The sequence below is a fragment of the Python bivittatus genome, unplaced genomic scaffold (assembly GCF_059951505.1).
Source record: "Python bivittatus isolate LINGU-HERP-01145 unplaced genomic scaffold, Pbiv_v1 ctg000700_np1212, whole genome shotgun sequence".
In the NCBI taxonomy this organism is placed as follows: Eukaryota; Metazoa; Chordata; class Lepidosauria; order Squamata; family Pythonidae; genus Python; species Python bivittatus.
The window spans coordinates 93,673,540-93,745,628 of record NW_028277098.1 but is presented as its reverse complement, the minus strand read 5'-3'; the positions used below and the strand labels follow the sequence as shown (position 1 = coordinate 93,745,628).

Here is a 72,089-nt window from a genome sequence, read left to right as displayed (position 1 = left end):
TCAACACTGACTCGAAGACACACACATAGAAAGTACAGAACAATATACACACATGCACACACACTTTAATTCTCAACCTCTCATCTCTTTTTCCTTCACTTTCGCTTGTGCTGTATTTTGGCTTCTTTTTCCCTCCTTATCTCCATGGCTCATAATGGAGTGCCTGTGCGTTCTCCTGGCTGTCTCACTGCCAAGCAAAGCCTTTAACTCACGGACTTCCGCTGTCCAGTATCTGAAACTTCTTAAACACCACATCGTCTCTTCTTCTGGTCACAAGCCACTCCAGGATTTTCTTCCTGGCCTTCCTCCTAGTCTCATGATTGGAATCTCTGGACTTGGAAGCTCCACTTCACTCCACATTTCCCCAGTGATGTCCTCTCCAGCAGCACATCCTGCAGCATCTGCTATAACAACTTCCCCCCCTTTTTTTGCTTTGTCTGTCTCTTTTTATACTCTATATCCAGGATATACGTGTGCCACTGTACAGGTACCTTTCAGCATTTTCCCCTTTTTGCTATGTGCTTGTAGTCTTGTGTTGAGTCACCTGCCTTCCCTAAAACCACCATGAACTTGGCACAGCCCCAACTGCTTTCATTTAGCCAGGTACTTCACATTTTCAACCAATGGTGAGAGATGCTAGGAAGTGTAATCTTCCAACCACTGAAAGTGCACTGGTTCCCCACATGCTTTAAGAAAATGGGACAGAGAAACTGAAAGCAGATATCTTATAGGTGGTGATTCTGGCATTACAAGTAAGTTGCAAAAATGATCAAAGCGACATTCATTTTGGGTGAGCAATAGGCTACAAGTTACACTTGATTCAGAGACTGGCTCAGGGTCCAGCTCCTGCCAGGTACATTGATACTTTGTAAAGCAGAACTACTTCATAAAACAGAACTACAGGTAGTTCTCGCTTAATGACTTCCCTGTTTAGTGACTGTTCAAAGTTACAATAGCACTGAAAAAGTAACTTTACGATTGATCCTTGCACTTATAACTATTGCAGCATCCCCATAGTCACAAAATTGAGATTCGAGCGCTTCACAGACTTCTGGGGAATATGGCAGATTGAATATGGCTCCCTTTTCATATGGAGCCAACGCCCATGGCAATTAGAGGAGCTGGCAATTGGTTCAGCTCTTCAGAATCACCTCCAGATAAAGATGACAGTATCACCCACAGGCACAGAGGCTCCCTGTGAAGAGATTGCAATCTAGCAATCTCCAGCGGGTGGAGCACTCTGGGAGTGAAGGGGAAAACACCAAGCCCAAGCTGTGGAGCAGAGCCTTCAATAGGACACTAGATTTGCTTTTACTTCCTCTTTTAATTAACATCATAAATTGTCTATTCATGATTTATTTGGCAATTAAAAACCTCCTGAAAGGCAAGTGGCTGTACACAGGGAGAATTTCTTTCTATCCTGGGAGAAAGAAGATTAAAGTAAGTTTAAAGATCAAAAAGAAATACTTTAACATTTGGAAACAGGGAAAGGGAATTAAGAATGCTGATTGGGGACAGTTAAGAGGCTAGATGGATTTGAAACAGCTTTTTTAAGGATTGTTTTAAATGTTTAAGAAAATACAGTAAGCGGTTTTGGATTTAACTGCAAAAAAAATCTGTCCTGGGAAAGTTTTGCTTCTGAAAATAAACACCAGATAAAACTGAGCTTTGAAGGTTAACTAGAGAACTGAGTACAATTAAAAGAAAAGATATCTTTTAACACAATGGAGGAATATCCTCCTTTCAAAGAAGAATTTTTAATTGTTTGGAATCAGTGTGTCCAGGAACTATTTTTAAAATTGGGACTAACAGAGGTTGCAGAAGAAGAAAAGTTTTTATTGGATAAAATAGAAGTTGAGGATGACTTGAATAAAGACCTTAAAATGGACTTTAAAGAAATGCCAGATTATAAGAAAGACATGGAAGATATAAAAAAAGATGCTGTGAATCTGAAGATGGACTCAGAGTTGTTTGATTATGAAAATGATAAAGAGTTACGGATCAGAAGAGTCACTCTGAGAGTTACCTAGACCCACAGAAGGAAAACCTCAAATCTCTGAAATCTTTTCCGAAAATAGACAGGGAAAGAATTATAAGAGTGAAAGATAACAAAAGAAAAAAAGAAAAGAAAAAGTATCTAAAGCAGCAGCTTCTGACCTTCTTTGCAGCACTTACAAACACAGAAATTACTATCTTCACCCTCCCAAATTACATATCATGGTCCCCTTCTTCCCATACATACACCTTTTTAATCAATAAATCCCAAAATCAACAGTTCGTTTTTATCCATTTTCAGCAAAAAAAAAAAGTCCATAAAGGGTTTCCAGTCTTTTATAAAGGTCATTGTAGTTCCCTCCTTAATCAATCAAGTCAATTTAGCCATTTCTGCAAACTCAGCTATCCTCACAATCCGTTCCTCCATTACAGGTATTTCTGTATTCTTCCATCTTTGTGCATATAATAGCCTCGCTCCAGAACTCTAATTTTTCAATGATCCCAGTTATGAGATGAAACTCCCGGCTACAAAAAAATCAGCATTCTTTGAGGGAGTTTAATAAATCTTGATATCCACTCCTACAATTCTTGAATGTTTATGGTGGTGTTAATTCTGAGGTCTTAATTTCTGTGAATCTCCAAAAGTCTCTTTTGTGGCAGGTATATATACCTGGCAAATGAATAAATACATTTCATGAGCCTAATTTGTTATCATCAGACCAGAATGTTCCATTCCCATTCTTTTTCTTAAAGCAGGAGGAGGAGGGCAAGGAAAGGAACAGGAAAAAAATTAAGACTTTAGAATCCTTAAAAAAATGTTTTCTGAGGGACTGCATGGCTGTTCAACCATGCCACCTCTTCACTACTACTTTCAAAAACCTTCCTTCATCCTATCCCGAAGAAGCCCCAGACTGGTGGCATAAAGTTGGAGATTCTGCAATAGCCAGTTTTACAGGACTATTTGTGTGAGATTTCATGAATTCCTTGTCAAAATATTGTGTGCTTTTTTGGCCTGAGGAAAGATCGCCATCTCCCCTCAGGAAAAAAAAAATAGTGTTAATAACAAAGAACATATTCTTTTTCTTTGAAAAAAAATGGCTTTTGTAGTCTGCTCTCAGAGATACCAGTTGCTTACACATTCCTAGTAAACTTTCCTTCCAGTCCTCCATGGCCCAGACTAACAGCGCAAGCCACAGCAGGAGCACAGATAAAAGGCCTTTCCTGAAGAAAACTACAGTAGAAAGTCTGCCAATTCAGCCTGCCCCTTTAATGTCTTCTTCTACTCCAGTGTCCGTTGTGCTCTTCTTTTATTTCATTTCCTTCCTCACCTGTCTGAGGCAATGCCCCTCCTAGAGGCTCCTTAGAATCTGGTCACCGAGGATACAAAAGATGAATATCAAATGCTCTGGCTTAAATTGCAATGGGGAAAGCTAAGCATTCAATCCCCAGAAGAGTTGAAACACTGCTGAGCAAGTCAGACTGGCAGGAAGAACAAAAGAACATCGCTAGCACATGTTTCACCAGAAAAGATGGTACATGGAGATGGATTTTATGCCTTCTAGGAAAGCTGTAGGGCAGTGTAGCCATGCTGTAGGGCATGGCTGGCTGGGGAATTCTGGGAGTTGAAGTCCACTCATCTTAAAGTTGCCAAGGTTGAGAAACACTGCTCTAGGGAACACCTGCATCATCCAGGGCAACATGGGACGCTGTGATGAAGACCACATGAAGTCCACATTTTATTAAGATTTTTATTTCCATTTCAATGCAGAAATATCATCCCACCGCAACAGGGAACAAAAAGGACCACAGGGCAGTGTCTCAGGAGTTCAGGAGCAGCTCAAAGACATAAGACCAGGTATTAGAAAAGCACCCTGTATTTATACTAGGACTACAGCTTCCAGAATTCCCAGCCAACATGTCCTTCTGCTCAGTTTTCCACTCAATCTGTGTAGGGGGGAAGCAGGATTTAAATATACCTTCGAGCCCCTGCCATAAACTTTCCTACTTTTCCACAACATCAGAAAGGAGACTTTACGTATATGCAGATATGCCCACTTAGATTTCCCTTCTAGGTATGCTAATTCTGGGAGTTGAGTAGCATAACACACTGGCTTCTCTGCTCCAGTGATCCAAGAATTGCATACCTCTTTCACAATCTCAGTGGAGGGGCCTCTTGATTATGCCACAGGATGCTAATCCTATCTTTAGACTTGCACTGATCACTGCAAGCAATCTCCAGGCAACACTGAAATCCAGAAGTGCAGTTGAGATAGTAAAAGATCCATGTGGTGCAGAGACCCATTGGCCCAAATGGGATTATTTCCTCCATCACCAGCCCACACCAAAGAAGAAGAACTCCAGATGTTGAGAGGAAACCATGTGCAGCCTCACAACCAGGCTGACCCAGAAAGATCCACCATAACCAAGCAAGGTGAAGGAGCAATAAGTACAGATAAATTGTACAGACAACTACTATAGGAGGTCTGCCCTCCAAAACATCTTAAGTAAACCAAAAGACCCGGTAGCCCAAGAAGAAAAAACAGGAGTCATCTACAACATACAGTGTAAGGACTGTAAGAGCCACTATGTAGGACAGTCAGGCAGAAGACTAGCAGAACGCATCCATGAACACCAACTAGCAGTCAGAAGACACAATGAAAACTCCTTAATTTCACAACGCATGGACAGACTCAACCATAGTCTCAGCTGGGAAACTGTGAGCATTCTACACCAAGCTAAATCCAAAAACACTAGGGAATTCCTGGAAGCTTGGCATTCAAACACATCAACCATCAATAGGCACATAGAGATAAACCACATTTACACACCATTTGAAAGAGATAATAAGAAAGCTAAGAAGGAAACAAAAAGACCAGAACACCTCCTCACCAGCAGCCTTCACCCAGATAAGTAGGAATTAATGCCAGACAAACCATCAAGCAGAAAACAATACCCTAATCAAGGAACTGCCAAGGAGAAAACCATCCCCCCCCCCAACACTGGCAGGGCAAGCTACTGTATATAAACAGGGAGCAAACTCCACACTCACTCGCACTGATGATGTTACCTAGTTGCCCAATGAAACATCTGCAAGCAAACAATCAAACACAGAGAGCACCAGGTACTCCACAAAAAAGCAGGATGGAAATGGGGTGAGAGCACTGGGAAGGAAAGCAAAAGAGGAAAACAAATCTGGATGCAAAAGAAATGGGAAGAAGAGATAACTTGGCAGAAAAGAAAAGAAACAAGAAACCCTGTTTAGACATTACAAACAGGGTTAAGCACACACCTCCCTTCTTCTTGCCACTCATCACTGACCACCATGGCCATTCTGGGAAACGCTGCAGGGAAAAGAGTTGACTCTCACCCAGTTAGTGAGAAGCAAGACAGGAGCAAATCTGACCCTTGCAAAAACAAGGGACTGATGGAAACCTGCTTCCTGTGCAAAAGACAGCAGTTCATCAAACGGAACAAGAAAGAAAAAGAGATGCCAAAGGGTTTTAATACTGTTTTTATATACAGGGCTTGCTCCCGAAACAAAGCTGTTGCTGGAATTCTTTCGTTATGACTCCTAAGTACTTATCAGAAGTTCTTAGTTCCGGTCCTGCTGTTGGGTGAAGCTCAATACCATGTGGGCTTCTGGTTGTACAAGACGCTAAATTGCCTGGAATGCTATGAAATGTCCCTCCTGCAGATATTCAGCTCCCCAAATCTGGAAAACAGTGGGGCCTCATTAAATTAAAAAATTTTTTTTAAAAAAAAACGAGATACAATGGCTGGAGCCCACAAGCACCGTGTCATTCTTATCTCACACAATATTCTTTGTCAGTGAGTGAACCTCTGAGCAGTGCCAGCCCTGGATCACTTATTTCCAATGTGGCAGAAAGAGTATTATGTGCCTTTAACCTGCACTAAGAATGCTTGAGAAATTCAGTCTCTGCAAACCCTGATAAAAACTATGCAAATATAATATATACTCTCCTGAACTAACATGGAAATCAGAAGTGATTTAGCTGACTGTATTTAGACTTCCTAAATGTGCTGACAGTGTATTCAGCTTAACAGATGCAGGAGGATGTGTTTTCAAATGCCTGCTTTAAAAATAACAATACCTAGATATGTATTATTTTGATAGAAAATGTTTTTGATGTGTGTATTTCAGTGTGAATTCTCATCCGGATTCTTATTTTTTTTATCACACTATAGGGCAGAAAGCGAAAGGAATGGACTTCATAGATGAAGAATGGGTATGGGTAAATCAGTTTATTATGGGGCCATGCGGGCTTCACATAGTCTCCTTCAGAAGTCTGTTCTGTCAATCATTGCATCCATCTGCAAATCTACAGATATGCCCCAAAATTTGCATTTATTTTCAGGAGGAAAGTATAGGTTACTTCCTGTACCATTTCAAACAACAAAGAAAATACTTTCTTTTCCACCCAGACATTTGCAGCGTATCAATTGCTCCAAGCACAGCTTGCTTTTAGTCTGCATTTTAAACCATATTTCTATTGATATTTGTATTATTTATTTTAATTGTCTTGATTTACGATAGACACTTTTACTGCCCATTGTTCTTCTTTTGGACCCCACTTTCAAAAGAAGATAGTACATACCTCGGTTCACGGACGCTTCTGTTCACGAACAATTCGGTTCGTGAACAGCAGCGTTCACAAAATTTTGCTTCCGTTCGCGAACTCCGCATCGGGTGACAAACACGACCCGTGGCCATCTTCCCTGCTCTGAAACGTGGTTGTGGCTTCCTCTAGGCGAGATTGCGGTCGCAGACACTTGCTGTGAAGCTTTTTGGTGTCACCTCAAGCAAGGGTAGTATTCTCTCTCTTCATACTGTACTGTACTGTACTTTGTTTCATATTTTTGTGGTTAAAAAAAAATACATATGGTTCAGAATGGATTAACCTTATTTACACTGAACCTTATGGGGAAATTTGATTCAGTTCGCGACCAATTCAGTTCGTGACCAGAACCGTAGAACGAATTAAGTTCATGAACTGAGGTACCACTGTATAACAAACATAGCATTACCTAACATTACAGTGTTCCTTAATATATGCCCTGGGTACACTAATTTCCCTAATATATGCATTTGAGGACATACACATTTTTTTTTGTTCACAACATTCTCTAATACCCACCTCCTTGCACTCACCTTTTTAATCGAGAGCTGCATCACAACATTGATAAGATAGTTGATTCAGATGGATAATTTACATATTCGCATTGTAATCTAGGAGTCCTATTAAATATGTTCAATTAAAATCGAAGAAGCAATAGCAATCTTTCCCAGTCAGAAATGAAACAGGCCCAAAGTCAGCGTTTTCCAATCTGTCCTTTGTATCTAGATGAACATACATAAATATTAATAAATTAGGATTCCCCTGGAATGTATCACCCAAGGAAGATTTTGAAAATGTGCTTCAGTGTAAGCTTTGGGCATAATTCACTGATGCTCCAAGGATGGACTGAAACAGCTGTGAGAAATACAGTTGATTTTAGCAAAATAATTTTGGCTTCCCTTGCAAGTTCACAGGTGTTTTGCCTGAGGAGACCTTTTTCTGCTCACCTCCTCAAAATTGGATCCTATCAAATTTCACTTTGGGTGAAATTTTTATGGCAATGTTATTCAAAACCAATGCATCATTCTAGGCAGGAGCCAATCCAATGTACCATTAAAATAAGAGAATCCTCTTTCTCTCTCTCTCTCTCTCTCTCTCCTGTGAAATGAAATGCTTCAAATTAGCAGCTGTTTCCTTACCAATGACGAAATCAAGCCTCTCAGGTATGGTCAACAGTTTCTTCCTTCTTTTGTAGAGGTGAATTAGGATTACTCAAAGGGAAGCAAATTGAGGAGAGGACCCTTTTCAGAAGGATCCAAGGGGAAGGGGTTAAAAACATCAAGATGGTGGCCACAGTCACATCATTAAATCCTGGCCCTTTTTTTAATCTGTGTTGCACATAAAAAAGGACTGAGGTTCTGATTGTATGATTGCAACTGCCATCCTGTAATGGGCAGAAGGAATAACTTTGAGGAACCGGAGAAAAACCCACAAGCAAGGCAATGGCCGGATAAAAGAAACCTGAGTCTGGGACAGAACTGTAACCTAACGAAACATCTCAGACAAGCCCCTCCCTTGCTCTCACAAAGGTAAAGGGAGGGAAGGGGGAAACACAGTCAGACTTGCAAGAGTCTGTTACTATAATTAAGTAGTATTTGCATTCATAACTCTGGCGTTCTGGTCTGGTCGAACTTGAAGGGTTGACTTCAGCCTTGTAAGTCTGAATGCACTTCCTCTCTCCTCCCTCCCTTTATCTTCATGAGAACTAGGGAGAACTCTTAATCATAGTTCAATTATATGTATGCATGCACGTGTGTGTGTATACACATACAAACAGACATGCACAAACACATGGATACATATGTGTATACACACATACATACACATGTGTATATACATACATACACAAAACACACGTACTGTTACTGACTGTTGGGGGGCAACTGCAAAGTCCTTCCAAGAGGTTGTGCATCTTCCAAGAGGTTGTGCTAGTGCATCATCCAGTCTCTTTGCTCATTCATATTATATACTGCAAGGGCTGGAAAATGGGAGGGGGGGGAGAGAGAGAGCAGGAGAAGTGCAACAGCTAGAAACGGGTGTCCCTGACACTTAAGGTGCACTTCTTCATCTTCTGAGATTTAACTTCCTGGCTCATTAGCAAGTGTCATAAGCACAAGGCTAGCATTTCTGAGAAACAATGGGACTGAAAAAGTAGATAACGCTCTTTGCCAACGTGCACATGTATACACATTGCAAGTGGGAAGGATAAATTCTCCAGGACCATAGGCACTCAAATGCCTAGTCATCCACTAAAGGCTATCCAAAGTGATACAGGTGTTTCTGTGTATGTCTGTGTGTGTGTGTGTGTGTGTGTGTGTGCGCATCCATATTCTCATTCCTTCAAGCAGTAACACTTCTGATCCTTTTTACAGCAACATCCACGAGGCCTGTTTATTTACAACCCCAGCATAAGCCGCCTCTTCTATTTCTGCACAAGGACAGACCATCTGCCAAGGGCGGGCTCCCACTCTGCCAGAGCAGAGCTCTTTATGCCTCAGTGAGTGGCATTACCCCCACTCCCACCCCACGGTGCTCTACGTTTTGAAAAATACTTTTGGTTCGTCTGCAAAATGAAATCAAATAAATCCACTTTATTCCCAAGGAAAAATTCAGGGCTTTGGATCCTTAAAGGTGTGAACATTTAAAACGCGGGGATAAAAATCTATTTATATTAAACATTTATGTCTGCTGTTGCACACATCCATCAGGGGCTAAAGCAGTGTTTTTCAACCTTGGCAACTTTAAGATGTGTGGTCTTCAACTCCCAGAATTGCCCAGCCAGCATGCCGGCTGGGGAATTCTGGGAGTTGAAGTCCACAGATCTCAATGTTACTAAGGTTGAGAAACACTACACTAGAGCTTGTCTTCTCATGAAATGATATTTTCTATTCACCCATGGAGACTGTGGCAGTCGATTTGTGAATGCACAAGCCTTGTCATGGCGGTTGAGTTGTAGTGTGCCCATGATATGCTCTCAAAACTCCCAAACATGTCCATGGATGCAAAATGTTTGCCTACCTCTAGAGTAGAATCCCAAGCCATACAAAACAGAGCAACAGAAAATCCAGGCCCAAAGTAAAACTCATTCTTTTTCAGTTATGTCCTGAATGTACAATGCCATCGTCATATAGCCCGGGGTTCTAGCATCACGTGAAAGGAGGAGAAGGTTCTCTCTCCATTAAGTTGGGTCCCAGATCTCTGCCCATAAAGTTGGGCCCTGACCCAGGGGGTCGGCAGAGGGGTCAAAAAATCAGGGTGACGGCCATGCTTGTAAAAAAAGTATGGGTCTGGGGTTGTGTGGCCAATATCATGACTTATTTGTAAAGGTGGAAAACAACATAGGAAGTAGAAGAACTCTGCAAAGATTCGATGTCGAGATTCGTGTTGAAGGCAAACCAAATACCTGATTCAAATCAACTCCCTGAATAGGTTTGTCTGTGTGGATCTAATTCCTGAATGAGATGTCTCTGTGCAGAAATGACTTTTCTAAAATGGGTTCGCTCCGTTTGAAAACCGAGATCAGTGATTCAAATCATATCTGACCCAGTCCACACATCGCTAGCCCTTTGCACAGGAATCCGGAGACATTCAGGGCCCCTTTGCCGGCACCAGTGAAGGAATAGCAAGTTTACTGGATCCCAGTTCTACCCAGGAAAGGAGCTTTTCCTTTCAAGCAAGGGCTAAGTCTGAATCCAGTTCATAATCTCAAAGCCATATATCATTTTATAAATCAATATCTTGTACATGATTTTAGCAGAAGGCAGGACCTGATCAAGCATGTCTGGATTTGGGAGCTAAGCAAGACTGGACCTGGTTAGAACTTGCATGGGAGACCACTAGTAATCCCAGGTAGTGGGCTAGACTAGAACATCAAAAAAAAAAAGTGTAGAAAAAAGCAAGAGCAAATAATTCCCATGTTATTGCCAAGGTAACTGCATGACTGTATCCTTTGGAGTCCTGCGAAGTCAAGCTCAGCTCAAGAAATGTTTATCTGTTTATCATGTATGTTTTTATGCCCCGGTGACACATGGGGAGACAGTATCTGAGTCCAAAACAGCAAGGCTTGCTTTGCAGATATTTGTTATTCCAGACTGGACTATTTAGTGTTGGATGTATCATCCCCACCCACCAAATTATTTTGTTCATGGTGCAGAACAGAGGCAGGATCACCTGGTGTCCTACTTTCCACCTCTGTTGTCTGTTAAAGCTGGAACAGCCAAAGGCCCCTCCCTTTGGGACTGTTCCTGCTAATTTCCCCCAGTTTTGTTTCTAGTGGCTCTGGAAAGTTCTGTGCCTTTTGATGTTGCTATATTGAGAATGTAGATCGTTGTTAATTAAGCCTCATACCTTTTATCTCATGCCTGTTGTTCCTGTCTCCCTCCCTCCCTCCCTGCTTTTGTCTGGTTTTTGTCCCATTTTGCCAATTAACTGTTTTTGATGTTTGCTCATGTTCAATAAATAAACATCAAACTCTATTTTTTTGCTCTCTGGACTGAGTGGCATGCGTTGCCTGCTCTAATCTGGATCTAGGGATTGACTGGGAGTGTGCTGAGTACAAACTAAACGAAATTAGCCACCGTTGTTTTCCAGCATTTAGCACAATCTGCTCTGATTGGCAATAGCTCTTCCTGGCCACTAGCTGTCTTGACCCCAGGGCTCTGGGTCCAAAACACAAGTTAGGCTGCTTAATTATGGTCAGCTCCCTTGTACCACCAGCAGTTAACCTGCATTGGGCGAGGACCGCACAGCTTTTGAATGCCATGTTTGAAAAAGGGCAGGACAACATGAAAAGATGTTGGGGGGGTTGGTAAAAACTAAATTCAATCAACCTTTTAATCCATTGAATTATTTAATTGTTAAACTCAAACTCATATACACGAACAGAGATATTCATCCCAGCCCAGCCCTTGATTCCCAATTTTAAAATGAATTAAGACCATCGTGAGCATCCCCATTCTTTTGTACACTGCCTCTCACATAGAGAAGAGACAGCAAAGCCAAACAGAGCAAAAGGGGCTTTGTAGCTAGTTGGCAACAGACTTTGTGGATGTTGAAGACCCCCTGGAGCTCCTTGGGGCCCCAAGGTGGCCCTAGGTTGCCAGTGGGTCACCTCTGTCCTACCCACAGCCTTGGAGCAGGCAGGATACACATTTGCGCATAAACATATAAATAGATGGAAGCCATAGGACCAGCCAAACAAAAGGTTTGGTGTTCATCATCCCGTGAGCTAAACCTCTGCTCTGTTTCTGCATCGGCAGCACAGGTGATGGTAGCAGGTCACTGCAACCAGGTTCAGCTGGCATAAGAGTTTAATAAGGATCACTCGCCACTGTAACACTGATTACACTGAAGTCCAGGCTTAGAAATCATTGCACTGAAGTGACTTAGCTTTCTTTCTGCTCTTACAGCCATCTCTTCTGACATTGCTTGAGACAGGTTCATGTAACTACGGTATACTGAATTTGTCCAATTTTCTGGGTCCAGTGTATAAAATGCTAATTGTGGTTTGCCAAACATGCTAAACCATAGACAGGCCAAACACAGCCTTTTTGGAGTGGTTAGCAGGAGTGTGCCTGAAAGGAATCAAAAAAGTTGAGATGATGGCCACAGCCATTTTGATCAAACTCTGCCCCTTTTTTACATGTGTTGCAGATAAAGGGCAGGGCTTTGATCACATGGAAGTGGCCACCATCTTGACTTTTTTGAACCCACTACCTGCAGACACTCCTGGCACTCTGGAAACCCATCAGTTGGATTATTTGAGAAAAACATAGTTCAGTTAAACCATGGGTTAATACATTGTGCAAACATAAACATGGATGGAAACTAACTCCACAGGCTAAATGCACACAACACCTTAGGCAAAAATGCGGTTGGCTAGTTTATGACGGGCAGGTTGTGTGAACACATGCAGTGTGTTTTGTTAAACACACTTAAACACAAAAGTCAAGTTATCCTGCTTTTAATCTGAGTGTAAAGAGGGAAAACACTTGAAAATTATAGGCTTTGCTTGCTTTCAGAGATACCTATTTCAGCTCCATAATGACTTTTTTTCATTGTGGTAGAAATAACTGCAAACATTAGGAAGAAGACATTGCATTTCCCTTCTGAAAGAACTTCTATAAATCCTATATTTTCTGAGCCTTTGTCAACACTGCTCCAGCCTTCACAAGATTTCCCAACAATTACTGTCTTTCAGCTTTGGAAAAACAGGGAAGAACGAACCATGATGTACTTGTTTTCTCATATTTATAGCATACCCCAAATTCTGTCTTGGCAGATTATTTTTCAAGAAGTGCTGGGCAACTTTGGTGAGGAAGAAGGGCAAAATGCCTTCCGAAGATGACAATATTTGGATGGAGGCATGTGGCCAAGGATTGGTTGCCTTTGTTTTTATGGGGAAAAGTGGGCCTTGGAAGGGAAAAAAAAAAGAGTTTGCTCTTTATCTCTCATCTGTATTTATTATTACTGCAGTGTATAATCAACCTTTTGTGCCCATAAGACCCTCAAAGCGATTAACAGTGACAAACGTAAAACAATTTAAATCAAGGGGAAATAAGGTAAAATCATTATTCCAATTCAAAAGGCCCCACTGGAAGGTCTCAACAAACATCTGCGGACAGTCTTCTAAACGTGTACAGGACGTGGCTCGAGCCTTTTGTGGCAATCCTGCTGGGCAGCAGCCTTGCTCACATGACCCGCTGAAGCACCAACTACCCACCTACATTTCACCCTAGCATGTCGTCTGAAGTCAGTCCATGCTGTTCATTTCTGATTCACTCTGTAGTGCTCAGAAAACCAAGTTAATCCAGGGAACAATGTTCAGGATAACTGTGGGCAGCAGGGTGACTGATTTGGAGAACGAAACCAACCACATGATGGTTTAGTTGTGTGATGTGTGAACCAAGTTGCTTTTTCCCCTATACCAGAAAGCATCATTGGAGGGGTCGGAGAAGAGGCTACGTTGATGAAACCGTATCACATACGGGCTTAGTTCACAATTTGAGCTAAACCCTGATTTCTTTACCACGATGTTTTACTGAATAACCAATAATTAAATAGGTTTGTACACTAAACAACTGCCATAGTTTGCATGCCACAGTGACTGAACTCAGGCACCAAGCCAAAACTCAGCAAACCCCATTATGGTATAGAGAGGAGTGTAAATCCAGTTAGTCTGGCTTCTAAACTACGATTGAAGGAAGTCTGTGAACCCAGCCAATTGTTCCTTCTCCAATCAAGCACGCTCAAGGAAGCCATGACTTGGAGTGAAGTGCATGCCCAACCCCTCAGTCTGAAAGGAGTTCTTGAGACGCACAGAGGCTGCAGCCAGGTTGAAAGAGGGGTGGACGCTTCCTGCCTCTGCGAGACAGGGCTGAAATATATTTCTTCCGAGGGCAGTGTTTAAAACCACAAAGAACCCTGAAAGTTTGGAAACAACCAAACTGAAAAACTCCTGGAGGGAATTTATGATTTGTCAGAGGTTTGTTTTCCTGGCTGGTATAGTAATGGCATCATTTTACATGGAACAATCTGAACAGCTCCGTATACAGCCATTCCAGAGGATGTTGTGGCTCTTATTGATGTGATAAAGTGCGCCGGGCACGGGGGACATCCATAATGCACTGATTATTATGATATACCTGTCTGGCAAAAAAACAGTTCTCGGTTTCATTAGTTTGACAGGCAGATTCCATTCAAACTTTTATAACAATCATGTGTTTGGGTTGACTGGTTTGTTTGGAAGGAAGTTTTTTCCAAGATAAAAGAAAATGATACCAGGTCAAGGCAATTGCCTCTTTGCCTGCCATGCACTTTGTCTTCTCAGTAGCTTCCAGCCTGGAGGTATTAGATCTCCCCCAAACAGCCATGAAAGCTGTAAAAAGGGCAGCTGTTTGTGGGCTGTGTTACTTTAGGCCACAAGGGAACAGTCATGTCACGACTGAATGCCCCTTTTTGCCAAACCGGGGTGGGTGGGTGGGGGGGAGGGAATCCTTGTGCACAGCAATAGATATTATTCAGTACTTATCTGGGATGTCAGAGAAATCCATCACAGACTTTTCCACAAGCAAATGAGCGTGATATGCCAAAGCAGACTTTGTAAGAGCCTGAGGAGGTTGTGGATGAGAAAGCTGGGTGCAAATGCCCCATACGTATCTCTCCTTTGGTTAGACAAAGATACTTTTCTCCACACAGAAATATCCAGACGTTTCCCACATAGTCTCTCCCTCTTTTTCCAGGACACTGAAGTGGTTTGCTCCAGACAGGCTCACGGTTGTACCTCCAGTCTGGGGAACTGCATTACAAAGCAACAGAAGACAGAATCGGAGCCAGAAAATACACACATCCTATCAGAAATCAGAACTAACCCAGTTGAATTATTGATGATTGGCCTGAGCATTGAGCACCAGCAGAGAAGCTGGGAAAATCACTCTATTCTTCCCTTTCCACCCCATACTGAACTATATGACTGCAAAAGACTCAACTCTTGTATGGGACTCTTCAGGTAAAGAAAATATAGGACAGGATTGCACCCCACACAAGACTACATAAAAATAAAGTTGGGTAATTTGTAGTTCACCGAATTGTGGACGCAGGCTGTCACTTTAAGCTGTTATATGGTTTATTTGTCTGAACGCAGTATGACCACATCTGCGAGTGGCAGAAACGGTGTGGCTTTGCCCAGGCTTGGAAACTAAACAGGGACAGGACTGGTTAGCACTTGGATGGGAGGCAACCAGGCAGCTCCAGGACTGTAGGCCAGATGGGGAAGTCCAAAATACATTCCAGAAGAAGGTAGTTTGCTGGATTGGACTGTCCTAGGAGGTGGTCCTGCAAGAATGCAGGAGTTAAACCAAAAAGGGCTTTGAAGGTTACAACCAGCACTCTGAATTAGACTTGGAAGCCTATCTGAAGCAGCAGCATTCACAGAAATTTATGCTGCAAGGGATGTGCCTGTGACATCACAATGCATGTAGAAAAGGAGGGGGGGCTTGTGGGGCATGTAGAGCAGTGTTCTTCAACCTTGGGAACTTTAAGCTGTGTGGACCTCAACTCCCAGAATTCCCCAGCCAGCGTTGCTGGCTGTGGAATTCTGGGAGTTGAGGTCCACACAGCTTAAAATTCCCAAGGTTGAAGAACACTGATGTGGAGCAATGTTTCTCAACCTTGGCAGTTTTTAGATATGTGGATTCCAACTCCCAGAATTCCCCAGCCAGCCGGGGGAATTTCCCTGCTGGCTGGGGAATTCTGGGAGCTGGATTCCACACATCTGAAAGCTGCCAAGGTTGAGAAACACTGAAGTAGAGGAACAGAACCCTGGTCTTGAGAAGGAGAGAGAGGGGACGCAGTTGCTCAGCCTGGGAAAGTAGAAAGCATGAGAAAGAAACTCAGAATAGCCCCACCTTGACCTTGTTCTCTTTGTGCCTTTCAAATTCCATTAATACTCCCTACAACTACCAAGTAGTATTCCTGGAATACCTGCAGTATCTATTTCTTGGCCTGGCCTACCTAGAAGGGCTAGCACAGCACTACAGATGCCAGACTGACCCCTTCCCCTCCTTCATTCAGCATGGTGAGGTCACCGCCAATTGAAAGCCAAAGCGATGGTTTCAAAAGGTGTATATGACATGACCATGGCAGCTCTCACTGGCCAGCATTCAACCCCCTGCATTTTTCACCAGCTGCAGCTTCAGGTGGTTGCAGCAGCAGCTCCCTGGAGAGGACATTACAGTAGTCCATCCTGTGCGCTGCTGGGTTTTGGTTTACGCGCAGCTAGACTTCGAACCATTTGCAGCGGAGAGGATGCTCAGAGAGAATGAACTGCTTCTGTTCCTGCAGGGCGAGCAAAGGCCCTCTCTCACACCTGATTTCCATCTTTACACGCTGCAGAAAGCGTGTCGGATCCCGATCTCAGCGTATGGAAGCTGGTCAGAAAGGGCGACTGCATATGTTGACAGGACACTAATTAAACGGATCCACACTTTGTGATTACCAGTTTGGAATGGCTAATTTTGCAAGAGGCGATAAGCTGCTTTCATGCCCCTAATGACAAACAGAATGGGAGTGCCTTTTGAATCTGCAAGGAGTGAGTGCCATCTACTGGGAAGCAAATGTGCCTCAAACTAGAAAACTAAATAAAGTTTGCAAAGCGAGAAGTCTGCACCGTAAAACAACTTATTTTATTTTATTTTATTATTTTATTTTATTTTATTTTATTTTATTTTATTTTATTTTATTTTATTTTATTTTATTTTATTTTATTTTTAAATTTGTTGGTCTTCTTGCTTAATAGAGTCATCACTAACATCCCTAACATCCCATTTCTCATTGTAATCAAAGCTGCTGCCATCTTGACTTTTTTGACCACCCCCGACATCCCTGTTTGGGGCAATAACAAATCTTTTCTCTCACTCCTCAGAAGACTTAGAAACTTCCTATGTACATTGGGCAGTTACATAATGCCTTGATTCATATTAAATTGTAACATACCTCTCATTCTGCTCCACCTCCCCCCCAAAAATAGGGATCTTGGACCCCGCACACAAAGATTTAAACAAATCAATACAAAGCAGTAAATAGAGTCAATCAAGTAAAAACAAACAGGTTACAGGAACTGTTTTGTTAACAGGCAACAAATCAGGAAAACTGAATATTGGACTAAAAAGGGCTTAGGAAAGTTTGTGTAGCAAAGAAAAAAAAGGGAGGGGAGATAATTTCTACAAGGAGGTCGGTGGGGACCAAGCAGCCCCACCTATCCAGCTTGATTAGTTTGAATCTTGTTGCTAGGTTTACGGCTTACCTTGTCATGTGAACCCAGCTCTTTGGGATAATTAAATAAAAACTAAGAAGATACTGCCCCAGTAAAAATCTGAATCATCAGAAAAGCAGGAAAACAAAGAATGTTATGCATTCTATACCTTAATTTCATGAATATACACCTTTTCCTAATACACAGTCCTTTTTCTTTTAATTTGTGAATTGCACAGTGAAAGAGAAGTGAGAATTCTGAAGAACTGTAGTTCCTGTGCTGGTTCAAAATGTCAGATGCATACGGGAAGCAGAGATTTTTTTAACTGAAATATTAGAGAAGGTGTTAAGTTACTGAAGTTGTTTATACCTGTCTGGAGAGAAGGGGGAGTCATTTCTTTATATATCTTTTTTTCTTTCTTTTTTTATTACTCTCTTTTTTCTTTTTCTCTGCACCTTTTACTTTCTTTTCTTTACTTTTTACATGCTTCTTAGTTTAATATAAACTCTTTTATCTGTACATTTGTAAACTTTAATAAAAGTTATTATTAAGAAACAGCATGTCAAATGCAATCAGCTTGTATTCAAATGTAAATTAAATGAATTTCTCCCACATTCCTAGTCAGCAGCTGAGTGGAAACTGGAACTCAACCTCTGCCATCTCTTCTATTAATTCATAGGTGATTGTGCCAAATTGGAGAAGGTTGGAAATGAAGGTTAATATACACACAGGAAGAATTTCTTCCAAGTAACAGTGCTTCAGTGATTAATGTCACTACTCTGTGTAGATTTCCCCACCTCATAATTAAACAGGAGGTATTCTGCTATACAACAGCCCAGCATTATAACAGACGATGCTTTATCTCTTTTACCTACCTTATTTTCACATTTTTGTTGTTGGGGAGCACAATGCAATCATGTATTCAGTAGCAAGGACCTCCAAATGTTCCTGGAGGAAAGTAACTCTGTTGCTATCTATTGTTGCTTTGGTCTACCTGATAAATTGAAATCACACTCTAGGAGTAAATTTTCCATACAGCATTATCTATGCAATTCCCATTAACAATAACAGAGAGTTAGAAATCAGGCCCATTTCATTCTCCCCCTGCCCTTTTGCTACACGGTGCTGAAAATTGCCCAGAGTCTCCACATGAACCCCGAAAAATACTGTAAAAAAAAAAAAGAAAGCTGAGTAAAGGAGTGGAATATAAAGGACTTACTAAGGTTTTCTCCTATGGCTGGTGTGGGTCTTCCGGGCTGTGTGGCCGTGGTCTTGAAGTTTTGTTTCCTAACGTTTCGCCAGCACCTGTGACCGGCATCTTCAGAGTGCAGGAGCACAGACAGGAGCAGTTCTCTCTGTGCCCAGGGTGATGTGACCCTTCTGTGGGTATTTATAGAGATCTGGGGGGGTGGGGGGTTGGGTTGACCCTTCTGTGGGTATTTATAGAGATCTGGGGGGGTGTGGGGGGGGTTGGGGGGTTGGGTCACCCTGGGCACAGAGAGAACTGCTCCTGTCTGTGCTCCTGCACTCTGAAGATGCCGGTCACAGGTGCTGGCGAAACGTTAGGAAACAAAACTTCAAGACCACGGCCACACAGCCCGGAAGACCCACACCAGCCATCGTATGCTAGCCGTGAAAGCCTTCAACAATACATCGCTTTCTCCTATATTGCCTCATAATTGTGTAATTAATTTGCTAAAGTCATTTTGATAGAACCACTCAATGTTTAACTGTTCAGAGGCAATACTGGGAAAAATGCACAGCCATTGGGACTTCAATGGGTTTGAATATGCCTTCTCCAACCTGCTTTCCCAGATCTGTGGGGTTGCAATTCCCAAAATTCCCAGTTAGCATGGCAATTAGCTGGGAAGGGTGGACAGAGGACACCAGATTGTGGAAGGATGAGAACCATCACCTGCTATCATCATTCGGCTTCCGTTGATAATTCTACTGTTGGAGGCTACAGAAATTCTGGCTGCTGCTTGTAGAGATTGCTTTTGCCCAGATGGACTTCAGGGGCTGATACGGTAGAAATACTAAACAGTAGGAAGAGCAGAGAAATGCCTTTTCTTTGCATTTTAATGCAAACTTGCCCAATGTACACTTTCTAAGTGAATATAGAGAGATGCTTCAATGGTCACCATTTTCCAAATGGTGCAATGTTGTTCCCCAATTTTTTTTTTTAAAAAGTATGCCAAATGCATACATCATAAAGAAAGGCTGGCAAAAATGCCTAGATTCATGAAAACAAAATACAAAAATGGGTTGGCAAAAAGGGCAATGCAATAGAAAAATACAATGCCCCCCAAAGGGATAATTAGAAAGGGGCACTAAAAGATATATGCCTTTTCATATCTAAACTGTTTCTTGCTTTTTAAATAATTGCAAATAACAGTGGAAAATCTATCTAGCTCACCTGAATGGATCTCTAAATTTAGTGCTGGTTGTCACCCATAAAACTCTCCATTGCAAGGAGGTGGATTATTTACCGGGCCACCCCTCCCCAGTTCTTTCTACCCATCCAACAAGATCCAACAGAATGGGCCTCCTCCAGGTCCCTTCAATTAAAGAAAATTGTCTCATGGGACCTCAGAAGCATGCCTTTTCTGTTGCAGCATCTGCCCTGGGGAACACCAAACCCCCCAAGATCAGACAGTCACTGATCCTACTGGCCTTTGTAAAGCACTGAAGATCTGCATGTGCTCCAGAGCCTGGGGGCAGGCTCTGTTGGGTTTATCCTCAGTGACCATCGTTGTTGTTGTTTTAAATTCTTGCTGATATTGGTTTTTATTGTTTTAACATGTTGATAGCCTCCCAGAATCACATTTGTGAAATAGGCAGCCGTATAAATTGAATAAAATAAATAAATAAATAAATAAATAAATAAATAAATAAATAAATAAATAAAGGGTGACCAGAACTCATTGGCTTTGTTACGCTTGTCCTATGTAAATCAGAGTGAGTTTACTATAACAATCCGAATATTTTTAGATAGATAGAAGATGAATGGATAGATAGATGATAGATATATGGATAGATAGATGATGATGATGAAGGCAGACAGACAGACAGACAGACTTAAAATAGCAGTACCGGTAAGTTCAGATACCTGGATCTAGAGATCTGCTCAGTGCTGCTTTTGAAAACTAAGCTGTCCATCAGTGGTTCAGGGTATCTTAATGGAATATCAAGAGAATGTGGAACTATTACAAAAAGAAATCTTAGTCTTGGAAAAGTAGAAAGCATGAGAAACCTAAAACCACTCCCCCTTGATTATGCTAGATATAAGTTGAAATTGAAAGGGGCTTTGACAGGTTTTCAAGATTCTGCTGCAGTAGCTTAACCACATTAAATTACTTTCCAAAATCTTTAGCCACTCCTGTTGCCTGATCTTGTCTATTTCAGAAGAACTGGCATCACCCATCATTGAAGTGCTAGAAAGCCTGTCTTCACTAAATTATTTTGGCACAATGGTGGCCAGATGATTCTAGAAGACACCATAAGTCACTAGTAGGGAAATGACTTAATAACTGGAAAATGAACCCTGTGAGCAACTAGAATCTCCCAGAAGTAGAAATGGGTTTGAGTCTTACAACTGCAGTGAATATTCTACAGTCTGAATTTTGGGATGCATTTTCTGTCTCATGGGTTCCTCATTTTCTAGATCTTATGTTTCCCTCATCAGCTGCAGATGCTCGTCTCTTTCTAGTTTCTGTTTCTAGCCATGGGTTATGCAGTGAGGAGGCCTACCATGTATTGTAGGGCCATGTTCCCAGTCTGACTGCAATGTCATCCCATAAATTACTGTGGACATTATATATTCACAGTGTCAACCAACACAGAAAACATTTCACCAAAGTAGATTTAGTTCAGCTTTTTCAGAATCCAGATGGTAGAAGAATTTTGGAAGGAAGGAAGGAAGGAAGGAAGGAAGGAAGGAAGGAAGGAAGGAAGGAAGGAAGGAAGGAAGGAAGGAAGGAAGGAAGGAAGGAAGGAAGGAAGGAAGGAAGGAATTGTAATGTCAGAATTAAAATAGATAATGTGTTTCCTGTTGCTGGAGATTCATGTATGGAATGTGCAAGTCAAGTGTGGGAACAGGCCTATCTAATAATGAGTTTACATTGCCCCCTTTCTTCAAAGCGATTGGCCCTATATCCACAGTAATTTCACCCTCTGTAGAAGGTTAGAAACATGGTAGAAGATTGATCCTCTATTTCTCAATTAAGTCATTAAAAATTAAACAAACAACGCCACCTAGTATATCCTGGTGTTGCATATGAATGAGGGTGACAGAAATGAACTGCAATGTGATAATGGTAGAGTGGGCTAATTGCTATAATTTGAATGACAAGAAACCAGCCCGCCTATAATGTGCTCTTCTCCTTGTTTCTTTGTGCTTCTCCACTTGCTTCTCCACTGCCTCTTTCTGTGATATTGACCAGCAGGAGGCAGCACACAATGCTTTCATCCATACAGGTAATCCTCATTTAGTGACCGCAACTGGGACCAGGAAGTCAGTCACTAAGAGACATAGTCACTAAATGTAAAATCATATGACTGCAACTGTGCTTATGATTTTACTTCAGCTTTCCTTTTCCCCCATTCACCTGCCCTTTGGAATGCTCAGCCCGGCACTTAGATAATTAGCAAGAAGGGAATTAATGTTTGTACTTACGTTCATTGGAGAGGAAGGGATTACAAGAGAGTAACCAGGCACACAATGGGGAATACACATCAAAAGGAATGCACTGGCACCGGCTTTTTGCCTATTGCGCTCCTGTCTCCAAACCCAGAGCAACTTAGGAGGCAAACAAAAGTGGAAGGCATGAATCTGATTAAAATCTTGTCAGTTACAGGCAGCAGCTGTGAGAAGGTCACAGCTGTGAGAAGCTGAGCTTGTTAACTTGTGGTCAGCACTTTTTAGGGACCCACTGCAGAGAAAAGAAGCTAAAGAAGAGACAGCTGGTTTAGGCAATCTCTCTACTCTGCGAGGTGGGGGGGAGAAAAAATGGTGAGGCACAGGGCAGCACATACTGACTGACTATAATGTGAACACATGACTGAGAGAGAGAAAGGTGCTGTGAAGGTTGTAAATGCAGGCATTTGGTCACAAAGTTATTTTTTTTATCATTGTTGTAACTTGAAACGGTCACTGTCTGAGGCAGTTGCTAAGTTAGGATTACCTGTATGGGGACTTATCAGATGTACATAGCCAGAACTTATTCTGTGGGGTTCAAACCCTGTACTAGGAATTGAACTCATGGGCCTTTGCACTTTAGATGACTATATATATAATGTGTTAGCTTTAACAGCTATCCGCTCCCTGGCACTCAGTGTTTGCAGGAAGGAATATCTAGAAGATATCAGAATGGTATCTACAGTCCACCTTCCCTTAAGCTCTCAGAGAGAGAGACATAGATATAACATTATGTTGCACCCCTATGCAAGAGGTTTTACATGACTTTGTGAAGACAGAGATTTGGCCCCCACTCTTGGGCGCCCCAGATAATTTCCCACTCACCTCCTGCATGAAGAGAGAATAAATTCAAAGAATAGGTTTTAAAAATGGACTTGCCAATACAGCTTCAGCACAATACCAGCAAGTCCAACAAATATTTTCACCCATTAAAAGGAAAAAAAGAAAAGAAACCAAATGCCAAGAAAGGAGGGGAAAATAGTAAAATAGCTAAAAAGATGGAGTGCTTTAAGTTTAGCCATCAAACTTTCCACTCACCTCGAGAACCTTAGAACATCTTCAGCTCAGATTTGTAACATCAAACAGGAGATTACTCCAGTTCATATTCTGTAGCACGGTAACTAAGAACTAATATTTACGATATGATATTGTTCAAAGAGAAAAGGAAAAAGTACACCGATAAAAGAATTTTCTGAACTGAAAAGCCTGGGAAGAAAACCTAGAGCAAAGGTAAAGATTTGGGCATCCACAGAGGTAGAAAGGATGGAAAATAATGAAACATGCACTACAATAGAGCAAGACAACCATCATGATTTATGTGTTTGCATCTGACATCATGACCCAGGTATAAAAAAGCCAGGGTTTGTGTAGTGATGTATGGTTCATCATTTCTGCTTTGTCATGGGTTGTACTAGACACCTCCATGTCCATCCACAAGTATTAGCCAGAAGGCAGAGATGGAGACCTCCAGAGCTTGCTGGGCTAAAACACCCATCATCCCCAGCCATTGTAAATCATGTCATATGATTGTGGGAATGTAGATCAGCAGCAGGTTCCCCAGCAATCAAGGGAAACTAGGAAATTGCTTTCTAACTAACGTATCCATTGGTCCTGTTCTATCCGCATTGCTTCTTTGCCTGCATATCACTCAGACCCCTTAATTTATCCTATCTAGCATAGATTAGACCATATATGTTATGGCTGTTGCAAATCCAGATCGCAGACCCTAAATCCTCTTTTTACCCCGTCATTCTGTATACTTCCATGCAATTTTTTCATCTTTCAACATCTCATCTCTGCTACTTGAATGGCTGCCTGTCTTAGAACCACAACTCTGGATGGTTCGCCACAATTACCTAAAACCCACATCATACAAAAAAGAAAAGCAAAAAAAAAAAAAAATCCAATAAAAACAGAAACAAAGAAACCTGGGACCACAACCAAACTCCCTTGATACAACCAAGAGCATTCTCTTCCAACTCTGACTTTACCCTGTCCTGACATTTGGCATGGCTCTTTACAGATTTCCGGATGGTTAAGAGGGTAGGGACCTGCTGGATCTCAAAGGGAAGTGTGTTCCATGGGGCAAGGGCTGCTACAGAAAAGGCACACTTTCTAAATCCCGCAAGATGTAGTCTACTGTGTCTGATCTGGTGGAATGGGCAGATACCCTCAAGAAGAGGCGATCCCACAAATAACCTGGCCTGCTTTAAACTTTAAAGGTGATAACCAGCACCTTGAATTGCAGCTGGAAGAAAACTGGGAGCTAATGCAGTTTGTGCAACAAGTATAACATGGGCAAACCTAAGGGCACCCAGCATTGTGCGCACAGTGATACAAGTGGTCCATATTGATTTAATTGGATTAATTTCCAAATAAACCTATGAATAAATTTCTTTTTTCTCTCTGTGTGTATGTGGATGGATGGATGGATGGATGGATGGATGGATGGATGGATGGATGGATAAGATTAAAAACAAACATTCCTGTAATTACATTCTCGTTTTAATTTCCAGCTTTCAACTTGGTTATAATTCGTATATGAAAAGTATTTTGTCTTTCAGTTAAATGCTTTGCTTCCAGCCATAGGCAGAAGGGTGGGTTAGTGTCTGCTCTGGGATGGCAGCTGAAGTTCTCCTTCATCCTCTCTTTCCAGCCTTCTCCCAATGGTATCATCCCACAGATATCCTCATCTGCAATTTATTTTGCAAAGCTTCCAAGCAACCAGGGAGAAATAGACTGGGGATGGAAGAGGGAGAGAACTTACTCGTTCCTTCTATCTTCCCTGGGAGACTTTACCAAGCATTCTGGCATATCACAAAAGGTTACTGGGAGGGCAGATGTCCCCCGGAGTATATGACATTCTGGACTGATCTGAAAGTCAAATAAATTAGTAGCATCCCTCCAACCCCCTAGAGGGCTTGGTTGAAGTTTTAACAATGGGATGCTCATAATGGTTGAAAGCAAGACGTCTGTATAAATAACAGCTTAAATGTTAGAGTTTGGGCAATTAAAATAATAGCAGAAAGGGGGCTGAAATAGCACCAGCTCACCAATTTCATGTACAATTGCATCATCTCCTCTCTTCCAGAAGCCTATCACCTTAGCAACAGACAACACATTTCTTCTTTCTTTCCCTAAGGTCATCTTGTTCCCAAATGATACCAAAATGGTTTGTTTGAAGTTGAAGAGCTGTTAATAGCATTGTGACTATTTCACAATATGTAAGGCAGGTGAACTATCTTTGAACTCAGTGAGCTGCCTACAGATGCAATTCAAAATGAATTAAATTCCATTCTGAGAAGCATGGGCCAAAGATCACTCAAGTCAATAAAACCAGATCTATTATAATCCAGTGCTTATGTGATCCTCATGTTTCCCAGGGAGAGCCAGTGGGTTAGAGGAGAAATTTGATTGGGCTGGGAGTTTTCCAACTAGCCCAGTACTGCAAATATTGACTTTTGCATCTTTTCTGCTGTAGCTGCTAGAAGGCCTCCAGCATGTGGTTTAAAAGAGATCAAAGTGAATTGAGCAAGTGGGATTTTGAACTGCAGTCCAGCTGTCTCTCTTTATGAGTTTTCCTCTCTGCCTTACAACATAACAGCAGCAGCCTGTTCCCTTGTCAACTCCTGCCTTTCCTGCGTCAACACACACACACACACACACACACACACACACAAAACACATTAAATCACATTATGTTTTCAGTTTGAAAAAAGCCATCATCCGTAATACGTATTCAACTATTTTGAAGCAAGAGAAAACTGGGTATTTAGTTTTATTGGATTCATAAACATTAATATTCCAAGGACACGTAAAACCAATACTTTGGACTGAGATGTGCCCAGCAAGTCCGTGTGTGTGGAGAAACTTCTTGAGAAGGTGTATATGGTTGCCAGGAGACAAGCAGACTTCTCTGTGACCCCAGAGCTAGGCTCTGGCCTTGACTTAAGAGTGAGTCTTGCACCAGGGAAAACAGATTGAGGAGGCCTCATTTTTGCCACAAACTCTCTTAAGAGGTTTTCCCATGAGCATATGGTTAGCTACAGCGCAGAACAAAATCCTGAACTTCAACAGGCTGGTTTCAGAGGCAGCAGGGTTATTGTCTCTGACTTTTTATTTTTGTCCAATGTTCTCACCATAAAAATATCAGAAAAGCAAATGTATATGAAGTGAGTCCTGAGTATACAGGTTTCACAAGTGAAATTCAAGTTTTAGAACAGGGGAACACAAATATTTGATCTGTGAGGAATGGATTGTGAAGATGGCTGAGTATGCAGAAATAGCTAAATTGATTGATCAGTTTGATTAAGGAGGGAACTACAATTACCTTTATAAAAGACTGGAAGCCCTTTACAGACTTTTTGCTGAAAATGGATAAAAATGAACTGGTGATTTCAGGATTTATTGATTAAAAAGGTTTGTTTATGGGAAGAAGGGAACCATGATCTGCAATTTGGGAGGGTGGAGATGGTAATTACTCCATTTGTAACTGCTGCAAAGATTGGAAGTCACTTCTTTAGATCCTTTTTTTCTTTTTCTTTCTCTTTTGTTATCTTTCATTTTTACTCCTTTATATTGCCTTTCTTTTCCTACTTTTTCTTTTATGTTTCTGTAGTTTTTTAAGCCTATGTAAAATCTTATAATTAAAAATACTTAAAAAAAACAACAAATATTTAATCTGCAATGTCTAATTGCCACTGATAAATCTATCTTCTATGGAAACATCTGTGGGGGTCTTTCTCTGGGCTCATCCTCACCTCCTATTAACTATGGCCTGAAATTGTCCCACTAAATGTTTTTAGAAGTAGTGTCCTCATGGCACAGCCTTCATCTCATACTGAGCCATTTGTCTTTAGCTGTTCCTGTTTTAAACTTAGGTTTTTCTTCTTCTCCCGACAAGTCTCACCATAGGGGTGTTCTAGGATAACTCATTGAGGATGTTGGTGATGATGTGGTTGAGGGCTGGGATCTGTCCAGCTCCCACTGGCTACTTTGGACCACTGCAAGGATGGCACCTCTTCTCTGGTTGCTGGGCTCTATTTTCCATGGTTAGTTTACTTGGGCTATAGGAGAGGCTGTATCCCTGGGAAACATCTATCTATGGAATGCCTGACAAGGACATGTTCCTTACATATACGAAACTCATATCCTTCTGGAAGGGCATTAACCCATTTTTTAAACATCTGTTTAGCATTCTTTTGAAAAAGCAATAGACCTGTGTTTAAAAACCATAAATTAGCACTTTCTTCATGGAAGGTTAAACTAAACCAGGAAAAAGAGCTGGGTTCTGACCCAAATGAATGCACTACCGATTTTCCAATGCTTCTGCCAACACAGATTTCACATGGCCATGCTTTCTACTGTTTTTATTATTGAGGGGCATCTTGTCTACCCCATAGGAGACTCCATGGGATACTTCTAGGTGCTGCCAGTCACAGCCAAATGCTGCCAGCAGTGCTATTCCCTTGCAGCACTTAGGGGTTCCAGTTACAGTACAGGTAGTCCTCACTTAATGACCACAATTGGGACTGGCATCTCTGTCACTAAGTAATGTGGTTGTTAAGCAAGACATCACATGACTGCGACTTGTGATTTTATTGCCAGCTTCTCTGTTGACTTTGCTTGTTGGAAGTGCGCCAATGGCAATCACATGATCACGAGATACTGTGACCATCATAAATGCCCACTGGTTACGAAATGCTCGAATCTCGATCACATGACCATGGGGATGCTGCGACAGTCATAAGTGCAAGGATCAGTCATCAAGCTACTTTTTCAGAGCTGTCATAACTTCAAATGGTCTCTAAACACGGCAGTCATTAAGCATGGACTACCTGTATTTAGAAGTGGGGTAAAATTGATCAGAGTTTTGCCAGTTTCTCCTAGCCTGAGTGATAGGTCACAAGTTAGTGACAGGTCACAGGTACAGCCAGGAGTTTGGACTGAGGTGGTAACATCCTTGAGATTCCTTGCAACCCTTCAATCATACCTGTCATCATCACTTCACCTATTTCCAAATATGGGCCTACTGGTCTTCTGGAAGACTGGTAAACCAGCATAGAAAGTTAGCCCAGTTGACAGTCAGTGAAGCAAAGAACAGGTCCAGGATGAAGCAAGATGGAATGTGAGCTCAATGCTTCACTCCCTCTCTTGCCTCTGCCCCACCAACTTCTCAGCCAAGCTATCATTGGACATGGATGTACTAGTCTTCTGGAAACCTGGTAAACCCAAAATCAGAAGTAGATTGAGTGATATGTTACCTGCATGGAGGTGCTGTATGTTGGCAACTCTAAAGGTGGCTCAGTCCTTCCATCATTGCTCAATTCCATTCCACCCTGGCAGTGATGCTCAGTGGGAGTGGAAGTAAAGCCAGGAAAATCAACCACCTGCTGCTTTAAATTATCTTGCAGTAAATCTATACAGAAAGGAACATTCACAAGGCTCATTCTGAGACACATTAGAGCTTGGTTGTTGAGGCAGCATAAATTATACCAATGCACTTTCTTTCTGACTCAAGGACTGAAGGAAGGGACATTAACATGACCTTGATGAAAAGCCCCCAGTGTGTCTCTGTGACTATTTGTTGTTTTTAATCAAGCCATAATTTACCCCAACACTTCTCAGGCATTTTGCAAGGCTGTTCCTCCCCTATACATTTATAGAAAAAGCAGCTACAAATATTATATTATTAATTATAAAATTAGGAATATCCAACCCCTTTATTTCTATAGGTGCTTCTAGTATAGGTTCTCATATATTAGCCTTATGCATCCAAATTACTGATGTGCATTCCATATAATTACTATTCTCCACAGAGAGCATCCACTTCCTCTTGTTGTTGTTACAGCCTTCCTTCCTTTTGTTCAGGACTTCAAGGTGGTGTAGATAGCTCTTCCCAACGGAGGAAGCAACAATTTCAAGAAGCAGTGGACATCTCCCCAACATTCTCAAGGCTCAGAGGATGATAAGACAGTTCCAGAGAACCTAGTAGCAATATTCCTTGTAAGAACCAAGGCACAGATAGGTGAGAATGCTTCTTTCATTGTGGGTGAAGTGATGCTACATAGCAGATTGTTCCGACCAACAGAAGGGGAATCAGAGCTTATCTCAACCCTATGCAGTAAAAGAAAAAAGGAAGAAAAAGCCTCTTCTTCCTAGGCTCCCAGTTCCTCTTACAATATATGCCAGCTCAATTTTAGTTTCAAATCCCCAGAGGTCAAGCCACAATCACTGGGTTTGTGGGTTGCCTCTCTCATCTTGAGGTTGCCTCAGCAAGCTATCAGGAGTACATTATTCTTAAGAGAAAGAAACAAAAGGAAGTTGAGAAACTGTTAACAGGCTAAGAAAGAAATGGGTAAAATGCTAGGCATAAATCCACAAATGGAAGAGGAGTTTGTTCATAGTTTACCTCATAAACAGCAGCTCGGTTTGACTTGCAAAAAGCCCAGAAGGAAGAGATACAAAACATTCTGCCTTAATGAATTCCCTAATAAAAAAGGCTGGAGGTTCCTATGAGTGCTGTGCTGTGAGGGGTGTTATCAATAAAACCCAACTCAGGTCTTCGGAAGCAGCAAAGTATTTATTAATGTTTTTGCAAAAACGGGTGCACACACATTAGCAATGAGGTGGACCCAGATCTTAGCAATTGGTCTTCCTTATATTCCCTATCGCAGACATGAAAAGCCCTCCTCTGGTTCCCCATTGGTTAGGTACTAGGGAGTTTACAACCTATCCGATACACCTAATACAATTTCTGGAAGTCCCACCTTAGTTTACATCTCCCATTACTCTACTCCAAAGCCCCCTTACCCCTATTTACAATTGTCCATATTTGGTACTTCTACTTATGTGTCATCTTAAAGGCTACTGTGTTCCTGTACATACCTGCAATTTGTGATTAAGCTAGCTGTGTCCTGTTGCAGCCATTTACCTTCTTCCCTTTTTCTGTTTTTCCCAATTTTTCTTGAATGTAAGATTAGGTTTATTTGTTTCTGCTTGGCCAAAGCTATAACTATTATGCCATAAACAATTCTGCATATTCATTTATCTCTTGCATTTCTGTAAAAACAACAAAGCTACTTATATCCTATTTCTTACAGGGGCAGGCAGAGAGAGAGAGAGATACAGGTTCAAACATAAGCAGTGTCCAGCCTTGAAATTGCCAAGAGAATCATGGCCTATCAAACCCATTTGAGAACATACCCACAGCACTGCTTCCTTCAAAAATTAAACTAATCCATCAGCACTGGCAAGGGGCTTGCAAACACAAGGAACCACAGACACCAATCCTCCCTGGAAATTATCTGGCCCAGCATGTGGCTCCTTTTGCAAATATTAATATTGTTGTTTCAAGTAGCCAGCCCAAACCTACTCCTGAGATGCAGCCCCGGTCATAAAGTGCTGAGAATTCATTCTGAGTTCACTGAAGACCAACAATTTGCACCATTCTCTAGTTCCAGTGATAGCCATGCAGAACTTCCAGTCCCTGAAGTAGCCCCTGCTGAATTTAATTTTAAATTATTTAAAACCAAGTTACAGTCATTAAATACAGCTAACACAATTAAAATCCCATGCATTTAATAATCCCTTCTTTCAATCTCTTTGCAAATTACTATTTGGAGGCAACTTTAGTAGGGCTCTTGAAGAGAGAGGATGGGTACTCCCTTGAGATAACAGTTTGCGTATCTTGATTTAAATCCATCTTCTCCTGAAGCTTCTCTCCTCAGCCACATTTCCATGCAAGGATTCTCTCTTCCAGCAAAACTGCCTACAGAGGCAACAGTGTACCTGTTCATTTCTCATCAGGTATCAACAGGTAACAATGCAACTGACAATGAATGGGACAATCATAAGAGGAGCCTTTTGAAAATGACTATCATTTAGAACAGCACAGAGGAAAAATAGTTGAAGTTCCACATAGCCGAAGCTCCCCTCCCTCCCCTCTATTCTTTAGCAAACTAATGGCTGCCATCTTCTGGCCTAATGGTAGCATTGTCTAAACGTCTAGCATGGAGTTGCTATCTCACTCATTCTGTAAGTCTAGCCTGTATTTGCTCACTTTGTGTCCCAAGTGGAGGCACATTATAAATACTATGGCAAGGATTTCTCCACCTCTAAATATCTGTCTCTGAGATGACTTATTACCCATTCAGATAATCCTGCTAGCACTGGCTGAATCTGAGCTTTCCAAATTTTCAAGCTAGATTTGTACAACATACTAAATTGTATGTCTATGAATCCAACCCTGGGTGGGTTTGCACATGCATAAATCAAGGCTGATGATTTCTAATGGCTAGGAAATGGACTGTCTTCCCTAGTCAGAATTCCCCTCCTCCTTTGTATAACCACAGCACAATTAAAAGACTTCCATAATTATCTGGATAGGATTATCTAACAGGTAGTGCTAGTAACAGTAATCACAGTTTTATTTATCAAGCACTTATAACTCATTGCAGTACAAACATGGAATAATAGGTTGTTGTCGATGTTATTACATCCTGCCTTTATTCAAAGAGGTCAAAGTGGCATACCTACAGTAGCGCTCGCCACAATAACAACCTTGTGAGGTGGTTTGAACTGAAGGAAAGTTGCTGGCCCAAAGTCAAACAGTGAATATATGTGGCTGAAGGGGACATGTACCTGGATCTCCTAGATCTTAACCCAGCAACCTAGCCACACTGTATCTCCCCAGGGAAAGAGGCACAGCTGGATTGTTCCATAGAACAGCCTGTCAGCCAGGATACAAAGATGATTTGCAACACAAGGCTCCAAACACATCTTTTCTGATGATCACCACACAGGAACACACTGGGATGTTTGGAATGGATCATCTTTTGGTAAAACTCCACAGCTTAAATCTACTGTCCATGACCCTGTGCAAATGCAGGATCCAGAACTTCTCATGTTAAGCTGGCACAAAGGAAATCTGCCACAAAGGTTGTGTTCACACAACACGCTTAATCAGGACAACTAAGGACCTTGTGGCTGCCAGAGATTGGTCTCTAGTGGCCCTACGACTTCCAGCATGTTTCAGCACTGACCATGCTTTCCAGGTATATTGCCACAACTTGCTAAGCTTAGTTAATGCTAATGTTGATTACTTGTTTTATAGCTTAGCAGGCAGTGGAAGCCCAGTCTTTATGATTCAGTGTAATGTGTGAACCCAGAAAATGGGTTTATTCAGAAATTATATTAAGTGTGTTGGGTGACAACAGCCCCAAAGTTGCAGTGTTGCAATTATTTTTATTGCACATCACCCTAGGTCCTAGGTGGATGAGGGCATTTTTCCATCAAGGTTCCCATTCTGGCATGGCATTCAACTATTCCAACTTGTTATTAAAACGAATTTGTTGTCTGCCACTTATTTGGAAGTGCTGAGGGATTTTTAACCAGACATTAATCAGACATTCGGGGCCTTTCTCTATGAAATAGGATTAACATTTTCAACAAAATTACATGGAGAAAAGCACTTTGAAAGCCACTTCTTTAACACAGGATGCACAAGCTGTTTGCAAAGATGGATTAGCTAAATGTGCCACAAGGAGGCAACATAACACACTACTAACTTGCCATCCTTATGGTGGTGGATAGGTGGATCCAAAGATGTTGGATTCATCTTTCATTCAAACAAACTGGGTGAATGAAAGATGAATCCAACATCTTTCTAAATATGATTTGTTGGGGTTTTTTGTTGTTGCTTTGTTTATTCTTCTTGGAAAGATAATAGCTGAGTTTTGGAACATTTACTTTTTGCACAAATTATACTAAACCATACCAGTAATACATTTGCTTATTTTACAAACACATTCTGCTGCTTAAAATCTGGTACAGGCAGCTGTTCATAATAAGAAAGTATGCTGTGAAACGGAGAACAGTGCCACGAAAAAGACTAGCCATTTGCAACAAAACTAAGTGCCCTTTTACACATTTCCACAATGACAGAAATTAGGAACAAGCGTTAACATGCAAAAACCTACCTACCAAATCATAGAAACGTAACGTCGGAAGGGGCCATTTAAGCCATTGGATCCAATCCCTGCTCAATGTTAAATCCCAATCAAAGCATCCCACACAGATGGCTGTTTAGCATCAGTTGGACACGTGAAAGGGAGCCTCCCATGTCTCTGGTTCATTGTTTCCCTTGTCCAATCTGCTCTTATTGTCCAGTTGGGTTCTGCCTTCCTGTAATGTCCATCCATTATTCTCTGCCTGCACTCTGGAATGAGATACAACAGGTTTTGACCTCCAACGTGAAATCCTTTCTGGTATTTCAGGGATATACCCCCTCAACCATCTTTCCTCAAGGCTAAATATATCCAGCTCCCAGTCTCTCACCACAGGAGTTAGTTTCTAGTCTCCTGATCTTTCTGATTGACCTTCTCTGAGCCTGTTCCAATTTCTCTGACTCTTTAAAGTGTGGTTCCCAGAAACAGACAACCTATTCAAGGTGAGATTCCTCTATATTTATTATGTATGTGCCTTAAAGAATCAGCTCAGAAAAGACATGGATTCCATCCCTCCATAGGAAGGTACTAACAGCTTTAATGACAACCTGAATTATGAGCTTACTGATATCTTATTGTTATAGGATCTTCCAATATAATAGGCGTGGTCATCTGTAATTGGAATCCATTCCAGAACATTTGGAATTTTGAGAGCATGTGGTCATCGACAGGGTTTGCCTCTTTGCAAAATGGCTGACATGGTGAAGCACCCATTTACCAGAATCCAACCTTATTGACTTTAGCTGATCACAAAAAAAATCAAGCATGGTTAATACTTGGATGGCCAACTGGTAGGTTACCTCAAGACAGCAGAAAAGGAGGTCATGGCAAACCACTTGGGTATTGTTCTTATGAAAACTACATGGAAGAGTTTGTGAAGTCAAGTTAAACTTAAATGAGACACCAAGTTTTTTTAAAATAGCAAAACTGCTTATCGTCCTCTGTAAGCTACCAGCATGAACATCCATGGGAGGTGGGGCGGTGGGGAAAATAGAGGTCAAATGACAATATATGTATGACAATATCATTCAACAAATGCTGTGACTTCCCTATTTGTGTTAGACATCAGGCTGCAAATATGTAATGACAACATTTGCATGATGACATCCTTGACCAGGCACATCATTTCTGCATCCTAGCGCTTTGCTGTGGATGCAGTTGGCTCCCAGAAAGCTTTCTCCCCACACCCACCCACCTACCGTGGTTGGGTTTCTTTTTCTGGCCACCATTCAAATAAAGTATGGGGCTGCAGCATTCTGTCTTTTATTTTTTCTTAAGAAAGCCTGAGGGACCTACATGGGGCCCAAAGGTGATCTTGAAAATAAAGACAATCCATTGCAATGTATCAATTTCCATTTATTTTTTTCATTTAAAAAATCTATTTAAAAATATCTGATGGCCAAACAGCTGAGTGTCTGCAGATTCTACAGATACTTTGGTAACTTCTGCTTGTATAATCACAGAGGACTATTGAGGCCACCAAATCCAATTTCTGCTTTGTGCATGAATCCAAAATATAGCATCCCTGACAGAAGCTTGTCCATCTTCTGCTTGGACAGTCCAGTGGTTGGTTTCTGTCACTGGTTTCACTGTCACTGCTGTTATGGATAGGAAGCTTTTTCTAACGTTGAGTCAGAATTTGCCTTCCCATAACTTTAATCCAAGATTTCCTGCCCTGAACTGTGGAATAAGAGAACAAGTCCTGACCTTCTTCTGTGTGACATCCTTTCAGGGATTTGAAGAATGATATTATATCCACTCTTAGTTGTCCCTGATCATTTTCATTGCCCTTCTTTGAAACTTGCAATTTCACTGAATCATTCTTAAAATGTGATGCCCAGAACTGGCTACAGGGCTCAAGGTGGGGGCCACCACGTATTTTGTGTTTATGTTCTTGTTCAAAGAATCAAGAAAGACACTGGTCCCATGTTTTACACAGAAGTGCTTTAATACCACTTTGAAATATGCATGCATCTAGTTGATGAAATACCTATTAAAAGAAAATGAAAACTCTGTGCAGCAGATCACCATCATCTAAGCAATAAATTGATAATTAACTTCCCTGGTAGGAAAGATTTGAAGATGGTTGTCTAGATGTAGGCTAAAGGCTATACTTGGGCTAAGGGGAAATAATTCATTCCTTCTTTCCTTTCTTATTTTGAAAAGGAGCAAAGGATGATGTTGTTTTATGATTTATTTTGAGCTTATAAACCTGATCTCCAAAGAGGGTTCAAGCAATTACATTTTGAAACTATTTCTGCTCGCTTTGCTCATATTGTTGCAGTAAGAGCAAAGGTTTCCTTGTTGTTATTGTTAACCCTGATAAGGTAGGCCAGAAGGCAATGGTTAAATATTCTAAGCGACTGCAACCTTATCGAAGACAACTATGAGGAATGTTAGAAATTCAAGGTACCGTGAACACACGCAGACTGGAATTACATATATCGCACCATTGGGAGAATAATTTTAAAAGTGTGTTGCTTAATGACTTTTCTCAACCATAATTTATCTGGCAGGAGGAGAACTTCCTCAGTTAGCAGAAGGGTGCACGCACACATTTGGTTTTTGTGCACAGCAAAATAACCAGTCTTAAAATATGTGAAATTAATAAAGACTTTTAAAAGAAGATGATAGATGAGCAGAGAGTTAATTACTCCAAGAATTGCAGTGGGGAATTAGTGATTCTTACGCACAGGAGCTGGCTGAGTGACTTTGGGCCAGACACTCACTCTCGGCTCTAAATGGGAAGCTGAAAAACATCTATCTACCAGCCCACACTGGACCAGCATGATAGATTATGGATCACAATCTTCAGTGAAGAGATATCCATCCTACAGTGGATTAATTTGGCTTATTGTAATGGTTATTCTTGTTATTCAGACATATATGTATATAATGCACATCACATGCATGTATTTCTCAGGAAGAAAAAATCTCCAAGGTTAGTTTTAATTGAAGGTTGCAATCCTAGGTTGACAAGTTGGAGGCACAGGGTATCACACAGGATTTTATCTGTGTTTATATACCTTTTCTGTCTACTCTTCCTGACTATGACCACTAATGAACCACCTGTTTCTCAGAAGGCAACACTCCCACGTTTACCTCCAGCCTCCTGGGGTCTTTTTTAGCTCCCATTTTCAGGGCAGGGGAGCACATCTCCCCACAGGGCACAAGGCTGCAGTCTCCAATTATTTTTACTGTGCTGGGAAACATCTGTTCCTAATTGGATTACAGTATTGCAACAATCTTTCTTTAGGGCCACTGTAAAGAGTCTTTGGAAATGGCAATTTGTCTGCAATGCAGCCATGAGACTGTTGGTGTCTCCTCGCAGGCAGGACCATATTACACTGCCCTGGTTCACACCAGAAGTGAATTAAATTCCAGGGAAGAAAACAGAACACCTCCTGTTGGGCTCTTTCAGAATGGGAAGTGTAAGCAGCTGAGGAGGCTTGAGCAGTATCACCTTCCTTTACCACCTTTGATAATAAAATTAAATTTCAAGAAGATCACCAGAAAAACCTCCTTGAAGCTGTCTAGAGTTTCAATTGGAAAAAAAAATACATGGTTTGATGCATTTTAACTGGTTGCTTCCAACTCCCCTGTGATAATACGTTTATGTAACAACAAGAAATTTTAGAAAATGGATTTATTATTGAAGAAAACATCCAGGCATACATAATCTGGCATTGCAAAGGATGAGTAATGGAAAAAAAAAAACAAGAAAAGACACTTGCTTGTCCTTCTCATCTGCCCAAGTTCCAGGCCCCTGCAAACTTTTGCACAAATAGAAACCCACTTTGTAAGGAAGCAGCTACTTAACTTCTCATCAAGAAAGCCTTCTGCATAATTTAAAGCAAATCACGGAATGGACATGATCCCCTCTCCTCAAGAATTCCTGCTACAGTTGCCATTTTTGTTTTTAAAACCCAGAATTATTTATGTGTTGATAGCACATAAACGATGACACAAGATGGCTAATTGGGAAGTGGTCAGGCATGGAGGAGAAATGAAGGAGACAGGAACTGAACAGTCAGAACTAGAACTTACCTCCTACCTGTCCATGGACTCTACCTGGTTTCAAAGGAAATAGGAAAGGTTTTCTAATGACCTGAACATGAGACCCCAGAATGAGTTTATTCGCTCACAGAATGAGCAAGTGGCATACACTCTGAACGTTTTTCAGAGCATACTTTTTATCATATAAAAAAGTCCCATGGCAAATTAATTTAGAAAACTCCTGGCTAAGGACAGGCCAAAAGCTATCATCATTTACTGCATATTTTTCCAAGAGAAATAAATCTAGGTTCCAGGGCATCCAGGAAATCCTCAGGCAGGCAGGCTGTTTTTGTCATCATCTGGAATAGAAAGGGACCACACAGATTCATTTTTCTCCAATATTCCTTCCTCTGCATAAACACGAGGCACATAAGAAACTAGGTTGTCCTCCAGGTTGGTCATGTCATCACATTTCTGCAAAGGAAGAAAGAAAACAGCCAGACTCTTGAACCTGATCACCTGTGCACCATAGCGCACTGGGATATAGTTTTAGCTCTCAAAAGCTTCATGGTGGCAAGGATGCAACTGTCCACTTTGGGGTGAAAAAAAATTGCCTTGATGCCACAGCTGGCTTTGGCAGAGATGGCTCTAATTTCTTCCCACTGAGATACAGGAGCTTGAACAATTACACCAAAGTTTTTATTCTTTCCAATTCACCACTGATATTTGTGGCAACTAGGTTTTCCTGAGAAAACCATGATTATGGTCTTAGAAAGATTGCTAGTAAGCCCTTCCTCCTTAGAGAATTCAGCGAAGACTTCTCCTGAGGCCTACCTGCTTAGCAAAAGACCAACCCTAACCCTACCTGCTTAGCAAAAGAATGGTTGCATCATCACCATACAGCAGTACTGCCCAATGCCCATTACTAAGTTCAGGATGGTGGAATTCCTTTCTGGCAGGTACCACTGAATTCACACAGCTATGAAACAACTAGAACACATCTCTGCTTCACTCCTGGACCCCTTGAAAAGTCTGCATTAAGGTGGCTAGTTCTATCACATCTAATGTGGGTGACTGTATTTTCATCCAGCATCCTGATTAGGATGGATAGCCACCAATCAGTAGATGTGAGGGACAGCTTCCACCAGAGTCCATCCTTTGGAATAGACATAAGTCAGTGAGAAAACATATTTTATTTATTTATTTATCAAATTTGTCACTGCCCATCTGGTTAAAAAACAACTCTGGGCATATAAGGGGCAATGCTGCCTACATGTATATTTATCTATTAAATTTATAAGACGGCACACTGATCCATTGAAGATCTGCTCTCCCTAAATCTTGCTTGCTCCTCAACTAGGAGTTTCTCCTGCTCCAGTCAATCCAATAACGTATAACACAAGAAGCAGGGGTATCATTTACAAGACACGTTTAATGGATGAAGGGCTTGTGCTGTTCCCATTCTTAATGTTGGAACAGTTATCAGTTATTGATTGGATCCAGCCACCTAACATTTGGAGTATATTGTTGAGTTGGGGAAAAAGAGAGGCCAAGACTGGGGCCCAAAAATCAGCATTTCCCTTCAGTAACTCTGGAGGTATGAGGTCACCACTGGGGGGGGTCCCACTTTTCAGCTGGCTCACTGCTTTAAGAGTGGGGCCAGGGAGGGTGCTGTGTGGCATCTCATATGGAGAACAGAGGACGGAAATGGGGGGGCTATATGGTGCTCTATAGAAGTCTTCCCATCTTGTAGCTGGAATCCTAACCTCCAAGCACTGAATCTTCTCATGTGACAGGCAAGCACTTCACTTCCAAATAGGCATGTATTTTTATCTTTCACAGACTGAAAGAAATCACTCCCAGTTTGTTTGAGCAGGGAGACCACTAAGAAATCTCAGATCTCTAGGCTGAGGCCATGCTCAAAACATATCCTACATTATGTAATTCAAAGTATTTGGAAAAAGGAAGCCCTGGTTTGCCTCCAGTTGCTTACTTGTTTCAAGGCAACAGCTGCTATTTCCAAAATTTTCTCCTGTGGTTTTTTCCTGCGTGTTTTATCGTTCTGATGATTCCAGATTTCCAGCTACAGAAAGGAGGAAAAAAGCAAGCTTCACAGTCACTCCCACAGTCACTCCCAAATCCATCCAGAAGGTCTTACCACTTCGCCTTCAAACATATATTTGGCTAGCCACCTATTCTAAACTGATGCATCCAAAGCTATTAGAAACAGTAGGAGATGTATTTAATTATATAATACAGAGGTGGACAATTTCTTGGTCCCCCTCCTGAGACCCCCAGAATCTGCTCCAACTTGGCAGCCAAGTTTCAGTTTCCCTGATTGTAGGTCATTTTGAGGCAGAAAACACTTAGCATAGGCTTAGTGCCATTTTAAAACAAAAAAATCCACTCCCCCAATGCAGAAAAGGGCAATGCCAGCCCTGGTTCCCATCCATAATGCAGTCCCACCTACTTTGCGGCTCTCAAGGACTCAAAAAATCATTATTTGCCTACCCATCTACCAATAAGTTTCCAATCCCAATTCAAATGGTTTATCTAACCTGATTCCAAGTATTGATAGTGTTAAAGGGTGAAGTTACACTTCCAGTAGGATGTTGGTGATTTTCTGTAAGCTTCATTGGCATCGCCCCCGAGACATTCTTTAGGGGGAAAAAGGGAATACAGAACTTATAACGAATCAAATTACAGCACACTTTTTAATGTTTGGATATTGTAGGATCTAGAATCATTGGAAGGATTCCCAATAAAATCTGTATCTTCCTGAAGTCCACCTCTCCAAGGCCAGTCCTTTCTGACAGCAGAATACCTATGACATTTGTCTTCTTCTCACCCTCAATCATGATGGGTCAGAGCAAAGGCCAGGGATATCTGCAGATGATACCTCTTTTCATCAAAATGTTGAAAACAGTGTCACACCGCAACACCAGAAGCTCCACCACTTTGGGGCATAGATATGATGTCACAACAGACATACCAAAGGGGTGTGTCTTGCATCATGATGACACGATCCTACTTTTGTCCTGCTGCCCCTCTCTGACTATTCCTATAGTTGCTGCTGCTAAAGGCCAAAGAAATTGATAGGTACTTTGAACATTCTACAAACATTTCCTACCTCTAATAGAAGAGAATATATGTAGCTCAGGGTTGCATTGTGGAGTTCTTGGGGTTCTCTGGGCTTGGTTGTTTTCTTGCAGATGTTTCATTACCCCTAGCCAGATAACAAAACATCTGCAAGAAAACGACCAAGCTCAGGAAATCCCAAGGACTCCACAATGTCCTACCTCTCCTTGCTAACTGAAAAAGGAAAATATTTAGAAAGAATTCTGATGGATAAACCATCCTTAGATACAACTACAAAATTAAAGGAATTACTGTATATGAAATAATCCCAATTCTGGTAATGACAAGTGAATTAAAGTTTCTGGGCTCACATTCCTGTACTATGTCTGTCAAAGAGATTAGAACCCACCCATGTCTGGAGCCATAAACCATTTTAATTGGTAACTTTTAATTTTAATGTAGTAATGTTCAAAGGTTGTGGAACAGTCCAAGACATGGTAAAGAAGAAACAGATGTAAAGACATCCTGAGTCATTAAATGCTCACAATCAGCTTAGTCAATTTTACTACTCTAAAGCACATCAATCCATTTTTTAAGGTCAAGATTAGGGGTGCCTCAGACAAGGGTGGGAGGGGACACTGTGTTTGGAGGGGTATCATAAAACAAGTCATGTTTTAGGAATGACTATCGTAAGAAGAACAAGTGCCAGAAATTATTCAAATCAAATATAGCTATGATTCAACTCTTCTCTCCTTATAGATAATACTGCACTGAGGAGCATAAATATGAAACTATGCCACTCGTTTCATTCTGGCTCCTGCAGATCATCCCTTATTGGATAATCTCTATAAGCACTGGATCAGTGGTATGAAGGGTGACACTTTATTCTAGTTACCTCAAGAACTTGTGGTTTTTCTTTCAAAATGTTTGCATACACTGAGGATGGTGCTGCATGGTTTCCCAGGTCTGGTGTATCCTAAAAGTGACAATAAGGCAGCTGGATAAAGGAAAAGAAAGTCTCTTTGGATAGTTGCAATTGGCAAAACATTACAATTTGGAAGATTGTACTAATACTTTCTTAGGGGTAACTTCCAATGAACTCAATGAAACTTCCTTCTGGGTAGCATGCACAGGCTTATACTACAAATCTAGGACCTGTTCCTGAAATGTCAGGGGGAGTGGCCAGTGATATTATTTCTCACCTGAGACAAAACATGTTGACTTTCTTCATTGTAGTTAATCAGGGATTGGTTGCCTGCTTCATATGGAATGAAGGCAGGGCCTTTCTCCACTTTTGAGATGCAGGAACATAGCAGGACAGCCAGGCCCACTGCATAAAAGGAAGGGGGAAACAAGCAATGTCACAAATGTGATCTTCTCCAGCATCTTTTCTTATTAGCCGCTAACCTTTTAGTTGAATCTCTGCCCAGCACAACTGTTTCAGCTGAAGGTTTTTCTTGGGCCATCACCTTTCTTTGTTCTCCTGCCTTTTCCTCCATCTTCTTTTCTTACCATAAAACTTACATTATGGGAATGGAGGGGGGGAAGGGAGAATAGCTGCTTAAAGTCTTTTGATTGCTAGTTCCAGGAATCCTTGGAACCAGAGAAGAATGGTGGCCAAATTATTTCATAAGGAGATGGGACAGCATGCTTTTTAAATCAGGATGAGGGTGTTTGACAATGGTTGCATCTAAGAAAAAGAGGGTAGTTGCTTCCACATGGCACTGAGTAAGGACACAGCCCACTCATAATATATGCTTGATCTAAGATTTACTATCAACCAAAATAAATGATTCTCAGACGCTTCTGAGATTCCAGTCCAAGGATGAAAAGCAACAATCTGGCTTACTGAAAGGTAAAATTGCCAACAAAGAAGAGGGTTGAAGAGTCATTTAACTGTATTCTTGATATATTTTGACTAAAATTATACAACATGCTTTCCTATAATATGGTTTATTTGTTTTTGGCTTAACATGTTGGGTGAACCCAGACATTACACTTTGAAACCATAGGTTAAGGGCCAGCATAAGGGTTGGACCCAGCCACATATGGCTTATTCAGTAAACCAGTTAAACAAATTGTGGTTTAGTGTATGTATCCAGTCACACCCAGACACACAGTTCAGTGAAGGCGAAACTCTTCAGTGAGCAAAATACAACAGGCATAGCCTGGGAACAAATATTGGAACTGCAGTGATTGTATTGACCATGACATAATAGCATTTCCCAGTGAACTGATGGTCTCACTGCAGTTGTGAGAATCAAGTAGAAAACATGTATCAAATCAGCTCTCTCTTCACAATTACAGAATTTATACCCATAACAGGAAGAAGAATCTTTCGCAAAGTTCTCTATGCACAACTCTTAGGAAACACAGGTTAAGGAGAATAATAAAGAAAGGTTCCACCAATCTTGCCCAGTTGTACAGAAAATGACATCTGGATCTTGGTTCCTTTAGGATCAGTAGGCCAACCTCTGGACCTTCAGCATTTGCTCACAATGGCTTTCTTCACACTCTCATCCCTATATTACATGACAGTCCATATATAGGCCTGGGTTAAGCTGTAAGTAGGCTGGTTTGTTTTAGCTTTGCATGAAGTATCAATCCACCCAGTGTTCATCTATTATACTAGAATTATGTGGAATTTAGTCAAGGTCATTATTGTTTGCTCAAAAGCCCAGGTTTTAAAAATCCTGGTTTACCATTATGTGAACTCAGCCAAGATTTATTTAACATTTCATACCATCCCTGTATAGCTCTGCAACCCTAAGGCAGCCTACAAAGTGTTTTTAAGAACAATATAGGATGCAAATGTTGGTATACAACACTAGAGTGTGAAAATAAATTATAATCAAATAAATGATGGGGTCTATTTTACACATCATAACTGACTGCAATTCCTCTGAAATCCAACTTACTGAGATTAAATGTGATGGTGGATGATGTCTGATCATTCCCAGCTAGCACCTTCTAACAGTGGGGATGGCTAAACAAAATAGGAAATATTCAACTGTGGCTTGTCTAGGCTTCATCCAAACCATTATTCCTGGCTTATTGCTCTCCCACAAGTCAGAATAACAAGTCAAGACTATTCTTGGTTTTAAGATCCAGAGTTTTAAGAAAGCAGGATGCCAGAGATCCCACTTGGAGTTCACTGTTAAACAAAATACAGATGGAAGCTTCCAGGGTTGTTTAGCTTAAGATTAATAAATCTGGGCTGCAAAAATCAATGTGACTATTAGATAGCCACAAAGACATGCAGAAGACTCTCTTTGCTTCCATCTTTTGTAGACCAAATATAGGAGCCCTAGTTTAACTATTCTAGGTTTTGGAGGACTCAAAAGGGGGTGATTGGCATGATACATCAATGTATTGATTCAATTCCAATAATCCAGAATTCAGAAAAATAGGCATTTATTTTGCACTTGAACCAGCCAAAGGTTTAGCTGCATCATAAATAGATTCCCAAACGTTCACTTTTAGATTAGACACACTTACTTCAGAGGGTTATTCCACAACCAAGACATCATAACTAAAAAGTCTGCTAAGATGAACATGGGAGAACGTGGAGCAGGCTCCCCAGTGTTGATCTGATTGGAATGGGTTGCCACCCAGAAGAGACAGCATCATTTAGGGCAGTGTTGTCCAAACCTGGCCACTTTAAGATGAGTGGACTTCAACTCCCAGAATTCCCCAGCCAGCCATGCTGGCTGGGGAATTCTGGGAGTTGAAGTCCACTCATCTTAAAGTGGCCAAGTTTGGACAACACTGATTTAGGGCTTTCAGAAAAGTTAAAGGCAGGATTTTGAGTACCTATTCACAGTAGCTGTTGATAGTAGTTATCTGATGCACAGCAACCACAAAATGGTGCATGTTTTTCTACTAAGCAAAATACAGTGTCACATTACTCACATATCAATAATAGAAATGCAGCCACAATTGTGCCAGTTGCTCCCCCGCTGAGACCCAGTGATACAGCTGCCAATTCAAGGGGTGGCTCACATGTGATCCCATCTGGACAAGAGCATACCTTGACATGCAGGCTCTGTTGCCTGGAAAACCCTTGCAAGTCAAGTATGCGGAGAGGCACCGAGTAATTGCCAGGAGGGAGGCTTTTCAGCATAAAAAGATCAACAGAATTACCTACAAAACAGAAGGAAAGAACAAAAACATGTGTCATTCTCCAACTATCACATCCTTGCTAAGATGATGCTAATATTTTATTTATTTATTTATTTATTTATTTATTTATTTATTTATTTATTTATTATTAAATGTGTATGCCACTCATCTCCCCCAACGGGTGACTCTGGGCAGCTCACAGTTAAAAATCAAAAGCCCATAAACAATTAAAATACCCGATAAATAATTAAGTTACTCCATCCATAAAAATCCACTATAAAACAAACCCTATATCAAAATACTAAAGACATTCAAGATGACGGGGGGGGGGTAAAATCAATTACCCCACAAGCCACTTCCACTGATACGAGCCCCCATCCGGCCCCCAGGCCTTCTGGCATAGCCAGGATTTCACACCTTTCCTGAAGGCCATGAGAGTGGGGGCACACCGCACCTTGGGAGGTAGATTGTTCCATAGAGCGGGGGCCACAGCAGAAAAGATTCCACTAGTCGAAATTCCTTGACTGGTGGGGTCTGCAACATGCCCCTTCTGCCGGACCAAGTGGGGTGGGCTGAGATAACAGGAGCGAGATGGCTCCTCAGATAACCTTGTCCAGTGCCATGAAGGGCTTTAAAGGTGATGACCAACACCTTAAATTGGACCCAGAATATTGCAGTAAGGACTAGCAGCCTGACACATTTCAAGTGCTACCTACTGGAGTATGAATGCTTTAAATGTTTGGAGCTGGTTGGATTTTTATAAACATTCCAGGGAAGACTCCTACAAGTTGGATTAGCTGCTGAGCCTGCCTTGGATTCTAACACCCACCATCCTAGAAGCCTTCAAAAGGACTGCTGACATAATAGTAAAGGAATGAACATTATTAAAAATTATACCTAGCATTAATTACTTATCTTTAAAGTGTTTCACCACCCTAGGGCTCCCATTCCTTCCTGTACTGGATTTTTTTTCTTGTTTTTTAATTTAGTGTGTTAGGTAGACCCAGCTTGTTGGGTTTATTTACCCCTTAATGTATTCTGTGAACCAAGAAAATGAATTCCTTCTTTAACATATTGTGTGAATGTAGTTAAAAAATTCAGTCATGCCTTAATAAATCCCGAGAATACCATGGAGAGCCAAGAAAACAAACAAATGGATCACTGAATAAATCAACCCAGAGTTCTCACTCAAGGCACAAATGACCAGGCTCAAACTGTCCTATTTCAGACACATTATGCAAAGCCCTAGTTCTCTGGAAAAGGCTCTAATGCTGGGAAAGGTGGAAGAGAAGAAGAGGGCGACCAGCAGTAAGGTGGATGGACTCAATTACGGTGGCAATTGGGGCACCATTGAAAGACCTGAAAGACCAGGTTAGGAGATCATCATGGAAAAAATCCATGACGTGGCTGCTAGGAATCAAAAACAACTTGATGGCACATAATCAATCAATCAATCAATCAGTCAAAGGAATTTAAAGATCACCTTGGGAAATATGCAAGAACTGATAGGAGGCATGTGGAGAAATGATTACACAATTCAAAAACTGAAGGAAGCATGAGAAAGAAACTCAAAAGAATCCCACCTTGATTTTATTATAAAATGGGGGAGAGAGAAATTCAGGCAGGCTTTCAAGATTCTGTTTCTAGCCTACAACAATACAGTAGCACTGATGGAATCTATCTGGTGTTTGTTTTTTGACCTGGCCTGCCTTGAAGGGCTGATGATCCCTGAGACTTCCACGCTTCTCCATTCCCAGGAAAAACCTTGCCAAGAGGTGAAATCAAAGGACATGGTGATTCCCTATTAGAAGTCATTTACCAGAGCTCTCTCCCAGTCTCCAGGAATTTTCAGTACCCTCCAAAGCGTCTTCCAATTGGAATGTAAAAGGTTCTGCATATGGATAGGAATCTTTATCCTCAGCTTTTATATGGAAAGGACCCTCTTCTTTTCCATCACAGACTACCAAGAATGGTGTAACTAGCATTGGAGCATTGTCATTAAGGTCAGAGAGGTACAATTGGATTGTACCTGTGCCAGTTAATGGTGGAATACCTGGGAAAGAAAACAACATTTTGATTTTTTTTTTTAAATCTACAGAAGCAGGAAGAAATCTTCAGAACTATATAATTTAGACATAAGGTTTGCATGCAGTTCTCAAAAACTCTAGAAGTGGTAAGTTGTCAAGCTGCAGTGTAGTACAAGAAGAAAATGGCCAAATAGAGACACTAATCAAATTTTAATTCATTTTATAAAAGTAAATCCAGCTGTATCAAATACAGTTTTTTCCCCTACCCACACAAACTTTTCTGTTTTGGTCTTATCTATCTTTTGAAGCACAACCCCCCAGAAAACCAGAAAGGCAAGAGCAGTCCTGAAAAAATGTAATGCACCACTGAATGTAATGATAGATTTTATCCATTACTGTAGGCATCTGACCTCCTCAGCAAACTTTCTACATCACTGTCTTTGATATGCCACCTCTATTATCAGTCTAGAAATCCTATCTATTCTAAACTTAAAATCCTCATCCATCATCCCAACTGGACCTCTTTCAAAATAAATGGATAGATCATTGGCCAGAGTTCAACTGGGTTCAGAAAATGATTTACGGCAGAAAAGCATCTTAAGAAAGCTTCACAGCTTCTTATAAATATATGCAAGAAATCCTTATCATTTTGTTCATATTTTTCTTTGTAGGTATTTAAAGCTTCTAGCCTCATTATTCAAAAAGGTCTCAGAGCACATGATCTATTGTCTCAAACAATCTGAAGCCCACAAACCTGAATGCCACCCACCACACGCAATAAATATGCTGCAAGATTGTGGACATATTTATGAAGGATTGTTGATTCGTGGTAGACTACATGCTTTGTGTGCAAAAGGTCCATGCTTTATATGTGGCATCTCTTCACTGACTGCAAAAAGCAAAGACTCTGATCTTAACCCTGGAGAGCTAGAGAAGCCCAGATGGACCACTGATCAGCCCCAGTGGCACCAGTTTTCTACATTTTCTTAAGTCACTGATAGGGAGCAAAGAGAGCTTTAACAGGCCCTTGATTGGGTAACATTCAAGGCAGATGGGATATTACCACTTTGAGGATACCCAACTGCATAAGTCAGTGTTGTCCAAACTTGGCCACTTTAAGATGAGTGGACTTCAACTCCCAGAATTCCCCAGCCAGCTGGCTGGGGAATTCTGGGAGTTGAAGTCCACTCATCTTAAAGTGGCCAAGTTTGGACAACACTGGCATAAGTCAACTACCTTTCAGCCTTAGATTCTAATAATCAAATGAGGATGTTCATTATTTATTGAGTTTCCATTGTTGTTCCCATTTTATGCAACCTTCCATCATTTAACAAAACAAGATAAGATGCTTTCCGAAGACCAGTTGTTTTTCAGATATTTTCTACCGCTATTGTGGTTAAATAAAAAAACACCCTACTTTATCAAAACCTTAACTGTTTTAGTGTAAAAGCCCTAATCAAATTTACCACTGAAAGCAATGAGAATTACCTCCATGTAAATCTGTTAAGGATTTGAATGCTAAATGATATACAGGATAATACTGGAAATGCAATTCCTACCCTAAATTAACCTACCCACCATCACCATTCCAAATACAACAATAAAGATGCAGGCCTTAACTATAATTTTCTCCTCCCTCAAGTCTTCTCTACAAGTCATGGCATTAAACTTAAAAACACAGATCTGTAACACTTGTTAACCAACATTAAAATTATGCCAAATTCAAATAATTCACTTTCAGGTGAACACACCTACTGCCTGCTGTGCCAATTTTTCAAGGGGTGCTTTGCTTCAGTGAAGGTTTGAGCAAAGCAGCCTTTCAAAACTGCTTCACCAAGCATAGTGGCCTTTTCAGTTCTAAGGGTGAAGCAAAGTACCATGTAGCTTCATAGTGTCCTACTCCACAGACCCTCAAAGATTCTCCCATAGCACTACCCAAGCTTTGGCAAGCACTGTCAGAGAAGGCATTGCTCAGCCTCTTCTAGACCACCTACTAAAGTTTTGGTGAGACCTGTGCAGAACTCATTGCTTCCCTTGGTAAGCTGAGATGGAAAACATGTTCCCCCATCTTCTCTGACACACCCTTGCCAAAGCACAAAAAGGCTTCTTCGCAGTGGAAATTTGGGCACCCAAGTCTCTTCTGGATTTGGCAAGAGAGAAATAGGGAGCAGGGAGAAGCTTGGTGGTAATGGAAAGGGTGTTACTGTGTTACCTTTTTTTGCTTCAGTAAAGATAATCACCTTGCCTGCAAGAAGCAAATCTGTTTGTGAATGTGTAGCTAGCTCATCCTGTATAGAATTTCAGCCCTTATAATTTTAGCAGACCAGAACTGTAAGTAATAAATGTCCCTATTATTGTCAGCAACAACAGCAATAAAAATAAACCCTTTCATCATGAAAGCAAAATGTTGAACTGATTAAATGCTTCAGATCCAAATCATAAATTATTTTTAAATTTCTGGATCTATTGCATACAACCATAGTGAAATATGTCCAACACCCTACAAAATATAGTTATGTTCCTATATGTTCGGGAACTCTGTCAACCCTTGCACAACAACTAGAAAAGATTACCTTTGAAGAAAATACTAGCATTCCAACTTTCACAACACACATAGAGAAAACCAGTTCTGAAATTCTATTAGATTGGGATGACTTTGAATTTTTGCTGAACCTTGACCTTGTCTATCCTCAAGAACTCACAGAGAAAGAGGAAGGAACTTACCATCATCAATGGCGTGAATCACAATAGTGTACATGCTGTTGTTCACAAATGGGGATTCTCTATCAAGAGTTTTTACAGCTGTCACAATTCCAGAATTTTCATTGATCTTCACCCAACCACCTGGATCAGACACTACTTTGTATCTTAAAAAGCAAATATTTTAAACATAAGTGATAAAATTTTATGAATAGTTATATAGGCCAGATAGAGTTTGTCTCCTACCCTCCACTGGACTGGAAATTAAGTATCATGGCCAGTGTTCCTCAGCCTAGAGTTTGGAAGGCATTTCAAAGAATACCATGTTGGCTGGAAATTTTGAGAATTACAGTCGCAGTACATCTGGAGGTTGCCAGGTTAGGGAAGGCCACTGTAGCCTAGTTTTACGAAGTGTTTTAATAAACAAAATCTGTCATTTTTTCCAATCTTTAGTGTTAGAGATTAGCCCTGAAATTTATAAAGAACAGATGAAATTTTCTCTGAACAAGTAGAGAGTGGGTTCACCTCTACTGTGTAATTATGAAAAATAATTTCCCACACAAGAATTAGGGAATTAGATTAGATTATAATGTTTCCTGACATGGTCAAAATCTCAAATTTTTAGTGAAGTTATACAGCATCTTTACTTCTTACCCAAATACAAGACTGATAACCCTAAGAAGGTGGAGTTGGCCAAATTCATCTCACTTTTAAATCATTAGGTTCACATGATTTTGTTTGAAATCAATTGCACTTTGTTTTGATGTTTTATTTAAAAAATAATGGTGGTGGTGATGATATTCCTTCTGTCAAAAAGTAAAAAAGTAAGTTTGGCAAAGCTACATGAAAAATGAATTCTCTGCCTGGGTACTACCACTGAAAAGACTATGACATAGAAGAGGTTTGTGCTAAGGAGAAAATGTAAGGAAGCAACTTCAAGAGACCTCCAGCAATGTTCACAGAGGAACACCAGCCATAAGCACTCACCTTAACTTGTCTTGTGCTATGTCTGGATCCTGAGCTACATATTGTACAAGTCTGGTTCCAGGCATCAGCCCTTCTTGGTGTTGAAGATTAAGAATTGGAGGATTGAACTGAGGGGCATCGTTCTGATCTGTGACATTAATGCTCACTGACACTTCAGACAATTGTGGAGGAGCAATGATGCTCACCAAGCCTCTCTCACATAAAAAGAAGGGCTCTTCATTCTCCACAACAATGAGAAGTATCCTCACAGAAGGACTATCGTAGACCAAAGGCTGAAAAAAATAAACCACAAGAGTTTCCATTATTACATTCTGGCTTCCTCTTCCATCTTCCTAGATCTGATGCCATCTAGAGGAGTGCCACCTGCAGTTCCCATAATCCATAGTCAGTGTAGCCAATGGAATGATTCTAGAAATCTTATCTCTATCTTTGTTAACTTGCCTTACCTTGATGACACTTAAAACACCTTCATTAGTTTTCGGATCCGTCACAATAGCAAAGTTTCCTCTTTTATTTCCTGACTTTATTGTATACTTGGCTCTCCAAGCACGTGTATTAGGACTATCTTTATCTTCCACCTTGAGGCGAAGGATATCATCTTTGGTTGTACCCTCTGGGACATCCGTATGATACTTGGAAGACACAGAAAGAGTACTGTGACACATAAAAGATAGTTTCCAGCACTGTATCCCATTATCTCTCTTGCCAAATCACGACCAAGAGGCAGAAGGCTGAGATGGGTTACGCAGGCAGAAGTACATAGAGATTTAAATTACTAAAACTGTCAAAGGCAAAAAGTGAGATTACCTTCACTCCAATAACAGTCCCAAATGCACACCACTGTTCTTTTCTGGCATGGACAAATGGTGGCATTCCTTTCTGAATTAAATGGTTACCATGCATTCTTCTGACCCAGGAAAACCATCCACTTGGGAATAATTTTACCATTGGCATGCCCCACAAAGAGAAATCAAAAGGATCTCCTTGCTGTATACCTTCATAGTTGGACCAATAATTTAATAATGATGCCAAAGAACATTGACATGGCAGAATTCTTATTCTGCTTAAGGGAGCAACAATAGGGTTACCACTCTTAATATCGACTCCCCAGTCAAACTGAATCTATGCTTGCTAGTTACATAGCATATCAAGGTGGGCAATATACAACCCTCCAAATCATGCTGAACTACAGATCCCAGGATCCTCCACCAATGGCCATGTTGGCTGGACCTGCACTTCAGCAACATCTCAAGGAATGGAATGCAGGTCTTCCTAACCATCACAAAGTGAAGTACTTCAGAAGGAAACCATGCTTTATGACTACAAATCTTGTTCTGAGAGCCTGCAAATGTGAGTTAAAGGAAGATACTTTTATTCTTCATGGCTGGGTCCAGTATAAACTCTCTCACATTATCAGTACTGATCTTAAGCATCTTACATTTTCTTGGGTGAATATAGGCAAATTGTTGTTAGAATCTTCTAGAGCAATATTGATTGTTGCAGTTGATGACAAGGATGGAGATCCACGGTCTGAAGCCCTGATCAGAAGTCTGAAAGTTCTATCAGCCTTAAAGACAGAAAAGTTTAAAAACAGGATCTTTTTACCAAAATAAATTTGATATTATCATTATCCTTTTGGAAATTTGTAAAATTGGGGTGTGAATTTTGTCATTCCTCTCTAAAAATGCAGTCCAAAAAATAAAGATAGAGTGGAAAAATAAAAGTTCACGATTAACTAGACTATATGCGATGCCAGAGTTTAATACACACAGTCTCAGTTCCCTCAAACACCTAAGGATCATTCTGATTCATTTGTCAAAGTATCTATATCATGCATTCACTTTGAAATATATCCTGGACTTGCATTGATATTCTATAGCCACAAGCTAAACTCAGGTGGAGAACTATTTAATTAGGTAGTGATTTTGGTGATATACAGTATATATACACACACACATGCATACACATACATAATACACACACACACACACACAAACACATACAATTTTGTAACATCTGTACAAATAACATGCATTTCTAGTCACTTATCCTGCAAGAAGATTTGTGAGTCAGACTTTGATGTTTACCTCTTATTTTATCTTCCAACTCACTAGTCATTTTGTGATGTTGTGTCAGGTAGGAGAAAATAGATCAAAATACAGTGGTACCTCGGGTTACGAACGCCTCTGTTAACAAACTTTTCGGGTTACGACCAGCTCCAGCCGCAAAAATTTACCTCGGTTTGCGAACTCCGCCTCGGGGTACGAACAGGATAGGCGGCCATTTTCCCTCCCGTGACACGGTCCACGGCCATTTTTCCGCCCCTGACACGTGGTCCGCGGCCATTTTTCCGCCCCGACACATGGTCCATGGCCGTTTTCCACCCCTGACACGTGGTCCACGGCTATTTTCCACCTGACACATGGTCCGCGGCCATTTTTCCACCCCTGACACATGGTCTGCGGCCATTTTCCGCACCTGACACGTGGTCCACGGCCATTTTTCTGCCCCTGACACGTGGTCCGTGGCCATTTTTCCACCCCTGACACGTGGTCGTAGGGAGGGGGACTCTCCCTCCAACCAATAGCCACCTCCCTGTCCTCCACGCCAGAACGGATTAACGGTAATTACATTGAACCTTATGGGGAAATTTCCTTCGGGTTGCGACCAATTCGGGGTGCGACCAGAGTCACGGAACGAATTAAGTTCGTAAACCGAGGTTCCACTGTAGCTCTGTGATTTGTTAACAAGTAGTTAAATTTAGCTAATTTCCTGGCTCCAAATACCAATTCTATCCACATTCTTTTTAATGTTCATTCGCAACACTCAGAAGAGCTAAGATGAGCATTTAGTTTAATGGGGTGGATTAAGGTTAGCTATTGACCTACTAGACTGGAAGACAGAATCAACAAGACCTGGTGACAGTCTAATTTTATTGGATGGTTTTACTGGAGCGTCTGCATGGCAAGATACAGATCTCATGTAAACATCATTGTAACTTTGTTTGTAAGCACTGTACCTCATAATCCAAGCATTGTGTAATGCGTATTAAGCCACTAGAGGAATCCATAGTGAAGAGAGGAGGCTTCAGATGAGGTGTTTGTGAAAGCAGACAAAATACCACTTCAGAATTTGCAGTGCCTTCTTGGTCTTTATCCACTGCTGTGACATTGAAAACAGGTTCATCTACAACAGGGAAAATTGAAGCACATTGCAGCAATATCATGTATTTCACAGGGATCTATGGATGGAATATGTATTCCCAAGCGTATATACACTTATATATGATGCCTAGTGTTTCTGTCCAGAAAAGGCCACCATCTCCCCATTTATGCCACTTAAAGGATAATCTAGTCTTTGATTTTACTCCACAAGATATGCCATGAGGGATATACAATACTAATCCCCTTTTCTCCATCGTCAGAATCACCCAAAAACTGCACTGAAACTCTTGCATGGTCTTACTTTTGGGGGCTTCAAGGACAAATAGGTAGACTTTATTACAGTGAAAGCCCAACAGCTTAACATAACATATTTGGACTAAGTGTCCAAGTGGTAATACAATATACAATAAAACTAATTGTAATTCATTTGTTTAATTAATATGTTAAAAAAAAAAGGAGGGGAGTTAAGTACAATAATTGAAGATGATAAATTTAGAGTATGTAATTCCAGCTAAGTCTAGTGGCTTTTGATACCAACAGATATAGGGTTAGCCATTTCAGCCATTTTCTTGGAAACGTCAGTGTACTGAACACTTACTAAAAAGTGCATTGTTGTTTGTTAGTGGCAACTTGAATATTTTGCTGCTGGAGGAGTTATCGATTCTGCTCTCCAGTGTTGATAGACTGGGCAAGCTGGGAGTTTATGAGTAACTATCTCAGTTTCAGTATCAACACAGATACAGTTGATTGTGAAAAGGAACATGGTTATGTCTCCTTGTTAAATCAGGAAGTAAATTAGATGCACCTTGAAGTGTGCGTCCAATTTATGCATTCAACTGCATATTCCCTATGTGACTTTCAATACTGATCATGCAGTTTCATTTCATCTGTAACTGGAAATGAATAGGAAGAAATACAGATTTCTTCAAAAGGGACTTTAAATTGTACTATGACAGTGAAAAATCCCAGAAAGTAAAAATGATTGAAGCAGCATAAAAGCATTGGTAATAAACAAACACATAAAGATTCTCAAAGTCTTGCTGGACAATACAAATGCCTGCACATTCAACCATGGGTTCCTTCCCACCACCAAGCCACAACCTAAATGTTATAGACCAAGAGGTAAACTAAATTGGAGGCAACAGACTTCACGGTGGGGATACCACAGAATAAGGAATTTAGCATGGCAGATTTCATGGTACCCTGTTGCCCATCATCAACTGACTATTGGTTAAAGAACTTTTCCCATTTCACCATAAACTAACATGGCCATTTATCAAATTTCCCACTGTAGTATCCAAACTTTACAAATTTCCCCAAAACACCAGGGTGACTGGTCTTCCTGGATTGTAGCAAGAAGGGACAACTGTAGAAGCAAAAGGGTTAAAACTCCTCAGAAGTTTCATTATTGGCCATCTTCCAGAAGCAAGAATGTTATGTATTCTTCAGAGAAGAAAGAGTCACAACCAGGCTCTACAAAAGTGAGTTATGGTATTAGAAACGTTTAAGAAACCTTAGAAAGGTTCAAGAAACCATATGGCTTGTACAATGGAGGTGCAGGTGCGAATACAGGACAGCAGTTGAATTCCTCTTCCAAACTCTCTTCCCAAAAAGGAGAGAGGAGAGGAGAGGAGAGGAGAGGAGAGGAGAGGAGAGGAGAGGAGAGGAGAGGAGAGGAGAGGAGGGGAAGGGGAGGGGAGGGGAGGGGGAGGGGAGGGGAGGGGAGGGGAGGGGAGGGGAGGGGAGGAGGGGAGGGGAGGGGAGGGGAGGGGGAGGGGGAGGGGAGGGGGAGGGGAGGAGAGGAGAGGAGAGGAGAGGAGAGGAGAGGAGAGGAGAGGAGAGGAGAGGAGGGGAGGTTGAAATTGAGATGAGGTGAAAGAAAGGGGAAAGATGAGATGAAAGAAAGTTGGTTCTAAACTGGGAAGTTTTGTTCAACCCTCTCTCAGACCAGCTGCATGACATAATACAGGGCTGGGCCATGTTTTAGTCTTAAAAACACAGTGAAACAAGAAGATGTAGTCTATGTGAGTGTGTGTATGGGGGGTGTATTTATTTATTTATATTGTGAGATTTTGTTGTGAATATGGCAATGGACCCTGCTTTCCAATTAATACCGTGGCCAAAAAAAAAAAAGGAGGACTGGACTATACATAAAGGTTAAAGCAATGGACTCAATCTTGCCTGATATTGCCCAGATTTTCAAGGATACTCACTTTTGTTGTGATTTTCTTTCACATTAATGTTAAATTCCTCTTGGAGAAATTCAGGAGCATTGTCATTTATATCCTTAATCTGAACATTGAAGAACAAGGAATTGTCTAGTATTGTTCCAGTCATTCCATCATGAACATCAAAACGTATCTAAACAGTAGATAGTCAACAAGAAACCACATTAAAACTGATAACACAAAGCAGAAATTATTTTGTTGATTATCGTCTTATCTGTCTTTATTGACAAGCTTTGGATCACTGGGAGCCATGCTAAATATTGCAAATGGGGGGAGCCAAATATGTGGGTATGGCCTTGATTTGTCAAATGACGCTGAGTTCTGGGGGGAGGTTTTTTCCCCTTGGGTTTTTTAAAATCTGTGTTAAGCCTCCAGATATATTGGGGAACTATACTTTAAAATTTAATCAATAAATGAATTGAACTAACCAGTCCTAGCCCTCATGATTACACTTCCAGTCTCATATACCTTGAAGCCATTAGTTTGGGGGGAACTATAATAAGTTTAAGAGCTGAGCAAATACTTGGATTTTTAAAAATAAGGGCTGAGTTTTAGATGAGATTTTCTGCTATATGTAATCTAGCATCTTCAGTTTTGCCTCCCAAGACTCACGATCTCTGTTAAAAGCAAAAGGTTTGGCTATTCTCCAACTATCCTTACAAAATATGCTATTCTTAAAAATTTAGTTTAAGAAGTTACTCACAAACGTATGGGTACAATTGAAATGAAGAACCATACAGACAAGGAATATTTCATTCTTACTTAGTAGTTGGACCGCAGGCTGAGCAAGCAAACTGATTACTCAGATACAGTCTTGTATACAAGATTATGAGATGAACTATGCAAAACTAAAAAAACCCCCAAAAAACGTTGGTTTTTTTCCCAAGATCAATTAGTAACCATCTTAGATAAAAATCCGCCCTCTAGAAGTTAATAAAGATTTATCTTTTAAAATCTTAGTCTCACTTAGTGGTTGCAATCAATAATAAGGGTGTCAGTAACAGAACTGAGGTACCGTTGTAGTCATAATTAAAGAATTAAAAATATTGTGATTTGAGGTATAAGTAGAGGTTTTTTGTTTGTTTGAAACAGGAGCAGGGAGATGAATCTTATTGCTGTTCCTATTTATTTTTGAGGTTAGAAACAACCACTTTTGACCTTTAAGGACAATTAAGAACCCCATTTTTAGAAACTTTTCTGATGGTTTGACACAAGTTGGCTGAACAGAAGGTCAAAACCAACATTTGCAAGAGGTGAAAGTTCGCTGGAAGGCAAACCTTTGACACGGGTCAGCAGGCACACACTACTGCAAAATCATCACTGAGAGGGCTCTTGAACATTGATTCCTAGGAATTATCAGCCAGCATAGAATTTAGTTCCAACAGGGAATAATAGAAAATATTTCCATTAGGAGAGCAGTTAGGAAACACATTGCTTAATTGCTTTTCTCAACCATTTCTCAGTTCAGGGTGAGGTGTCATCACTATGCTGATGATACCCACCTTTATATCACCCCCCCAGGCCAAGCTGCAGATGCCATGGAAGTCCTGAACTGGTGGTTGGAAACTTTGAGGAGCTGGATGGGGTGAAACAAATTCAAACAAAATCCCTGCAAGATAAGGCTGCTGTTCATCAATAAACAATGTAGCACCCAATAACACCATTAGCTGTTCTGGATGGGGTCACATCCCTCCTAAAGGAGCTGGTCTGTGATTTGGAAATCCCCTGGATTTGCAGCTCATGCTTAAGCAAGCAAGTGGAGCCCAAGAGCAGGGAGGTCTTCACCCAGCTTTGGCTGGTACTTCAATTATGGCCCTACCTAGATCAAGATGCCATGCTGCAATCAACACTTAATAGGACTATTCTCACACAATCTACATGGGGTTGCCACACAGTGGCTAAAATGATGGCCATCCACCTCAGTGCAGAAGAACACTTACCTTAAAGTTATTGCACTGCTTCCTAATAGATTTCTAGGCCCAAATCATGCTGATCCCTACCTTTAAAGCCTCACTTAGTGCAATGCCAGGTTATATCAGACAACACCCTAACAACAGAATCTGCCTATCCTGTTCGATCGTCATGAAAAGGTCTCCTGAGAGTCCCCCCTCCTTCCCAGGTATACGGGACAAGGTGTGAAAAGCTATGGGCAAACTAGCAGGTCTTCTCAATATTATCTCCCACTTTATGGACTTGTCCTTCACCAGCTTCTCCCCTCCTTGCTTTTCAGAAGCAGACAATCTATCATGCCTTTGGAACAATTTGACTGGGGATGTCATGATGGGTTCAAGAAAAAGTTGCATTAGTTGGGATTTGTTGCATTTGGATTTTTTCTCAGTTCACTGAAGGATTTTGGCCAGAATTTGTGAGGATTGGAGCACACCAGAAATGCTGTAAAATAAATAAATAAGTACTGGAAAAGAGGACGTCTTCTCTCGATCTATAGAACGATGCACATATACATCTCCACTGGCATCATCCTTGATAGAAAACAATCCAACCTCTGGATATTCATCCACACCAGGTCCACTAATTGAATATTTTAAGGAGGCATCTTGGGATACATCATTGAAGAGCTACAAACAAAACAGATTGCAAACACTAGGTAAGATTTCCAAATGCCAACTCATCTACTTAAAAATCATTACTATTATTATTGCTACTACTATTGCCACTATTGCTATGAAGGCAAAAGATCCTCCAATTCAATATTTTGCTGATGGAAATGCATTTTTTCTTCCTGTCTTCTCCCATGCAGCCTCTTGTGCTTCCTAGTGATCTGGAGACCCTTCTAGTTGGGATTTTGATAAGGAATAGCATGCCTTTTCCACTAATAGAAATATACAACTGTAGTCCAACCACATATAGAGGTATAGATTATTCTTTCCATGCAGTTTTCTTGGCAACATTTTTTGGATGTAGTTTGCCTTTGTCTTCTTCCTAAAGCTGAGAGAGAGAGACTGCCCCAAAGTCCCCCCAGCTGACTTCATGCCCAAGGCAAGATTAGAACTCACAGAAAGTCTTGTTTTCTGACCCCACTGCCTTTAACCACTGCACCAAACTGGTTCTCTGGGATCATATACATAGTCCTTTAAGAACAGGCCTGCTGGATCAGGTTAAGGTCCATCTTAGTCCAGCAATGAGTTATAGGGGCCAATGAGATGCCAGTCAGGTGCTCACAAGCAGGAGACAGAAGTCCAACTTCTCCTGCTGTTGCTCTTCGACTTGTATTCAGGGGTCACCGTGAGTCTGCAAGACTAATAGCCCTTGACAGTCCAGTCCTGCTTCAATATATCCAATCCCCTTATAAAGCCATCCATGTTACTGGCCATCATCACCACGTTTTACAGGAATACATTCCCCTTAACTTGGTTATACATTATTTCATCTCTCTTCATTGATTTTCACGTGTCATTATTTTCTGCAAAGCTACTTCAGAGAACATCCTCATATTAAACACGCACATACGTTCAACACAACAGGGTGGGACTGCAAGGCTGAAAAATCATAGAACTATCCATTGTCTTTGCAGTAGTATGAAGTAGCAAAATCCGAAGAAATGCAACTAAGTCTGTTTATAAACTAATCATTGATAGGAGCAAGGAAATGTATATATTTATTATTCTCTTCACTCTGCAAGAAGACCCTTAATTTTGCCACATTTCTAGGAGAATTAAAAATACCCTTCCAAAACTTATTTAATAAAATATATCACTAGGAAAGAATTGGGTAAGGAGCCAAAAAATGTCACAGAAGGTAAGTAAATACTACTGACATTCATATTTGAGGAAAGAGAATGTAAATATATCTAACAGGTGGGAACATCAGCTGATCTTGAAAAATTATATAGATTTCATTCATTCAGTTTGTATAGCTGCCCCTCTCATCTAGGTGACTCTGGGTGGCTACGCAAATCAAATAAAGAATAGATCTAGCTGATACCTGGACAGGAGACCACAAGGAAATCCAAGGACTGTGGAATCACTTGAGAAGTCAGAAGAACATCCCAGAAAACAAGGACAAATTACTTCTGGGAATCAATTTTGACTCAAAAAATCAGGAGGAGTCTGGTAGCACCTTGTCCGACTAAAGTCTTTTATTAAAAGGCCTAAGCTTTTGTAAGCTACAGCTCACTTCATTGGATGCATTTAACTCAAAGGAGGCTATATCTTTAGATGCTCACCATTTCTGTTCCTGCTTCCTTGTGCATTAAATTTCATCCACGTGGCCATCCCAAAACATACATGGAAGAGTGGGCTTTGCACATGTAAACCCAAAACACAGTTGTTTTTTGTGTAGCATTAACTGACATGTTTTTTGTATGTCCCTCCGCAACCAATTCACAATTTCATTACAACATAAACCAGGGACTTCTAGCTTCTTTGAGGGTTTTGAGAACATATGCAAGTCTACTCTACAGTCTACGCACTTTCTGAGAGCATGGAAGAGGCACTCTCACAAAAAGACTACCGTGGTGGCTGTGGCCAATCAGAAGACACGAAATTGGTGAGGTGCTTCCCCCCAGTTGCTTTCTACCACCTCAGTCTACTTCTGCTTCTTTCCTGGGGCAGATGGTCATACTTCTAAACAAGCCACTGGATTGCAGCACATATCATTTTCCAAGAATGCCTCCGGGCATATATGGGGCCCAGAAACATTTTTGGCAGCAGAGATCATACTTGGAACTGGCTTTTTGCTTTGTTTATATAATTTTTGTAGGCTTTTTGTTTATATATTTTTTTTTAGGAAACGTGCAAAATAAGTGAATAAATCTGGTGAGCCTAGTGGTCACTAAAGAAAGTGTCTGCAAATACCCTGGAGGTAATAGATCCCACATACAAGAACAAGGCCATAAATTCCTGTGTGCCTTTATTAGCTGCTTATTTACTTTGGCCTCACTATCAGCAATGCACAGTAGTAGAGGGGAAAAAAGGTGGTAATGCTAAGAAGTCAACATTTTTGTTTTTACCTCTCCAATCAGTTTGGGGAACGGGCCACTGTCTTCTTCCTCAAGTTCAAGAGTGGTAATGACCCATCTCCGTTTTGTGCGACGCAATGGACGCAGACTGCTAAAAGGGTCCCAATCCTATGAATGAAAGGGTTCAATTATATGATATCCACCTTTTGTGGCATGTCCCTCTATAATCCAAAGTACTGAGCACAAGATCTCCACATCATGTTCTGAAGCATTTTGAAAGCCATCTGCGATCAGCCACAGAGGACCAGCAATTGCAAACAGCTACAACTCTTGGGCAGAACATCTGCTGATTTGATGGAAGGTTGCAGGATCAGTCCTCAGCATCTCCAGGTAAGGATGGAGAGGATTCTGCCTGCCAAGCTACAGAGATGCTGTCAATCAGTGTCCACAGTAGTGAGCTAGACAGAACCCAGGTTTATTTCTATGCTGATACACAATAACCTTTTCAGGATATGCTCTAAATGACATGCGCATATACAACTGGGGACCTGAAACAAGGGCAGGTATGGACAGCCTCCTTCAAGTTGAACTTGATTCCTTGGAGACATCATTTATGCAGTTTTCCAGGCAACAGTACAGAAGGCCTCTGCTACTGCCTTTCTTTGGGATAGTTCTTGACTCCCCTGGCTAGTCTAGCCTTGGGATCCCCTGATGATCTGTCATCCAAATATTAACTAGGTCCAACCCTTCTCATCACTGAAGCCCAAACAAGGTCAGACAAGCACAACCACCCTCTAAGGCAAAACAAAAACTGGTATTGTTCTTTCTAATGAAGGAAAGGAATTTAAAAATAGCTTCCAAGAGCAGTAGGAGGGTATGTCCCTCAGCAGGATGACATAACTGAGAGACGGAGCTAGCTAAGTTCTACCCATTTTTTGAAATGCAAAGTTTAAAAGTGCAAAATAGATATGCGAAGTGAGTTAAGCCTCCATTTTTTACCTTTTGTCAGGGAGCAGAGGGGTTGAAATGAGAACGGAAAAAATCAAGCTGCCCCAAATCAGTGGGGTTTGACTTTGAATTTTGGGAGTAAAAATTGAAGGGTTGGATGCAAATCACAGATCACAGACCTAAAATCTGCTCAAGCTTATCAACATACTGCCAGAGATTCACTTGCTGTAGGCACTCATCATGCTAAAACAGGTAGTTTAGAATGTCATGAGAAACCAGCCATGATTAGCGAACCAACCATCATGTTAAGTCCTAATATTGTGAAAATATTGTTTCAGAAGGTGAACAGAGCAACTGCACTTTGTTGACCCAAGTTTCAGACTAAGTGCATCCTTGTATGAATCTAATCCATATTTCACTTTACAATACATTAAGTATTCCAATTCAAAGAAATAATAATAAAAACTAATTTTACCATGAATTTCATTTTACATTTTAAATGAATGTGCTTAACTGAAAGACTTGATGGTATACCCACCTGATTGTTTCCGTTGAGATGGTCCTTATTTACACTGACATCCTTGCCCAGGGTATAATGGAAGCTATGGATGGCAAGAACCTTAATGGACAGGAAAAAAAAAACTAAGGTAAGAATGCTATTGTAACAAAGGTGCATCTAACATCAAGACCTATCATGAGAAGATACACAGGCCAGGTCCATATATGACACTACACCACAAAGTATTTCATTTGTTTCTCTCTTCAGTTGAGTTTCTTACTGAACTAACTCAGGATATTTTAGCTGTGGTTTGTTGAAAAAGCTGTAGTAACCTCATCTCCTTATAAGGTTAAACATAGTACAGCTTACACTCATATTGAAACAAAAAAATATAAACCATATTATCATTTAGCACCATGATGTTTAAATGAAGGTTAAAAATCCTGGCCAAATATTACATGAGAATTCAACCACAAACCTGTATTCCACAGTTGCCTAGGGTTTGATTAAATACTAAATTTAATTAAATTTACAAGTGATTTCCCCCTTCCAGTATTGAACAGTAAAGAAAATGACCCATCTTGAGTTGAATTGGATTTCTAGAGACTGCATGGATACAAGCATGCAGTTTTCTTGGCAATGTTATGGAAGTGGTTTGTCTTCCAGGATGGCTTACAGTATTCCCAGTCCAGCCTACAGCCATAGTATTTCCCAGTGTCTCCCATGCAATTATTAACTAGGCTGAACTGCTTAGTTCACAGTCTGAGAAAAGACAAGCCTGATGCCACTATCTCTTAGACCTTGGTTCAACTACGGCCTTCACATCTCTAATAACCATGATGAATGCTACATACTTTTTCAAGCTTTGGCTTAAAATTCTCATTACAAGGACATAGCTGATTAGTGCCATTAATTTTAATTTGTACCATTGTAGACTTAATGTTATACTACCATCAAATGAATGTATAGGAGGAGATATGAAGGGAAAAGAGGTAGAAGGTAGAAGAAGCAATGTGATTCACTCTTATGTCCCTAAACTCAAATGTAGTATAAATTAATATCCTACTTCCTTCTAAATGTAATGTCCAAGGCATTTCACAGTAAAAGAAATTATTTTAGAAATGACCTATAATCAAGTATTGTGTTACCCAACAGGACATACAACATGACACAACAAAGATGGTATCTTGTTTGTTGAGAAAAAGAAAACAAACCTGCTTTGAATCATTTATTTATTTATTTGTTGGTTTGAGAAGTCAAAGCAATGTCTATGTCTACAGGACTGGGGCCCTTCTTTTCTCAGTCATGAATAAGAACAAAACCCATTTAATTACTTCCTCCTCAAGATTTTTGGCATATATTGGCGTTTCTATGATCTTAGCCAGTAGCATCAGACCTGTTCACGTTACCAGCTTTTCCTGTTCTGTGTCAGTCCCCCAACAATCTACCTTGACATGAAAAGCTTACTTAGGCCTGTACATTTCTTAAAGGATTATATAAACTACAATGTAATTGTCAATTAGCAATGAACTCTAACTGAGCACAATAAGCTTGTTTAACTTGTATTACTACAAGATTGACCTTGTACCTCTAAATCATGTCTTGAAGCACTTATCTACTTGTTTCTAAAATATAAGTGAGAAAGGAAGAGATTGAGCACAGTTTTAGGAAGAGGTTATTCATCACCCATTCCAGTGAAAGAAGGGATAAGAATAGTTATTTAATGTATTTTGGTAGACGTATTAGATTATCTTGTTGATGAAGGATATATGGTTCATTTTTATTTCCCAGAAAACAGTGTTTTCCCAAATTGCTAATTTGGGGTACATTCTCCTTCAGTCATTTCCCCACTGAAATGTGGCTTATAGCATCGTCACACATCATCCAGCCATTGTTGTCATTTTATAAAGCCTAACATAGTTACTGATGATTCTGTAGATGCTATAAGCCACTAGTAAGGAAATAACCTTAATCATTTTTATGAAGAAATATCTTCATTGTGGGGTAGTCCTTTAAGTACTGTACCACCTGCTAGATCTAACAATTAAAGGGGGAGGGGTCCTACTACAATATCATACATTAAGTTTTGTCCAAGTCCAAGGAACAGAACAGGGGATCACCCTCAACTAAAACAGAGGTGGCAACTTACTCATGAAGCAGGAAATTACCATCATCTATCTCCCAAAAGAAATTATTTTCCCCTAGGTGAAAGATTTCCAGAAAGAGCACTTAACTGGGGCCAGACACTGAGATGCTATGTACCTTCTCAACTATTCCAAACATACTTCAAAGTTTCTGTGCTTATGGCTGAAAATCCATGAGTTGGGATTTACGTATTTAATGAAGCACGTATGGTCATCAGTGTGACCTTGAACATGTCCCCTGTCTTGTACCAGACCTCCTGCCCCATCTAATATTTTCATTTTATATTTAGGTACTTGTTCACTAGTGTGGAGCAAAGCACCAGTCTCTGGTATACCAGCCTCTCCAATTAGGCTTCATAGAGTGGCTGCAGTTTTTTTATACAGAAGCTTGCCCACTTGTTGAGAAAAAGACAAATATAAGATGACATGGTAAAGAGCATCACGGGGCAGATAATGATAAAAGATGTCCTCGCTTGTATTTAGCTACTTGGAGAGGCCTCTTGTAGGTATCTTCAACCACAAATGGGCACAGAAAGCCTCAGCCAGTTAATTTTCCTGGATTACTGCCATCTGAAGAACTTTTACAAACCAAAAAAGGCACATTAAAAAAAAAATGGATTAATTGGACAATGTGGTAGGTAGACTATGACAAACTATTCTGTCACAATAAAAACTATATCTTCCTAGTTAACAAACTGTTTTAAATCACAGAATCTTAAGGGAACCTCAGTCAAGAGTAGCCTGGATTCCAAGCATATAGTAGCACTGGTGACATACTGAGGAACCTCAAGAATACATTTGATGAAGTTGGATTGCCCTACTTGCAGCAGCAGATCTGAGAATCATAAAGAGGCTCAGTGTTAAGGTCTGAATAACTTGGAGCAATTGTTACTGGTATGGCTACTAGCAAATTGTAGAATAGCATTAGTATTGTTATAGGTCTGTAAAGAGGAATAATAAGTAACTCCTAGATACGTGAGACCTTTGATTGTTCTATATTGATGCCATTAATGCTCCACTTTCAGTCACAGATTACAAAAGGGATTAAATACATGTAATCAAAGACCAGCATTGTCTAGAACATACAGCAAGAATTTGAATGCTCTACCATGCATCTATGTGAGTTGTAGAACTTCATCAACAGCATGCAATGGAATGGAGGTACCTTTATTCACTGGGGGATAAAATGAGCGTGGAACTCATTTTAGAATGATAGAATTAATAAAGAATATGGAAAGGAGCTAAAGTATATCTGTCCTTAAATCCAGTCGCTTAACAACCAAGTTGCTGGTCCCAATTGTGGTTGCTAAACGAGGACTATCTGTACAGCCGTCTGAGGGAACCAAGCACGTTTAGGAGCAAAGCTCATTCAGACAGAGTTTAAATAGGCAGACATTTCTTAATCTTTCTTAATTGTTACATATCATGAATTAAAGGCTAAATCCAGCGCATTAAAGACAAATGTATATCCCATTTAATAACCGGTTTAGAGCATAAGATGCTTAATAACTTTGTACAATGGTCAGAATTGCTATACTTTATATAGTAAGGGAAAACTGAACAGTTCAGACATGGAAAGGGGCAGGGCTCTGATTGTAAGGTCATGGCAGCCATCTTGTTTCTTTCACACACACACACACACACACAAATTCTATGAATATACCCCATTATGAGGCACAGTACTATTAAAACTCAAAAATAATTCTTCTAATCTGGCATTGTCAAATAATTCTACATTTGCAGTCCCAGGTCACAAATAAAGAAAACAGAGTCTTGGGGTTTTTGTTGTTTGTATATAGTTCTGTGAGGGATACTGTGTTATTATGCTAATCCACGATAAGCCAAGCCAAACTTGTTGGATACATCATCCCCACCCACCAAATTGCTTCCTTCATGATGCAGAATCCCACCTGCCTTGGGTAAGGGGCCCAGTATGTTCATCCCACATCTTGTAAAGGGGACTGGCACTACAGAAATGGGTCGCAGCAGTGCTTCCTCCTGCCCTGACCCAGGCCTGACCTTCTGACACTTAGGACCAGATTGGCAATGCCTCATTACACTCTGGGTCTATTGGGGCCAATAGATCCTCACTTTCAAGGCCCGGTGGCCTGCCCCTGGGTTTTCAAGGCCCGGTGGCCTGCCCCTGGGTTTTCAAGTGCCACATTCAGTAGTCTAGCTCTGGACTTCTCTGGCACAACTACCTGCTCCCTCACTTCCTGGGTGTTTGGGTCCCTTCTGAGCTTCACCAGCATTCCTTCTTTCTCCACAAAGGTTAGTTCATCTTTGCAACAGCCTTGTGGAGGCTAATAAGCCTTTTGTGGTGGACCGATGTCTGCCTACTAATCCTCAGCACTGGGACTTCCATCTCCCACTGACTGTGAGGTTTGTGACTGATCCTCATCTGCCTACCTTTGCTGCCTTGTGGTCACTAAAGTAGTGACAGGAGGGGAGGGGGACTCTGCTGAGCCACCCTGAGATGCTGGGAGCATGGACCCAGTGCTCTCCTGGTGATGGGCAGGTCCCTCCCCAACACCAAATCATGTGGGAGTCCTACTTTCCATTTCTATTCTGCTGCTGTTATCTACACTCACAGGGCTGTTTCCAGGGGCTCTGGAAAGTTCTGTGTCCTTTGGAACTGAAGACAGACATATATAGGTTATGCAAACTCTTGGTCATTGTTCATGTCTCTTTCTCTCCATTTTTGCCTGCCTTTTATCTGTTTTGCCCATTGACTGGTTTGATGTTTGCTAATGCTTAATAAATAAACACCAGGCTATATTTTATGCTTGCTGAAGAGCATGGTGTGTACTTCCTTTGAGCTGAATATAGGAATTGGTTGGGAGTGTGCTAGGTGCAGACTAAACTGGAAATTACCCGCGGTCACTTTCTTATTATTTCCCTGGTTGCCACTTCCAAAGCCCTACATGGCACAGGATCTGGATATCTGCAGAACCATCTTCAGCACATTCAGCCCGTCTAATAAAATCTTGTAGGAAAACCTTCCTGATGGAGTCTTTTCAGTAGCTCTCTCTCTCCTTAGAAATGCCGCTTCCCACGAGGCAAGGTCAACACCAACCTCCTTGGCACTCAGGAAAGCTGCCAAGACAGGCTGCTCCAAAAAGATTTGGGGGGCTGATGGTATGGCCAGTCCCCTCAGCTGTTGGAATTGGTTTCCTGGGGGCTTGATAGCTAGGACATTGATTGTCGTTGGGTTGTTGGGGGCGGATCATTTGGTTCTCATAAGCTTTTTCTCTAACAACACTCTGCACAACTTTCCCTTGCTAGAGATAGGCAGAGGAAAGCCCTGCTGAGCCATTGCAGTGTCCTTTTCACTTGTCTTTAGGAACACAAGGAAGGCCGTATTTTTCCAGGGATCTGGAGAAGGTGGATCACGGAGGCTACAATTCTCAAAAAGTTGCTACTCCAGGTACTCCAGACAAAAAGTTCAGAAAAATCTCTTATGGGGCAATGGAGGCATCACTAAATGCAGAGAATGTGCGAAGAAATCGGTCAGGTAGCCATAACTGAACATGTCTTAAATCCTTTGCAGCAGGTCGTGAGTTTTGCCAAAAGCATGAACCTTCTCCATGAAAAGACCCACCACTGGTATGAATTGGAGCCAATATTTATGAACTCAGACATCTTAAGAACTTAGTTGTTGTTATCCATTTTTCCAGTTATGGTGTCAGTTTATAATTGTTAACCTGGCTGATTTCTCAAGATTTACCATCATGCATTGATTGCTCATTGGAAGCATTGATAATGAAGCTCAAGCTCAGATACTTTGGTCACCTAATGCGAAGAGAGGACTCTTTGGAAAAGACCCTGATGCTGGGAAAGATTGAAGGCAAAAGGAGAAGAGGACGGCAGAGGATGAGATGGTTAGATAGCATCACTGAAGCAATGAGCATGAAACTGAGCAAACTCAGGGAGGCAGTGAAGGACAGGAAGGCCTGGCGCAACATGGTTCATTGGGTCACGAAGAGTCAGACACGACTTAACGACTGAACAACAACTGCCTTAAAACATAATGGTTAAAAGGGAAGATCCTAATACACTTGTTACATAATGCCTTGCAAGTCACAAGCAAATATACTTGACTCAGATTACAACTCCTTCCACAAGCTCATGTGGAGGCAGAAAGAGCATTTCAAGCTGAAAATTAATTTCTGGTTCAAGAAGATCCATGATTCGCTTTATTAAGCCGTAGAGCGATCCCCACCCTTACTGCCACCTACTTGCTACCACAGCTAGCCAGGCCTAATGGCTATGAAGCCCACTTCTGGTCTGGAGGACAACCTTGTCCCTTTGCTGGCCAGGCTTCAAGACGCTCTGCTGCATAAAGAAGTCCACCGATTCTATTCTGATCGTCCTCACAGAATCCAAACTTTCCAGCATTGTCCTCTGTGGAACTAAGAAGTGCCAGCCAAATTGACCACCGGAAGAAACGGCTAGGACAGCAACCGGGCAACAACAGTGCCCAACACTCCCGCCCCAGGTTGCCAAGGCCAGCAGCACACAATGGGAAAGGAGAGGACCCACCTGCAGTTGGGGCTTTCCCTGGCGAAGGAGGGTCTCAGTCCCGCGTGGGAAACCCCCGGCTGGGGCTGCCGCCACCGCCGCCGCCACCGCTGCTGCCCGTACCGCAGCCGGCTCTGGCGGGCAAGCCGTGGGTCAAGGGGGCCCAGCAGCAGCAGCGGCGGCGGCGGGGGCGGCGCTCTCCGGTTCCTCCCCGCCTCCCCATCGCGTCCCCTTCGTACCGCCAGGAGGAAAGGCGCGGCGCCAGAGCCCCACTTGCGCCGGGCCGAAGTCGGCATCCTGGCCCCGCTCGGCTGTCTCTTGCTTCTCTGCGTCGGCTTTCTCTTGCTGCGGCCGTCTCTTTCCGGAGGCCGAGGAGGACGACCCCACCGCCTTCTCCCAGAGAGAGGCCGGCAGATGCTCCGGGAACCGCGCGGGGATGGATCCCTTCAGCCCGCGCCGCCTCGGCGGGGGATTGCAGAGTCGCCGAAGGTGCGCTGAGATTATCAACTCGCTACCTGGTAAACGGGGGGAGTGGGGAGAGAAAACGCTGCTTGCAGGGCTCGAGGATCGTGCGTAGCCCCACCCCGCCCTCGCCCTTTTGCCGGATTGCCTTGACATCAGCTACGGTTTAAGGAAACAGAGTTATTCGACTTCTTTTTACCCCGCCTTCCCACTAAGGAATCCTTAGGGCCATTTGGCAGGGTTTTTTTTTTTTTTTTTGCTTTGCTTTGCTTTGCTTTGCTTTAAAGCAAGAATAAAAGTACAATGTCTCTCAAAACCAAGGTAGAAATTAGCAAATCACTGGGGAACTACTTTTTGTTGTTTTTATGCAGAAAAAAAAGTGTCATGGAACATGTGCAGAAAGTTTTTCCATACTACTAACAGTTGCAGTTCAGTTCTCTGGTACCTACCCACACAGAACTAAACTTTTTTGATTGATTGATTGATTGATTGATTGATTGATTATGTGCCATCAAGTCATTTTTTACTCCTAGCAATCACATAGATTTTTTTCCCAAGACAATCTATTCCTAATCTGTTCTTTCAAGTCTGCCAATAGTGCACTGATCACCACTATAACTGAGTCCATCGACCTTGCTGCGGGTCATCCTCTTCTCTTCTTTCCTCCCACCTTTCCCAGCATTAGATCCTTCTTCAGAGAGCTGAGTCTTCGTATAATGTGTCCAAAGTAGGATAATTTGAGCCTGGCCATTTGTGCCTCGAGTGAGAACTCTGGATTGATTTGTTCAATGATCCATCAGTTTGTTTTCTTGGCTGTCCACAGTATTCTCAGGTGTCTTCTCCAGCAACAAAGTTCAAAGGCGTTAATACTCTTCCTATCCTGGTTCTTTAAAGTCCAACTGTCACTTCCATGGAGTGTCACAGGGAATACCATGGCTTGCACGATTCTGATCACTCTAGGTATAGACACATCACAGCATCTGGATATGTTTTCCAAGGCCTTCATGGCTGCTCTACAGAGTGCTACTCTGTGGCGTATTTCTTGACTGCTTGTTCCTTCACTGTTGATGGTCGATCCTAAAAGGCAGAAGCCATCCACCACTTTGATATCTTCATTGTCAATACTAAAGCTGGTTTTTCTACTTGTTGTCATTAGTGTGGTCTTCTTTATATTTAATTTTAGTCCCATTTCTTCACTGTGCTCTTTGACTTTGCAGATCCTTTGCATTTTCAGCTATCAGGGTAGTGTCATCAACACATTGCCAGTTATTGATGTTTCTTCCTCCAGTTTTAAAACCATGCTCATCTTCTTCCAATCCAGCTTCCCTTAATACATATTCCTCATATAGCTTGGATAGATAAGGGGAGAATATGCAGCCTAGTCACACTCCTTTGCCAACCTGGAGCCAGTCTGTTTCACCATGTTCTCTCCGTATGGTGGTTTCCTGTAAGTTTCTCATGAGGACAATGAGATGTTCTAGGATTCCCGTTTTTCTGAATACTTTTCACAGCTTGATGTGATTGACACAATCAAAGGCTTTTCTATAACTGATGAAGCACATACTGACTTATTTTAGGTATTCTTTGGCTTTCTCAGTTATCCCACATGCATCAGCAATAATGTCCCATGCTCCTCAGCCTTTTCTAAAGCCATCTTGAATGTCTGGCATCTCTTTTTCCATGTAGAGGTCTAATCTGCGTTGGATGATCCTAAGCATTATTTTGCTAGCATGTGAAATTAAGGATATTGTACAATGGTTTGCACACTCTGTTAAGTGTCCTTTTTTTTTGGTACTGGAATGTGGCTTGACCTCTTCCAATTGGTTGCCCACTGGGTCGTTCTCCAGATTTGCTGGCATAGCTTGGTTAGAACTCTGACTGATTCTTCTTCTGTTGCTTGCCATATTTCGGTGGCTATTCCATCAGTTCCTGTAGCCTTCCGAGCTGGTAATGACCGGAGTGCTCATCTAACTTTGTTTTCTAGTATTAGAGGTTCTTGTAAACAGGGAATAACTTTTATATTTGAATATTGACATTTCTACTGTCTAGTGTTTCAACATACTCCCTCCATCTTCCTTTGATCTCCTTTGAATCAGTTACTATCTGTCCATTGGCATCCTTTCTCATATCAATTCAAGGTTGCAGCCTTCTTCTGAGTTCTGATCTTTTGAAAGACTTTCCTTGTTTTTCCATGTCTGTTTCCATCTTCAGTGTTTCAACATTTGTTGTGGGTGCTGTAATAAGCTTCATTAGTTTATTATGTATGTACGTATGTATGTATGATGTATTTGATTTATATGGCTGCCCATCTCACAACAGTGACTCTGGGCATCTAATACAGCTTAAAACCTCAAATAACAAGAATAGGAGAACCCCACAGATGTTTGCAGAGCATTGTTCCCTGTTCATAATTAAATGATTTGAGGATTTTATTTTAACATTTAAAAAGGAGGACAATTTTGGCTGAAAAATTCCATGTGTATTTGGACTGCCAGTCAGTCAAACTTTATTTTGGCAAAAACCAGTACAGTACTTGGACTGTGTTGAACAAATGTAGAGGTTATGTGATATAATAACTAATTGATGATACTGAAAATGAATATTAATGTCCCTTAAGATGGTTACATGTTTGAATTTGCCTGTGCATCCATCTATTTCAAATTCTTTAGTTAAAGACTATCCATATAGACATATGAATGTATAAATTATAAAATGCATAATGAAATTGTATTCCTGGATATTGATTGTATATTCACTGTCCCTGTTCTACACATTCTTTCCAAATCTTCCCCTACTTTTTTTTTTAGGTTAAAACTGGGAAAAAGAGGGGTTGGATTGGCTTTGGAGGAGCTTAAACACTGTTCATTGTCTCAGATTTGCTCTGTTGTCAAAAATATTGCAAACAGATAGCTTTATTGGGAATTGCCTTGTTGTTTTTAATTATTCTTAAAAAATACTTGGTATCATAATTTAGACACATGAGGGTTGACATACAGCTTAAAGCTGGGAATAATTTTATATATTCAACTAAATAGAATGTTTTTGCTAATGAGGGGGACAAGACAGAGTTCCCTCTCTTCTGTAATTTGCCTTCACTGCTTCTATCAGAAACAGTAAATCTATTCAGAAGAGTTAAGACAAAGGCAAGCTGGATTCTCTTTGTAGATGTGGTAACACACTGCCAGTAGAAGTGCCACTACATTCTTATAAC

The 72,089-nt window shown here is 41.1% G+C and overlaps 1 protein-coding gene across 2 annotated transcripts; it reads right to left on the bottom strand.

Annotated features, from left to right (window-relative positions):
* Positions 1-35,537: 35,537 nt before the first annotated feature.
* Positions 35,538-69,066, bottom strand: LOC103067586 (cadherin-like protein 26). 2 transcript variants are annotated; one of them, XM_088153821.1, is made up of 17 exons: positions 68,656-69,066; positions 61,791-61,871; positions 60,356-60,472; positions 57,801-57,962; positions 55,372-55,519; positions 53,014-53,180; positions 51,433-51,561; positions 50,441-50,626; positions 49,995-50,266; positions 49,032-49,174; positions 46,100-46,333; positions 44,071-44,301; positions 41,361-41,488; positions 41,054-41,134; positions 39,639-39,737; positions 39,074-39,163; positions 35,538-37,554 (listed from the first exon to the last, which is right to left on the bottom strand). In XM_088153821.1, exons 1-17 carry the CDS (start codon positions 68,710-68,712, stop codon positions 37,411-37,413), a joined length of 2,469 nt encoding a protein of 822 aa, XP_088009947.1. In that variant the 5' UTR covers positions 68,713-69,066; the 3' UTR covers positions 35,538-37,410. The 2 variants fall into 2 exon arrangements, 1 of the variants encoding a protein (XP_088009947.1); XR_015798447.1 differs by lacking the exons at positions 35,538-37,554; positions 39,074-39,163 and having other exon boundaries at positions 39,713-39,737; positions 41,054-41,155.
* Positions 69,067-72,089: the final 3,023 nt, after the last annotated feature.

Excerpts from the sequence above, each read along its gene's own strand:
- LOC103067586 (XM_088153821.1), bottom strand. The coding sequence starts at position 68,712 with ATGCCGACTTCGGCCCGGCGCAAGTGGGGCTCTGGCGCCGCGCCTTTC. Across the intron at positions 51,562-53,013 it reads CACAATGCTTGGATTATGAG|GCTGATAGAACTTTCAGACT; the intron begins GTACAGTGCTTA and ends TCTGTCTTTAAG. Across the intron at positions 50,267-50,440 it reads GTGTTTTAAGTGTCATCAAG|CCTTTGGTCTACGATAGTCC; the intron begins GTAAGGCAAGTT and ends TATTTTTTTCAG.